Source organism: Lolium rigidum, chromosome 1 (assembly GCF_022539505.1).
Source record: "Lolium rigidum isolate FL_2022 chromosome 1, APGP_CSIRO_Lrig_0.1, whole genome shotgun sequence".
NCBI lineage: Eukaryota > Viridiplantae > Streptophyta > Magnoliopsida > Poales > Poaceae > Lolium > Lolium rigidum.
In genome coordinates, this window is record NC_061508.1 from 326,732,530 (window position 1) to 326,804,618 (window position 72,089).

General features: G+C 44.6%; 2 protein-coding genes and 1 long non-coding RNA gene across 12 annotated transcripts; all 3 read left to right on the forward strand.

Moving 5' to 3' along the window:
• The first annotated feature begins 19,031 nt into the window (after window positions 1–19,031).
• LOC124699297 lies at window positions 19,032–19,788 on the forward strand. The gene is made up of 3 exons (XR_007001348.1): window positions 19,032–19,146; window positions 19,236–19,372; window positions 19,745–19,788. It is a non-coding gene; the product is annotated as an uncharacterized LOC124699297 (long non-coding RNA).
• Window positions 19,789–19,807: 19 nt separating this feature from the next.
• LOC124699304 lies at window positions 19,808–31,276 on the forward strand. 10 transcript variants are annotated; one of them, XR_007001351.1, is made up of 9 exons: window positions 19,808–19,877; window positions 20,438–20,994; window positions 21,181–21,370; window positions 22,943–23,008; window positions 23,643–23,821; window positions 28,013–28,068; window positions 29,080–29,176; window positions 29,930–30,132; window positions 30,883–31,276. XR_007001351.1 is itself a non-coding variant. In XM_047231629.1 (5 exons), the coding sequence occupies exons 2-5, from the start codon at window positions 28,665–28,667 to the stop codon at window positions 30,920–30,922; spliced, it is 306 nt and encodes a 101-aa protein (XP_047087585.1). In that variant the 5' UTR covers window positions 27,060–27,223; window positions 28,585–28,664; the 3' UTR covers window positions 30,923–31,276. The 10 variants fall into 10 exon arrangements, 2 of the variants coding, with proteins under 2 accessions (XP_047087585.1, XP_047087591.1); XR_007001353.1 differs by having other exon boundaries at window positions 30,001–30,132; XR_007001356.1 differs by having other exon boundaries at window positions 30,011–30,132.
• Window positions 31,277–54,434: 23,158 nt separating this feature from the next.
• Window positions 54,435–57,372, forward strand: LOC124699350 (cytochrome b561, DM13 and DOMON domain-containing protein At5g54830-like). The gene has a single exon (XM_047231667.1). It carries the CDS (start codon window positions 54,435–54,437, stop codon window positions 57,117–57,119), a length of 2,685 nt encoding a protein of 894 aa, XP_047087623.1. The 3' UTR covers window positions 57,120–57,372.
• Window positions 57,373–72,089: the final 14,717 nt, after the last annotated feature.

Genomic DNA, 72,089 nt, shown 5'->3' on the forward strand with positions numbered 1-72,089 from the left:
GATCTGACTCAAAGCAACGACCGATCGACAAAACACGAGGATCATCCTCCAACCCTTGACACGTGACCTCCTCCGCTAGTGATGGGTGTTAGATGTATATATCTGTATATTGTAGTTTCCCCATATGTTAGGGGACTTTCTGCATATGTGCACCTGTACATGTACTATATATTGTGGTCTTTGGCCCCTGGTAATACAACACGCATATTCCCTAACATGGTATCAGAGCCGAAATTGGTTTTGTAAATTTTCCCGGCCGACGTTGTTGTTCGTCTTGCCGTTTGTTGCTTCTCTCCGTTCGTATGTTTCTCTTCGATCGATCGATCCGGTCCTCCACTTCTCGTGCCCACGACCCGCGCCGGCACTGCTCTTCTCCGCCCCGCGCCGGATCTCTTCCCCGCGCCGGATCTCCACGCCCCGCGCCGGCTCTACTCTTCTCCGCCCCGCGCCGGATCTCTTCCCCGCCAGGAGCGCTCGATCGCCAGGACCTGCCCGCTCGCCTGTGCCGTGTCCGCCCGTGCTGGCCCGATCGAGCTCCCTGCTCTCCTCCGGATCTCCTCCTGTTGTGGCCCGCCCGATCTTCACGCGCCCTCTGCTCCCGATCGATTCGGCGCCAGGATCCGTCGCCCACCCGCTCGGCCTTTCTCGTCTAGTTGGTTGACTTCGATCTAAAAAAAACAGCTATGTCTTCCTCAGGCTATGTTGCGATCCCTCGTTGCCCGGTGATCTTTGATGGCGCGAGAACCTTCGTCGTCGGAAACACCGTCGAGCAGCAGAAAGAAACGCGATCTTAGGGGATCCGGCGAGCTCACCCCCGCCGACCGGAGAGGCGGGAGGTTGATACGCTTCCGCGTCATCGCATCATCGCCAGGTGGTTCACCCTCAAGAAGATCAATTGCTCACTAAAAATGGGGAGAATTTCACTTCCCGACCTCTGCTATGATTAAAGCATAGTCCTCAAGATAAATTGCATGAGTACCAGGGCTAACCTAGACCTCAAGTATAAATAGGAACCTAAATTTGCATCCATGAGAATTTGAACTCAGGTGCTGGGTTTGTACATCCAGTCACCCAGTTGAGCTAGGTTCACTTCCTAAAGCGTGATATTGTCTAAAAAAGAATAAGTATACTCTGACATGATGATTTTCTCTCCTAGTTCGGCCTGTTGTTTGGTAGTTGATTTAATGCACGCACAGTTCTGATTCTGAAGTTGTCCCAAGGTGCTCGCATGGTCTATCAATAGACGTAACTGCAATGTGATCTGCCCAAAGATTCAAGTAGAAAATAATCTGATTGTTTAGATAAAACGCTAACCGCTGTTAGCGACCATGGAATTTTATATTTGTAGCTACTAGGACTCGATAGGAGAGCGCATCAGAATTTGGTGGTGGCTAAGAAATATGGTCAAATGCAAATCGGAACACAGTACGAGTCGGACGTGAACTCCGCGCGCTCGATCGATGGAGCGTGTCTCTACTTGCCTTATTTCTCTTGTCGTGAGCTGAGATCTGTATAAGGCAGTGTTCACGCGGGCCAAGATTGTGAGACGTTTTCGATTTCGAACTCTAACACGATACGGACGTGAATCCGACGAGGAGTCAAATTTGGAGTCCTCCAGGTCCTTCAAACCCACAGCCTACACATACAAAAGCATCGTCGTCGCCAAAGCCGTAGCAAAAATACTCCAGCATCGTCCAATCTCACGTAGCTCACACAAGGAGGTATCAGAGATGGCGGCAGTGCCCGTGACCACCGCGAACTTGTTCTCGGACGACATCCTCCGCGAGATCCTCGTACGCTTGGAGGATGCTGCCGACCTCTTCCGATGCGCCGTGACGTGCAAGCGGTGGCGCGATCTCGTAGTCAAGGCCTCCTTCCTTCGCCGACGCCTCTGGCCTGATCACACCTCCATGTTCTTCTCGGGGTTCTTTGTCTGGGAAGAGGTCGTCGTTAAGAAGCAGGCTACCTTTGCGACGACCTTCATCCCGACGTCGCGGTCGGTGTTTGGTTCTAAACGTCGCTCTTTCAAGTCATTCTTTTACGGACTACGCCACCTGGTGCCGCTCGCGAGCCGCCACGGCCTCCTCCTTGTGCGCTTGGACGCGCCCGCACCCGACTCAGGCGATTACACCGTTCACCTGGCCATGTGCAATTTGCTTGCCCGCACATATCACAAGCTCCCACCGCTGCAATGCGACTGGAAATTCGACAAGAGCGGCTATGCCATCCTAACGGGTGGAGACTGTTCCTCGGATGTCAAGCAGCAACCTTCGGCCCCGCAAGGCTACTCAGACTTCTTCAAAGTGCTCATCATCGGCAATGACAAGTATCAGCAGCCACACAACCTCCACAGTTACACGTCCGGCGAGAGGCGCTGGAGTGGTCCGCGTGAATTCGCATTTGCTGCTGAGGGGATAAGTGGCTGCATGCCGCTAAGAAACGCCCGCGCCATTGTGTGGCGTGGTACGGCACGCTGGCTCGTCCGTTACTTCCCAAACAACGGCTCGATGTCAAGGCCAGGGCCTTTCCACTTTTCGAAAAGTACAAGCCACAACTCAAGTTGGCATACCATTGATGTGGATGCCCAGACCTGCCGCGTCTCATTAACTAAAATTGAGACCTCGAGTGGGCATGACATAATTCATAGTTATGATGAAGCGCAACTTACCATCGCTGCCGACGGAAAACTCTCGTTGTTTCACATGCGAAAGGGAGGCTACCAGCTAGAGGTATGGATTCGGCAAGAGGATGGTGGTCCTTCAAGGTGGCTCCGCGCTCCGGATGTCGAGCTAAATGCACCCACTCGGATGAGCTTTCTTATGCTGGGAGAGAAGGGCGGCATGTTGATCGTCAAGAACAACCACGGGGACGTGTACACCGTAGATCTTGGGACAGGGGATATGAAGAAGGTGATGAGCTTTGACACAATTAACCGTCGGCAAATCGTGCCCTTTGAGATGGATTGGCCGACATTCTTCGTTTCTCGCCTTGGCAACCGGTAGATGCATGTAAACACAAATCGAAGAAACCGTTCCCAAGATATTTTTTACGGGACCCAAGATTGTATTTTCTGTTGCATACCACTGCCGATGAACCAATAGCTTAGTGTGTATCAAGTATTTTCTCCTGCTCCAAGTATAACGTTTGTGAAAATAATGCATTCTAATGTGGCACATAATGTGTGCGATAACGCATTCTAGCATGGCATGTTTTATTTCTGTTATTAACGGGTGTATGGTTCTGTATTTGTGGTTGTCCCAAAAGTTTACTTCTATATATTTTGTAGTTCTATCAGTAAATCTAATTGTATTGTGTATATTTCTTTTTTTTTCGAGAAAGAATGTGTATAATATTTCTCATGTCGGTATTAATATCCGTGCGTTGCTATGCAAAAGATCGATGTCATCGACGGTGAGCTTATGTGCAACAAAGAGGAACACTTCAATGGCGCGATCGATGGCGATCTCGTCCATGATATCCAAGGTCATGTCGACTTCATGCATGGTGACTTTGTGTGCGCCAAGTGACAGCAGGCGAGACTCCATAAGGACAAAGTTAAATACAATTTATTGTTGCGCCCTTTGTTCCTAAGCGCATCACCGGTGTTTAACTCGATTTTTTCAATAACATGTATCAACCTACAGTACTACTAGACTTTCAACTGATGCCAATTAGATCCCAGAAAAAGAAGTACCAGGAATGTCAAAAAATAAAAAGGCTACATCGACACTCCACACATGAGACATGACGCATATATTAGACCGTGAATTTAGACTCCATCGCCATCTTCGAGCAAAAGACAGCTAGTGGGCATATATGCAGGTGTACAATTGTGTGGCGGCTGCTCCTCTGTCGTCTCCTCCAGGCGACGGGGGAGCGCAACCCTAGCTCCCCGCCACCACCTCCCTAGCCCTCTGCCCGCCTCCTCGTCGCCTCCCGAGGCCGCCGCCGGCTAAGCCGTGCGCCGCCAAGGACGGGGGCGGCGAGGATCTATGCCTCTAGGGCTCCCGCATGGCCGTTTCGGAGGGAGGCCACCATGTCGGTCCCGGAGGTCCCCGCCGTACGCGCTGGGCTCATGCGCGTGGCCCGCCGCCGTCCTGCTCGTCGCCGTTTCCCCGCCTCTCCCTCGTCGCGCCCGCGTCGTCCTCGCTGTGGTGCCTCTGCGCGCCGGCCATGGCGGCGGGCTTGCGGGCCGGCTTCGGCCTTCACTGCTCTGTGCAGCTCGCCACCAGGCCTGCAACTCGCCCCGTCCGGCCATGGCGCGCCCCCCTGCGGCTTGGGGAGGGCGCGGCAGCCTCCTGCTGCTTGCCGTCCGACAACGCCCGGCCATGGCGCGGCCTGGCTGGGAGGGCCCTGAGGCGCGGGGACTGCAACGGTCGGGCCCGATCTGGGCTTCGGCGGGCCTGTCTCCGGGGCGACATCGTAGCGGCCTGGGCTCCCGGTGGCTTGGCGGTTGGCGGCCGGATCTTCTGCCTCCTGCAGCGGTCTGGCTGGGTTGCGCTACTCTGGCGCGTGGTGGGTGTTAGGTGGACGGCAACAAGGTCCCCTGCTCGGCTGGCCACGCCTACTTCCAGGGCCTACGATGGGCCTGACGACAGCGTTGCCACTCCAGGCGAAAGCTTCGCACCATTGGTGCCGATGTTGGCGGTGCCCCTGGGTACCGTTTTCCCTGTTGAGGGCTTCATCGGGGAGCTTGGTCTCCTACCATCGCGAGTTGTTACGTTCTCTGGGTGAAAACATCTGCTCCTCTAAGCGGGCGGCGGCGACACACTGTGCCGTTACCTTCTTGAAGGCGCCGCTTTTGGAGTCCGTGTTCCTCGTGGTGTGGTAGATGTGTGGCAGTTGTGCATGGTTGCCTTGTCGTCGAGGGTGGTGGATGCCGGGACGGCGGCCTCGGATGGTCTTGCAGCGATGACTCCATGGGGTGTGGTCATGGTCTAGCAAGGAATTGGTGGCGTGTTGGTGCTACGTGGGTAGCGAGCTCGTCGGCCCGGCCTACACGACGGGGCGGTCGGTGTGGCTGGCATGTCAGGGCGGCGGCCCCGGATCTTTTGGCGCGGCGTTCGTGGTCTACGGGTGGTCGCCTTGGTAGTTTGGGCTACAAGACGTCCATGCCGTGCGGTGTTGCGGCTCGCCTCGAGCAGGGGATGTTGAAGCAGCGGCTCCGGGTTTGGTGGTGTGTGTTTGGTCGTCGGCGGTCTGGTATCGTGTGGGCGATGAGGCTCCGATATTTGTGCGGTTTTTGGGCCGGTTTTCCTTATAAACTCGGCCGCTCTGTATGGTTTTGGGGCCCAGCTCACCTGCCGAATTTTCAAAAAAAAAAAAAACAATTGTGTGGCGGCGGTGTATGCTCTGATGCAAAGTTGCAAACCAAGTTCAAGCAGAGAGGCACCCGCGACCATGCATAGTAGCGACCGAGATCCCCTATTTTTGGACTTGACTAAATCTGTAACGAAATTAGGACGCGCTCTAGACGAAACTCCGATCAGGATTCCTCAATCCACGGCCTCGAAGTACACGAAATTAGGACGCGCTCTAGACGAAACTCCGATCAGGGTTCCTCAATCCACGGCCTCGAAGTACACGAAACCTGATATACGCAAGAGCGCAAAGACTTTCATACACGATCGCCTTGCCTTAGGGAAGAAGATGGGAGAGACGGCGGCGGCCCCCGCGGTCACGTTCCCGGAGGACGTCGTCCGCGAGATCATCGTACGCGTGGAGGACGCGGCTGACCTCTTCCGCTGTGCCATGACATGCAGGCGGTGGCGCCGCCTCGTCGTCAAAGCCTCCTTCCTCCGCCGCCGGTGGCCGGAGCCTCACGCTTCGTCGTTCCTGTCCGGGTTCTTCACCCCGAAACGGCTCGCCTTCACGGATCCCGCCGCCGCCATGTCCCTCGTCCCGACGCCGGGGTCGGTCTTCGGCCCTGGTCGTCGCTTCCTAGACTCCTTCTTCCTCGATGCGGTCGAGGACGGCCTCCTAGAGAATGCCGTGCCGCTCGCCGCACGGCACGGCTTTGTTCTCGTGCGGCTTGCCCCCGAAACACTCGGCCGGCTGGGAGATCATCTAATCGTGGCTATGTTCAATCTGCTCGCTGGTACCTGCGACGTGCTACCTCCGTTAAAGGGGGAGTGGTCAGATCGTGCCATCGGCTGCGCCATTCTCATGGGCGCCGACTGCTCCTTAAACGGCAAGCAGCAGACTTGGACGTCCTCGGCATTCTTCAAATTGGTGATCATCAAAACTGACATATGTGACCAGCCGAGCAAAGTCTACGCGTTCACGTCCGGCGAGGCCAGCTGGAGCACACTATGTGAATTCTCTTTCGACGGCTTGGAGAACGGGCGAATCATGCATCCCACCGCCGTCGTGTGCCGTGGCATGGCACACTGGCTTGTTTGGTACAATGGCTTACATACTCTTGATGTGGACGTCGAGACCTGCCAAGTCTCAAGGACAAAGATTCATGTCCCGATTCAAAATGCCATGTCTAAAAAGACTCATGATCTACCATACCTGAGCGTCAATGTTGGTGGGACGCTCTATTTGATACACCTGCAAAGGCAAGGTCTCTTGCTTGATATCTGGACTTCGCAAGAAGGTCAAGAAAGTGGAGATGCATCGTGGCTCTGTACATTTTTGCAGCTGCAACTACCTAAGCATATCCAGACTGAAGCCAAAGCAATGTACTTGACCTTTTTAGGAGAGAAAGGTGGTGTCCTCCTCCTCAGGGATAACCACAGTCGCATTTACGCCTCCGATCTCAAAACTGGAGTGATGCAGGAGTTGGTGAGCTGCGGTCGGATTAGCCGCACAAAGGTTGTTCCTTTTGAGATGGATTGGCCGACATTCTTTGCTTCCCTACTTGGTAGTAAGTGATGCGCCTCAACTTGACTAAAACAAAGCATCTTCTCAGAATTTGTTATTCTTTTTTGTTTTTCAAGAAATTGCTGGTTAAATTATTGTGTTCCACTATGGATGAATCATAAGATTAGTATAACGTCATTCTCGGTAATGTTTTGTGGTTCTTTGTTTTTTTTTTCAAAACTAGCCAAAATAATACTATCCCCGTTTTCAAATATAAAACATAAAAGGCTTATATTTTGGAACTGAAGTATTATAATATAGTGTATGGTCTTTCTAGTTAAATTTTGGTACTGGACACACTTTTCCGTATCAGTTTTTGCCTTTTTGGGATACTTCCAAATACCAGTCGGCTGACGGCTAAAGTTAGCCAACAGAAAGTCGTCCGGGTTACTAAGAGCAAGTTCAATAGTTGAGTCAACTATTGACTATAAGCTATACATGTCATCTATAGTTAATCTAGAGCTAACATGTAGTAGTACAACAGTGAGCTATATAATTATACTATTTTATCAATGTATGACCCACCATTCACTCTCACAAAGTGTTTAGGAGCACGTGCTAAAGCTGGCTGAGCCTGCTCCCTTCTCTCTCCTTGTCTCTCTCCTCCAACAAGACAATAATATATTATTCTAGTAGCCATCTAACCAGGACGTATTGTAATGCGGTTGGGGACGGGAGGAAGAAACTTCTCTCTCTTCTTTTTTACAGGGTATTGATGTGTCTACCTCATTGGCGCACAAATTCTACAGCTACGACCGCATCGACCTGAGTTCATGACCAAGTCAGACGCGTTTAATTTGAAGCGCAATATATAAGAGCAATTCCAATAGTATAGCTAACTGCTGACTATAACAAGATGTCATATCATTTGTAGTCATCTTATAGCTAACATGTATAATAGTTGGCTACAAGAATGAAGCACTTTACTAACATATGGCCCACATTTCACTCTCACAAAGTGCCTAGGAGCACGTGCATGAGCTGGCTATTGCATAGTAGCCCACCTCCCTTCTCTCTCTTCTTCTCTCTCCTCCAACTCAACTAAAATATATTATTCAATGTCTTATAGTCAGCTGAGTGGACTCTATTATACTTGCTCTAAGCCATGTGAGATCGGACACGCTCTAAGCATTGCAAAGAATCGATGGCCACTTTACAGCTCGTTCTCACACTGTTTATGGTGCAGTTTCTATGGCTGACACTGCCACTAACGGTGGTGGCGCAACCACGGCCGCGAGCGACGCCGGTGTCGCTTCCGGGCTCCCCTGACTCGTGCGGCAACACCACGGTGCCCTATCCCTTCGGCATCGGCGCCGGCTGCTACTACGGTGACCCCGACGGGCGCTTCCACCTTGATTGCGATTACACGGCCAGCTCAAGCTCAACCCAGGGCCGGAGGCTACGGCTGAGCGACCATGCCAACGGCAACGAGGTGCTCGACATATCCCTGTCGCCGGCGCAGGCCCGCGTGTACATCAACGCAACACGCGGCTGCTTCGACGAGGAAGGCAGGGACACCGGCCGCCGCGCCGGCCCCCCGGGGCTCGCCAACGTCGGGAGGTACCTGTACTCCGTTTTCCGTAACAAGTTATTCGTTCTGGGCTGCAACTACCTCGGCTACGTCTTCGACACGGGCACCATCTACCTCGGCAGCTGCATGTCTGTCTGCCTGCCGACGCCCAGCGGCAGCGTCACCACCTACTGCCAGGGCACCGTGGCCTCCGGCGAGGGCGCGATCGGCAGCTACGCAGCGTCGCTAGTGTACTACCCGCAGGTCACCTCATCGACTTCATGAAGGTCCGCACCTCGTGCGCGCGGGTACGCCTTCCTGGCCGACGCTGCCTGGTTCGCCGACAACTTCTTCATGTTACCAGGGGAACTTCTTCAACACGACAAAAAAAAGCACAATTTTGATCGCCATCACTCATCCACGTCATTGCCACGACTAAAACCCATATGAAGACCAAAACAAAGGAGGAAAGCGACTCCAATGCGAGCCGCATCCAAGGAGAAAGCGACGCCCATCGGTGCCACCTATGGCCGACCGAGCAAATACTTTGCTTGGAGCTTCTTCATAGCCACCTCACGCAGCCAATCGGAGCCGGCCCATGCCACCACTCAACCGCACACCCCCGACACGCCGCCTGAGCCACACCATGGCTATACCACAAAACCTCGAAAACCAGATCTAGCCGTCCAGATCTAACGACAACCCACGACCAAGCAGCACCTCGGGAGCCCCATGCACCGGCCGCTTCCAAAGCGCCACCACCAGAGCAAAGGGAGGAGAGCCACAACCCCACCAAACCTCACAAGACGAGTCGCCGCGAAGGCCCAGCGGCAGCTGGAGACACATGACAGCGCCGCCGACGGCTAGGGCATGGGCTCTCCCGTGTCACCAAATAAGGAGCGCGGATTTTTCCGGTCAAACCAGAACTGATCCATCGCATCTACCCAATCGGTTACTTTTTTTTTCCTTTTCCTATTTTTTAGTGTGCCGCCTCTTCGTAATTATTTGTATAACAATTGTTTAATTGCTCTTCACTTATACAGGTACCTCTTCGTAATTATTGGGAACCCATTACTTCTCCCAAGCAAAACAACTGATACAAAGGAAACCATCCGCGCACCACATGGCCGGCTTCTTCATGCCCGCGATGGATCGGTCCTAAGGCTGACTATAGTGGCAAGTATCATGTTGTAGTAGCATGAGTATGATACTTGTGTATGTTACTATCTCTATAGTGGTTAGTATCATGAAGTAGTATCATAGTTATGCTATATTTATTAATTTTTAGAATCTCAATGCAAATGTGTGCACAATATTTGTTTAACATTAACTTTTCTCGTGATATACGCTATGATACAGTATCCACCTATGTTACTCTAATCTCCTCTCTCTCCTCTTTTTTTTTGCGAAATCCTCTCTCCTCCTTAATTAACTGCCACATCAGCATTTTTGTGGGACCAATCAGTGGCGGAGGACAAACTAAATTTTAGGTGTGGCGGAGTCAATAGTATGGTAACATTAGGTAGGATAAAAAATATATGAAAGTAGGATATCAAAGAAACAATTATTTATTAAAATCCATATTACACATTCTCAAATCAATTATTTTGGTCCGAGCCAAAGATTCATCGTTAGTATATTGTGTAAAGGCCGCCGTAGCAAGCAACTTTTTCAGCTAAAAAATCCTACCAGGGCCCATCCATGTTTTCTGGTTGGATTTCTCCTCTGTCAACGTACATACCCATGAGACTAGCTCTAATCAGAACACTAGGTAAGCGTACTGCGTATTTCCCTTGCAATGCTTAGCTCTGGCAGTCTGGCGGACGCCATAGCTCGCTAGAATGGGAGCTTCGCCACTAAAACCAATGTGTATGATACTAGCTATGATACTAGCACTATGACTAGTCTAAAACGATTAGGCCTACTCAGACTTACGTGCACACAAACCAGGAGGGAGCGAATTAAACGTACGCGCAGTCGGCGTGGATCGGAAAGAGAATTAATTCGCACACTGGTGATCACTTTGGTTAATTAATTCGAAAGCAGGCGGGAGAGAATTAAACGTGGTAAGCGGAAGCATTTTGCGGCCAGGCGCGCGTGAAGCTCAGATCGATGTCACGAGAACGCATTTTCCCGGTCATCAAACACAACAGGAACTGATCCATCTCATCAGCCCAATCCCATTTCTTCTTCTTTCTTTTTTCCGTTTTCTTCTTTCCTAAATCCTCCTCCTATTTTCGAAAAAATCCTCCTCCTATTCGTTTCAATCTATATATGGCAGCGGGGAAATCAAATGGACTAGTACCTCATTCAAAACGATCGGTACAAGCAGCCCTATACATCTGTGCTACGTACTTACGGTTCCAGGCATAAGCTTCGCATACAAATATACATGCATAGAGACACTCCGCCCAGGCCGCTTAAAGAAACGAAAGGAGAAAGATTGATGTGTTCTTTTGGACACCACTCCGCCCAGGCCGCTCGATCACGATCGGACGCATAGGGAAGACAAGAGGGAGCCCAGGCAAGAAATAGATTTTAGAGAGAGAAAAACATACCATGCTAGATTGCATTATTATAGCACAACATGGAACATGCACGCCACATTGGAATGCATTGTTTTGCACAACCGTATTACTTGCTGCACGAGCAAAATACTAGACACACTAAGCGGATGATTCATCCGTAGTGGACTATAATAGTTTATGCAACAGTTCAACAACAAGAACAAAATGCAATTATATAGGAGCTATTTCTTTAATTTCAGTTTACGTGCATCTACCGGTTACCAAGATAAGAAACAAAGAATGTCGGCCAATCCATCTCAAATGGAACGTGAGATGGAGAGAATCAGCGAGGTGGCCTCCTTTCCTTTGTGTTTCGGTCGGCGCGCGCACACGCACGTTTGTTCGCAGCAACGAGCCGCGGGTCCCCACCACGCAGCAGCAATCGCGGAGTTGAAGTCCGACTCGTGCGCCAACGAGCCACGGGCCCCACCAACGAGCGGAGCCTCTCGTTCGCTACTTTGACCCATCCGCGCGTCCTAGCCGGCCTCTCCATGCGCGCCATGGATCGGTCATACTCATACTACAACGAAGCCAGCGAATTAAACGCCGTACGCGGAGAATTACGTAGCCTACAGTTACGGTGGGCACTTTATATTCCTGAAATCTTACGAGCGGCCGCGTGCCACACGAACCTCACGGGCACACGCACTAGGCCACAGGCTGTTGCGTCCCACTGGTAGGCTAGCTAATGTTAGGTGTCGTTTTTTGAAAAGGTGTAACTTTTAAACCGTGCGATGAAATTACAATTCGTTTTCACTTTTAAAATCTCCACGATGAGAGCTTCGAAACTAGACCACATTTTCATATGTTTCGACGAAATTTTTTAACAAGTAACTTTGATGCGCGACAGAGCAACTTTATTGTGCAGGAAAACAACTTTGGTGTGCGGCAAAGCAACTTTGGTGTGCAACGAACATGAACACTTTTTGGTACACGAAGGCACAACTTTTGTGCCCGACAATAATTTTGGTGTCCATAGGAGTAATTTGAATGTGTGACGAAGCAACTTAAGTGCCCCGCGGAGGAACAATCGTGCCCAGCGACGCATTTTTCGAACCCTGGAGAACAACTTTGACGCTCGACCGAGCAAAATTAGTATCCTGCAGAGCAACTTTAGTACTCGACGGAGCAAATTTGGTTTATGACGGTCCAATCTTGGCGTCCAGTGAAGCAACTTTGGTGCCCACCGAATAAATTTTAACGGATGGCTGAGCAACTTTGGCGTTCAACAATGCAACTTTTATTGTGAATGTAGATTTACGTTGTGCAGCAAAGTTGCTTCCCCCAACACTAAAGTTGCATCGTCTCGCATTATAATTGCTTTGTCGCACGTAGAAGTTGCTTTAGAAATTTTTTTATCAAAATACATAGAAACGAGATCTAGTTTTGAAGAGCTCACCGCAAGAAATTCAAACGTGAAAGCGGATTCTAATTTCGACATCTGGTGCAAAAGTTATAGGCTTTTAAACATTTTAAAAGGATAATTAATGTGCATGATGTCATCATGTGCTACAATAAGCATAAATAATAGCCTGAAATCTTACGAGCGGGCGCGTGCTGGATGGATGTCCCGGGCACACGCATGAGGCAGTCCAGTTGTCAATGAAATGGTAGGCTAGCTGATAGCATGTGTCATTTTTAAAAAAAACTATAACTTTTAAACCGTGCGACCAAATTACAATTCGTTTTCACTACTAAAATCCTCATGACAAGAGCTTCAAAACTAGACCACATTTTCATATGTTTCAACGATTTTTTTTAACAAGCAACTTTGATGCGCGGCAGAGCAACTGTATTGTGCAGTAAACCAACTTTGATGTGCGACAAAGCAACTTTAGTGTGCAACGAACATGTACATTTTTTGGTACACGAAGGCACAACTTTGGTGCCCGACAATAATTTTGGTGTCCATGGGAGCAATTTCAATGTGTGACGAAGCAACTTAAGTGCCATGCAGAGCAACTTTGGTGCCCGGCGGCGCAGTCTTTGAACCCTGCAGAGCAACTTTGGCGCCCGACCAAGCAATTTTTAGTGTCCTGCGAGCAACTTTGGTACTCGGCCGAGCAATTTTAGTGTCCTGTAGAGTAACATTAGGAGTTGTTGCTGCTGCTGTTGTGAAGCCTACCATCGTTGTGAATCAAGTGTTTTTGTTGCACACCAAAGTTGCTTTGCCGCATACCAAAATTGTTTTTCCGCACAACAAAGTTGCTCTGTCGTGCATCAAAGTTGCTTGTCAAAAAATTGCGTCGAAACATATGAAAATGTGGTCTAGTTTCGAAGCTCTCGTCGTTCGGATTCTAAAAGTGAAAACGGATTGTAATTTCGCCGCACGGTTTAAAAGTTACAGCTTTTTTTAAACAACAAAGTGATATCAGCTAGTCTACCTTTTTTGACAGCTGTACACATCTTTCTGTGTGAGCACTTTCCATTTTGGTATGGCCGCTCAGAATAACTAACGGGCATGCGGCCGCTCGCTAGACGTGTCCAAATAATAGGTGTTCACACGGACAAAACTAATCTGCTTCCTTTTTTGGTTGAGTGCTTAGATGTACCAATGGGCACGCGGCCGCTCCCTAGACTCATCCCTTTATATTACTATACTTGGTTCATCAGTTCGAAAGCAGGCCGGAGAGAATTAAACGTGGCACGCGGAAGCATTTTTGCGGCCAGGCGCGCGTGAAGCTGCTGAGATGTCACGACAACGCATTTTCCCGGTCAAACACAATTCACCGGAACTCATCCATCTCATCTCCGGCCCCAATCTATTTCTTCTTCTTTCTTTTTTCTTTTTTCCTTTTTCTTCTTTCGTCCTCCTCTTCGTTTCACAATCTATATATGGCATCGGGCCGGGAATCAAATGGACTAGTACCTCCGTACATCGTTTGGTTCAAAACGACTAGTACATCCTGCTACCTAGTACTTAATTACGGTTCCAATTTCCAAAGTATGTGCACTTTGGTTAATTCGCCCGCTGGAGAGAATTAAACGTGGTACATGCTTACAGTTTGCGGCCATGCGCCATAAAGGTATCGTCATCACTCATCCACAACCCAACGACTCCAACACCATCGGAGAACGACCACATTGGGGACACCTCCTAACCGTAGTGGCCTCGTGAAGCCCACTTCCGCCTATGCCCAACAATTTATGCTTCTTGCTACAGATTGGTGTCTCGAATTCTGGCGATAAGCTACCAAGAGAAGATATGCACCAATATATGAAAAAGACCACCCACAGCAGGGCATCATTGTCGCGGCACCAAACTTAAGTCCGACTTCACAATAGGGGAAGACCTGCCAGCCACGCCGAAACAAAGGAGGAAAGCGCCGCCAATGCGACCATCGTAGGCGCATCCAAGGAGAAAACGACGCTCATAGGCGCCGCCCCCACCCGGCCGGGCAAATATTTTGCTTGGAACTTCTTCATAGCCACCTCACGCAGCCTAGTTTATACACGGGAGAGCAATATCGACTTTTCATTTACATTTTAATATTAGCCGCCAAGATTTTTCATCTCCTGCCGCTCCCGCTATGTCATTCTGTTTCTGATGCCCTTTTTGTGCCTAGTAGGTTTGAGAGGAATGAGATCACAATTAATGGTGTCGTGCCTCAGCTAATCACGTTACTATTTGACTGCATAAAACATAGTACTACTAATCCATTATTTATGGTACTTAATCAATCCCATTATTTGCGGCTTCGTTATTATCCCACCCATTAATTTCGGCCTTCCTTCCGTACAACGGAGGAAAGAAATGTCGCTACGAACTTTCAATTCTCCATAATCCATATATAGCATGCAAATTGCCAGGATTTTAAACAAAGTCAGACATAGATTACAAGGCGCGGAAGCGCACGCTCCAAACAACGACGAAATTAAGCCTGAAACACCAAATACTACACCATTTACTTACAAATTGACAAATCTATACCTTTATCTTGGAGACTTTGTACGAATTAAAATATCAAAAATTTGGTTGACCACGTCGGGCAAAAGATGGACATAATTCATCTGAAAACTGATGAAACAAAAAATAAAAGGTTGAATTTAGAAACTTTTTGTAGCTTCAAAAACATAATTATTTCGATATTTATTAGATTGAGACCAAATTGACCCCAACCAGTTCCGTCATTGCCTTCTAGCCAGACCACCATCCCACCACCATGATCACCAGACGATATGTGATTATATTTGGTGTCAACGCCCCCACATGCCTCCGTCTCCGCCTTCTACCCAGTTCGACATGCCACCGCCCCAATCATACGCCATATATATGATCATATATGGTGTCAACGCCCCTGGCTTTGTCGTCGTCTTCTTCCCAATCCGATATGCCACCGACCTAATCATCAGACGACATAAAATCATAAATACTTAGCTTGCCCCCACCTACCTCCGTCGCTGCATTCTATCTAGTTCGACATGCCACCGACCTGATCATTAGAAGACATGTGATCATATTTGGCGGCAACTCCCCTCCATCGCTTCCTTCTACCCAGTTCAACATGCTACTGCTCTGATCATAAGACGACATGTGAATTGTGATCATATATATTTGGTGTCAACGGCCCAACCCACCTCTGTTACTACCTTCTACACTGTCAGGCATCCCACCGCCTTAATCATCAGACGACATGTGATCATATTTGGTGTCAACGGCCCACCTTCCTTCGCCGTTATCTTCTTCCTAGTCTAGCATGGCATAACCTTGATCACCGGACGACATGTCAATGCCCCCATCTGCCTTGGTTGCTGCCTTCTACCTAGTCCGACATGCCACCGCCCCTATCATTAGAAGACATGTGATTATATTTGATGTCAACGCCTCCATCTGCTTACATCGTTGCCTTCTACTGAGTTCAACATGCTACCGCCTTGATCATCGGTTGGGCATGTTATCATATTTGGTGTCAATGCCCGCACCCGCCTCTGTTGTTGCCTTCTACCCAGTCTAGCATGCCACCACCCTAATCATCAGACGATATGTGATCATATTTGGTGTCAATGCCCCCACATGCCTCCTTCGTTGTTGCCTTCTACCCAGTCTGGCATGACATCGCCCTGATCATTAGACGACATGTGATCATATTTGGTTTCAACGCCCCCACATGCCTCTGTCGCTGCCTTCTACCTTGTTCGACATGCTACCCCCCTGATCAACAGACGACATGTGGTCATATTTGGTGTCAACGACCCCATCCACCTTCGTCGCTACCTTCTCCCTAGTCCGACATGTCAGCGCCATGATCATCATACATCATGTCGTCATATTTGGTGTCAGCGCCCCCACCCGCCTCCACTGTTGCCTTTCTACCCAATCCGACATGCCACCACCCGTATAATCGGACGGCATGTGATCTTATTTGGTGTCAATGCCCCCACCTGCCTTGGTCGCTGCCTTCTAGCCAGTCCGACATGCCACCACCCTGATCATCATACGACATGTGATCATATTTGGTGACAACGCCCCCATTTGCTTACATCGCTGCCTTGTACCGAGTTCAACATGCTACCGCCCTGATCATCAGATGGTCATATTATTGTATTTGGTGTCAATGCCCGCACCCGCCTCCGTCGCTGCCTTCTACCAAGTCTGGCATGCCACCACCCTAATCATCAAATGACATGTGATCATATTTGGTGTCAATGCCCCCACATGCCTCCATCGTCGTCGCCTTCTACCCAGTCCTACATGACACCACCCTGATCATCAGACGACATGTGATCATATTTGGTGTCAACGCCCCCACAAGCCTCCATCGCTGCCTTCTACCCTGTTCGACATGCTACCGCTCTGATCATCAGACGACATGTGATCATATTTGGTGTCAACGCCCCCACAAGCCTCCATCGCTGCCTTCTACCCTGTTCGACATGTTACCGCTCTGATCATCAGACGACATGTGATCATATTTGGTGTCAACGCTCGATCTGCCTTCGTGGCCACCTTCTCCCAGTCCGACATGCCAGCGCCCTGATCATCCTACATCATGTGATGATATTTTGTGTCAACGCCCCCACCCACATCCACCGCTGCCTTTCTACCCAATCCGACATGCCACCACCGTGATAATCAGCCGACATGTGATCATATTTGGTGTCAATGCTCTCACCCGCCTCCGTCGCTGCCTTCTACCCAGTCCGACATGCCAGCACCTTGATCATCAGACGACATGTGATCACATTTGGTGTCAACGCCCCCACCTGTCTCCGTCACTGCTTCTTGCCTAGGCCGATATGACAATGCCCTTATCATTAGAAGACATGTTATCATATTTGGTGTCAACACCCCCACCTTCCTCTGTCGCTGCCTCCTGCCCATGCCAAAATGCCACTGCCCTGATCATTAGACAACATGTGATTATATATATTTGTGTCACCTCCCCAAAGATGCCTTTTTACCAGTCCGACATGCCACCACCCTGATCATCGGATGACATGCGATCATATTTGGTGTCAACACCCCCACCTGCCTCTATCGCTACCTCCTGCCTAGTCTTTCGATGGTCCGACTGGCCGTGTTGTGGCCCGGCTATAGGCGAGACCCCGAGTCTGAAGTTGTGCCATTGGTGGGTTTTTATGTGTACTCGTGTTGCATGGGCGTCTATCATCTAATGCCATTGGCCGAAGAAGGGTTGGGCAACACATATGGTACAAGCTTTTTATAGTTTGTTGGATCACGACATCAAGGAAGCGTTCGAGAGATATGATCTTTCTGTAGTAGTCCGAGTCTCCTATAAGCTCATTTTGGTCTCGGGTGGACTCGGAGTGTAGGTGTTGAGCTAGTTTAGCCGATTTGGTGTCTTGTGCCAGTGATGGAGGAGGGTGCGATCGTGTACATGTTTGTTCCAAAGAGGATGCAACAAATGTAAGCTTGATGATGATTGTAAGCCAAAAGAGATTTTTCATGCACAACCACAGGAAGAGATCGAATAACCAAGAAACATAGCTAAGTGTCGGGTTGTTCGGCCGAGGACTTGTTGGCAGGTCACACAGCCGTGCTCGTCTCGTGGCATAATATATACATACTAGGTTGATCGTTCTCCCAATGACAACCACGATAATCAGGCCGCGCTTCCTAGGCTAGCTCACAATGCCACCGACGAGGGCATCGACATATTGCATGCATACAACAATATGTAGTATCATTTGTCGTGCCCCGCCATATACGGTCACCATCGACCTCCGATGAGTGCACAAAGTTTGGGGTTGTAGAATGTCTGATTCCGCGGCAAGTCGATGTACTTGTTCATGTATAGGATGATAAACCAAAGAAATGGGGACGGAAAAACAAAACAGTTGATGCATTGAGTAGCCACGTGGAATATGCGTTGGAAGAAAAATAAAAAGGTTATGCAAATTAGTACTAATAAAGGCGATGTATTGCAAAATATTGTGCATGCGTTCAACTAATCCCTTTTTTTTTTTGTGAAGCTTTCACCAAGGGAGCGTGTACCCTTGATTCCGCCTTCCTAAAGCGGTGTGACCAGAGTGTAAAGACTAAATATACCTTCTTTTGTGGACTCGATATTTGGATATTGCCGAATTTTTTCATTAACTGTCCGGTAATTCTACCCTGATTGGATGCCTGAAATATAGAAGGCAAGTTTAGTAGGGTAATTAAACCGGATTTACTCCATCGCGTGAATCACGTTTTTCTCGCCCAAACTCAACTCAACGCCCCGCACAAACACATCTTCCTCATTCTTCTGAAAGCCAACCCACCATCTGCGCCGCCGCCAGCCCATCGCCGCCGTTCCCCAGCCTCGCTGTCCCCTCCGCCGCAGCTCCGTCTAATCACCCCCGGATGGCTCCACCCACGACGCAGCATCCATTCCTGGACTCAGCTGCCGGCCGGCGTTGAGGACGACGCCCCCTGCGCCGCTCGGTCCTGCGCGCCTCCGGTTCGGCTTTGCCAGACGATTCACCAGTCACGGCGTCGCTGCATCCGAGAGGCCACCTCCAAGGTCACCGACCCGACCATGGACAGATTTCACCAGAAGATCGAACCACCTCGTTCGGTACTGCGACGCGCGGCGCCCCGTCGAGCTCGCCTGCCTGCGTCCGCGCGCGTGGTGGCCGATGAAGGCCTTGATCTGCACGGGACATCCAGTGCCCTCCTTCCCCAGCGATCCCCTCAACGAGGCTACATTCCGCCGCAGCAATTTCTGGGCGTCGTCGTCTCCTCCGACCATCTCGCCGGTAACCCCTCTCTATATCCGCACCCTAAACCGAATCCATCTTTCATGACGCTGACGCCAGTGTAAAAAATCTTTTTTTTTTCACTGCAGTAACATCCTTGGAGCCGCCAATTATAGTTCGTCAGTGAGCTGCAGAGATCAGCGACGCGTTCAAGGGGTTCATGTATGACAAGCAGTCAAGACAATCGAGATGGCAACATGCTGACCAATCTGCAATCCAAGAACACGTATGAGCTTCTTTTTTTTCGATAAAGAGAACACATATCTGCTAGGTAGTTTCCTCCCAAATGTTAGGATGTAGTCCACGGCTCGCCAAACAAGTGTGCTCCATAGCCACGGATCGCTCAGCACTACTCCTGCTGCTGGTCGTACAACCCGTATTGCCGTTGACAGTGGTACTGCTCCCAGATTGGTCTTGTATATATGGAAAACGTCTCTGCTTTATCTGAGACTTGTTTTGTATGCTGAAACAGATGCTCGTGGTTATTCATTGTGTATCAGATTTTCTATATCTACTCTTACTGTCTTCTTAATCGAACACAAATTTTATATCAACCTAACTAATGCTAGTAACTGTTATCCTTCATACATTCATGCAGTTTGGAGCCCAGCATCCAAGTGGACCTCATATTCCGTTGATTGGTTTGAGCCCAGTATGCTAGTAGCTATACCAGGATTACTGTCTCAGCAACAACTTGGCCTCAACAATTCTGAGATGGCTGAGATGGCTTGGTAAGAAGTTAATTATCTGGCTAACTTCTTTTCTGATATGGTGTACTATTCACTATTGATTTTATGATTGGGCCATTTGCATTGAGTTTTATTATGACAAAATTGCCACGGCGAGTTTAAGAAAAATTGCTTGATATTTACATGGTTGTATGCACAAACTCACGTAATGTCATAGTATTTATTCAGTTTAATATGAAACTTATAATTGGCTTGCATTTAATTTCTTTTTCTCCTCTTTTGAGTGAATTTAGGCTACCAATATTGTCTGGTTCCGCTGGAGGTTTTAGGACCAGCTTATGGCTTGCCTTATATTGAGCACATCCCATGCTTTGAAATTGTCTCTTTAGAATTTCATTTCGTAGTGAAATTTCAGAATTGGAGACCTATTTTATCCTCTACATATGTCTTGTAATAATTATGTAACTATAATCATCGAGAACCTCATTTGTCAAATATTGAAAGCTTTTCAACTTCAGAACCAGCTACGGTTGTATATGAAAACTTGAAAACCTCAATTGTTAAATTTGTTTTCTTAAATCCAAGTATCTTGCTATATGCAGGCATTAAGGGAAGAGGAATTGGAGCTGTACGAGGACATGCCGTGGCGGTGCTATCTCGGCACCGGCGACAATTATCTCAGGTGATTCCTCAGGTTCCCCTTCGATCGAGCTGTGGCTTCCTATTTCGGCAAATGAGTCCATGCCCTGTTTCTGGCAACATGGCTTAGTCGTCCATTTGTTTAGGAACAAGAGGTTTTTTTCTGGTACTGGAATGTTCTGTTGGTGATTTAGGTTAGACACCTGGTCTCCATGAGTTACATGTTTTCTTCTTTGCATTTTCTATAATTTTCCTTCGCTTTTCAAATCATACATCCTACATGATGTTTAGTTCAGGATTATGCTTCTGTTCATTGCATTCGTGGCTCATTATTGGCTATTGGAGAACTGTTGAGGAAACTTAAAGTTCATTTTGCAGTGATATTCCGTACAAGTTTTTTCACAATATGCATATACTGATGCAATCACGTTTTTTGTTCTCTTGGTGACATTGGAGTACTACCCACTACTTGGAGCTTGCCTACCTCTTCGACAACTACCGCAGGATAACATCAACTCAGGTCCGCATCTTGCCCATCAATTTTCTTCCTCTGTTAAGATGCACTGACAATTGGACTGACTTTCTGTTCTCGTGTAGAAGATGTAGGACAAATTTAGTTGTACAAATGTAGGGAAAAAAAATAAATGCACCGCCGATTTTCTTGATTCGAGTTTTTCCAACTCATGTTCTTTTTCCTGTTCCGCAGGTACTCCGTGGGTGACATCTTCTTTGGGGCCGTGCAGCTCAAGATTGAGACCTTCGCCTCTAGTGTTGCTGTCCTCGAGCAAGAGTCACGGGGAGGTACTCTAGTGGCTTGGGATATACTACGAGGTCTTTGTCAAGACCTCATCATGTCGTGGCACTTCATACAACAATCGGGTTCAAGCCAAGTGAAGGTGAAAACCTACTGCATGGCTATTAATCAAAATATCATATTTTCGGTTATCGGCTCATTATGCTTGTGGTAACAAGGTGTCATCTCTCCTTTCTTGTATTTTTTTTGTGTTTGGTTGTTTAGCATCTAACGCCACTTCGTATTTACTTTGCATAGTTAGAATTTACTTGCCATTGGTGATGGTTAAGATTTTAATTGGCGAAATGCTTATCTGCTGTATGAGTTTGCTCTTGTGCAAGCTTAGCTAGGATGTGATATACTTCATTTTCGGAGGATATGTAGGGAATGTGGGAGCTTTAGCTCCGGCGTTTATTTAAATCTAATAAAGATGGATTTACTTGCCTACTTGCAATAAAATGGACTTGTGGTTGAGCTTTCTTTTTTAGGATGACTTGTATTCCAAGTATGATTTTCAAATATAATATGCTATATTTCCTACTGGGTTTTAAGATGTCATTGTTTTAAAATTTGTGTTGTCCTTTGCGGAATTGATATTTTAGGTGTTGGGAGGGTCCATGTATAGAAAGTTCTGTATTTTCATGCATGGAGGCTTCTAGTGATTGGCACAATTTATATCATGTTCAAGATCATCGATTCCATGATTGTTTTCTTCTATTAATCATGATCTCGTGTTAGACATGCACTTATGCTTGTTATGATTCAGTGTTGATTGATGTGGTAAATTAGACTAGTTAGGCGTATTAGGTGAGCTTCTGGCTTTAGAGGTTGTGAATATAATGCCGTGCTTCCGTTAGCTTTGTCTTTGTCTGGTTGAGTATATAAACTAGGTGTATTTGCCAGTAGCTGCTGGTTATTGGTCATTCCTCTTGTTCCTGGATAGTAATTTACCATATCTATATTATTTTATTAGTTTATTAGGTGCCAGTTTATATGTACTAATACCCAGTAATCGCATAAGTTCAATGACATGATATGGATGGTTAATTCTTGCTATATCTCAATGATGTTATGTTCTAGTTTATCTTATCTATGCTAGCCTGAGTTGGACACTGTCCATGATGTTGTTTCAACATAACATTCATTTGTTTGCACCATCGTGTCATTGGTTTTTGGTCACACCAAAAACAGAAGCACAATTTAATCTTGTGTAAATTGGGTTAGGTTGTGCAAGATTTAATGGTCCCTCTATTGACGATAAAGAGGGGCATTTAGCACTATATTCAGTACTATGGTTGGTTGATTCAAATCGAGTATTGCAAGATTCCTTGTTCTCACTGACCTCATTCCTTAAGTCTGAAGATGTCGAGGGTGGAGTCATGTAACTTGTATCTGCAATCTAATTAGATTACCTTATCAGCACCTCTTAATATTTATTAATTACCAACTCTTTTGCATAATAGTTTTGGCCTCTTCCTCTTTGATAATATACCATTCAACCTTGTTGGTTGAACTAGTATTCATGATCCTATCTGTTGTTGTCTGTGAAGTGTGTCATTGTTTCTTGTTGAGCCGTGGTGATGATATTGTCATGCATTTGCTGTTTTACTGTCATTATCAAGTAAGGATTATTGTAGACTCGTTTTTACAAAGTTGCTTCTACATCTGGTTGCAGCTCAGCCGAAGTCCCTCGCCGACTGGCTACGGAGGCCTCTGACTACATTGGTCCCAGGCTTATTAGGTGGGCTTCCAACTTTAGTGGTTATGGATATAATGCCTGCCGGTTATTGACTTGGTCTGCTTGAGTATATACACTAGGTGGTCTGGTTGAGTATATACACTAGGTGTATTTGACTGCATTTGCTGGATATTGGTTGAATGTTATTTATTTTGTTTCAACATAGCTCTTATTTCCATGCACAATCATACAGACAAGCACCTTCTAATCTTGTGTAAATTGGGTTAGGTTGTGTTAGATTTTACTGGTCCCTCTCTTGATGATAAAGAGGCGCCAGCACTGTACTCAATACCATGTTGTATATTTGAATCGAGTATTGAAGGTTCCTTGTTCTCACCGACCTCATTTCCGAAGTTTGAAGAAATCGGCAGTCTAGTTACATTGTCTTGTCACTAACTATTTTACCTACTCTTTTGTTTAATAGTTTCGGCCACTTACCAAGTGTCATTTGTTTGGTCATTTCCCTCTTTGAGAATATACTATCCGGCTTTGTTCCTTGAACTAATATTGGTGTTTCTGTCAGTTGTTTGTAAAGTGTGTCACTATTTATTGTGAGTTGTGGTGATGATATTGGCATGTATTGTTGTTTTTGTCATGATGAAGACTTGTGTCTTATAAATTTGTTTATCTCCTGCAGGGTAGGTTGACATGGCTCGGCCTCCCGAGTAGCTCCACCCGATTCACTGAAGTCCCTCCCGGGCCGACTACGTGTGCCTCTAGCTGCTTTGGTCCTCGGTGGTGCTTATGCTGCTGTTGTGCAAGGGTCTATGTAATGTTGTTTCGGTTGCAATATTCAATAGTCTACATCATTTATAGGTACCATTCTAAACCAGAAGCAGTAATCTTGTTTCCTTTGTGATGTTTGTTCTTTTCTTTCATTTGTTTGATTAAACTTGTGCTGGAGTTGAATCGTATATGTGAATGTCTCATGAGTTGTTGTGTTTTACGCACATTTATTGTTTGTTGTGTCATCTGGTTGTCCTAAAAATAGCCAAAATTGTGAAGGTAATTAGTGTTCAACTTATTGATTAGCTATACTGCTATTTGTATTTTCTTACACTATTTTGTTAATCATTTCTTTGGTTATCTGCTGTTGTAGCTATTTTGCTACGTGAGCTAGCTTTGAATTGGTATAACTCATATCTCTGTTAAACAGCAAAGTAATAAACCACATATGATGCTAATTTGATAGTCCATGCTTACTTCCATCATATTATTAATTCAGAACGATCAGTTTTATCTTTAGTGTAGTCAGTCTGACTATCGCATACATCACAAAATGCCTACTTTATTTTTGAGTTATGGCATCAGTCTAAAAGGGATACTATGTCGTTTCATATCCACTAATTGGTTTAGAGAAGATGATCATGTTCTGATCTAGTCTGCTCTGTTTCATTGTCTTACCACGTGCAAACACTAGTAGATTGGCAAATAGAACATTTGGTTCCTGATTGCAGCTAATGGATCTACGTGCATGGTTTCACACTATGTTTTCCATTTATTTAGTTATCCATGTTGTTGTCCAGTTTCTTCTTGCCTGGATCTAATTTTATGTAGGATTCTAGTCATGTTCATTTCTAGCTGCAGCTTTAATTGCAGCAATAAATAGACACTTAAAACAACAAAATGTTCAGCAATATAAAACTTCTCCTGTGTCCAGCCATTGCTTTCAGCTTGTACTTGAATAAGATAGCACTCATTTTTTATATACAACTTTTTTTATTTAATAGACTGGCCTCGAGACTTTACTTATAAATAAAATTAGAATGACTGGGTGTTGTGACTGGGAACTTATGCCGTGATATTGTACATGAGAAATTGGGAACTGGTGGTGCCTGAACGAGGCAGGGAGTCGGATCCAGCCGGCAAGCTGAATATGCTTTTTTGTTGCTTTTGTTCTTTGTCTGGTGTTGCAGCATGTTGTGGAAGTTTGAGGTTGCTGTTACTTATGCTGTGCTTTAACATAGTTAATAGCTGTCTACCTGTGTGTGTTATACTGTTGTGTTGCTTTAGGCTCACACTCATATAGGCAGCAAGGGAGAGGAGAAGTGGAGCAAGATCTTGCCAGCCGAACGTATTCTTTTTTATTTGAGCTGATTTTGTTTCTTGATGAAGAGATGTGGTGTCATGGATGGTTGAGTGTGTTTGTTGTGACGCTGCGTGGTGTGTTGCTTCACGCTCAAGTCCAGTTGCATCTCTTTTTGTGAATAAGCATGGTAGCTAGAGATGCCACCAATCTTTAGCTTGTCTTTCTTTTTATTTAAACCTGTGATAGATTGAATTATACATTGAAATCTCTGACAAATATTTGATGTGTGATGTAAATGTCCAAACAATGATAAAGGTCATGTCAAAAGTTTGTAGTTCAAATTTAATATTTTCTTAGTTAAACTGCTACTTTTCCTCCTAAATTTCCTCGGGTATTTTATGGGAGTCCTTGGGTTTCCCTTGTTTCTCTTCTACATGCTCTGTGAGGCGCTAGGAAGTATCATTACAGCTGTAGCACATGACCTACTGGTTATGTTTAGTGGCACTGGTTAAAAGGATTTGGTCATGGCACTAAGAAGTGTTGTTGTAGCACATTCTTGTGCGATGCTAAGAATTAGTGTATGCTTGATCTCGAGTGTGTATTAGCTTGTATACTGATTGTAGTTTACATATTGTTATGTATACAAAATTTGCTACAGGTTCTGTTTATAAGTTCACCGGTATAGGCGCTCTGTGATGGATGAGGCTGATCCCTGTTTTGGTTCAATCAATACATATTTCTTTTGATGCATGCTTGATTCAAGTGTTTTAGTTGCTGGGTAATGAATGAAGAGTCGCATGCAAAGAAATCTTTTCCTAGAACTAATTAACTAATCACCATGTTTAGCCACGTGTACTCTCTGTCAAGCAGTTTACTGCGTTCATATTATGTATGGTGATTTATGTTATCTTGCTGTTTTTAGATAATGGAATAGGTTATTTATATAATGTGCTTGGCTGGCTGTTTGGTGCCCTTTTGTATTATAACTTTTGACATTTAGCATTGTTATCCCAGTATTGATGCGTGGCTAGGTTTCATTATTTATGGCTGATCTGGCATTATTATGGACATGATTTAGCTTTATCTTGGTTGCTTTATTCTGGTTGTATGCCTATCTTTCATTTCGGTTTTCATAGAAGGTGGATCATTGCTTCATTAGCTATGTTAAATCTATATGCATGTAAGTTAATGCTTATATGTTGCGATGTTGGTGATCTTGCAGGTGGAGCCGAATACACTGAAGAATGTAGAGCACCCCACAGGAAGCTTGAAAGGCTGCTGTAGACGGAAGAAATAATTTTGAGCCTGACTGGTTTGTCGGTGTGCCGATGGAAAGGTGATTCTGGTACTCAAATTCCCACTCCTTGTAGGAGCTTTCCTAGCATACTATTTTCCATGGCCTGGATTCATGTCGTGTGCTTCTTCAATAATTTGATTAGAGAAGGCCTAGAAGGTGCAATTTTCAAGCCGCTCATCAGGAGATGCCTCCAGGGGCTTCCCATGAGGCATGCGTGGTGGAATGCATGGCTTCGCTGGAGGACTGGGAAGTGGTATGCCTCGCAGAATGGGCGGTGGTATCCCTATAGTTGGAGTTGTAACCTAGTGAAGAAACCTGATGGCAAGATCTGGTGACCATGAGGTCATGGCGGACAACACTCGCATTGGGTAAGAGAATGGTTAGCGTCACAGTACTGATGTTCATGTACCGCGGTGCAAAAATACTTGACAGTTGGCATATGTTTTCTAATGGCAGTTTTACTTTATTTGAAATCATGCAATCATTATACTTAATTGTCATGCAGTTCTCAGTGGCAACTCTAAACATTGAGTTATGCATGAGATGAAGTCTAGTTGATCCTAATTCTTCTCTGTCACTATATGATGCTAGTAACATTTGTAACTTACAAGTTTTGTAGCTTATCGACATCATTTTTGAATTTGCTGGGCAGCAGGGGTTAAGTGGCGTTGGATCTGGCCCGAAGGTCACCATAGCAGCCGGATCCGGCTGTCCGGCTCTGGTGGTGGTGGTGGTGGTGGTGGTGCTGGGCAGCTTCCCTCGCCTCACACGAGGTGGTAGGCCTGGCCGCCCCACGACTTCAACTACCTCGACTATCACTTGGGCTCCTGCTGGTGCGTAATTGCCGCACACGTGGCAATGGTGGGCCTTGTTACATCGCTCGGTGTGTTCGGTGAGTCCTCGAGTTCCCCTTGTTTCTCACCTATGTTCTCTGTGATTGCTCTGTGATGACGCTGGGAAGTTTCATTACAGCTATCAGTATACTTTGTTCTGGCTATTGAGCATATGACCTACTGGTCAGGTTTACTGGTACTGGTTACAAAGATTTGGTTATGGCACCAAAAAATGATTGTGGCACATTTTTTGTGATGGTAAGAATTAAGGTCTGTTTGCTCTCGAGTGTGTGCTTGCTTGTATCCTGAATTCTTGATTGTAGTGTACATACTATGTTTGCGGTCATCCAAAATGTGCTGCGTGCTGGTTCTATTTATAAGTTCACCATTAGAAGCGTTCTGTGATGGATGAGGATAATCCATGTTCTGATTGAATCAATACAAATTGCTTTCAATGCATACTTGGTTCAAGTGTTTTGGTTGTTGGGTTATGAATGAAGAGTCGCATGCAAAGATAATTGTTCACATGGAAAAATAATGATCTTACCTCATTTTGGAGAAAAGAAACGAAAGTGCGTGAACAGCTCTAGTAGTCACAACCCCCTTCTTGGAATAGGACACAGGTCATGGTAAACATTTGGCCAGTCCACACTCTCTGTGTCAAATTAGATATGTAGCATATGTCATAGGAATTGAACTTTCTTATTGCATCATAGACTGCTTCAGTACTTTATTTCACTTGGAAAAATCAAAGCGATGGTCTCCAGGAAAGAACCAGATCGGCTTTACCACTGTCCAATTATTACACTCTTAAATATGCAGTGTGAACTGACACGTTCCTTTGGCAGTTGTCAACGCTAGAATTGCGCTAGCTTTTGCACTGGCCTTGCTTTAAGCTTTCCAGGTGTATTTACATTACACTCATTGATTTTCACAGCCCACTGTTGCACATTCTTGATATTTCTGTCAGTTGTTGGGCTACGAGGTATTGTGAAACATATCATGATATTTCTGGTCAGTAGTTGTGGACTTATTATTTGTTTTGTGTACAACTTTTGTTAATTAGATTGGTATGCATATTACATGCTGATGGGTTGCTTAAGTACATCATCTCTGATTTTTGTTAGCAATTTTGACTTGTTATGCATGGTTTTTGCATGATGCCTGCCACTTCCTTCCTTAACATTATGATAAGGATAATTGATTGTAATTGGTGAACTTTGTAATCATAATCGTGTAAGAAGATAGATGTGCTCCAACACTGAAATGATATTTAAAGTTTGTACTTCTGCTCATTGAGATTATTCGTGTGTGTACCCTGAGCTGTTTTAGAATCCCTTATGGATATTTATCACTATTTGTGTCAGTTAGTGGAACTTTTGTTGCATCATATTTTACGTGGTTGCTTCTCTTAATACAGGATTATCTCAAGATCAGAGCTGCAACACCTTGGCGGCATTCTCTTGTATATTGGAGGGGCTAAACAAGAAATAGGCAGTGATGACACTCAGCAGGAGTGGTTTGGCCTTTGAGGAAGGTACTCATTTGGTTATTTGGAGTTTCAAGTCGGTGCAAGTTGAGAAGTGTACGCTTAGTACTTGTGGTGTTGCAATGCTGAAGAGAATGACATTACATATTTTCTTCATGTTGGTTGTTCTAAAAGTTCCATTATGCGTTCTAATCCAGATCTGTTAAAACACATTGCCATGAAAATATTAACCATTAGATCAAACTTGATTCAATATATATCTTAATAAAACAAACTACAAGAACAAGTCAGTGATGATATTACTAGTGGTTTGTTCTGTTTGGAAGCTATTATTTGGGAGGAACTCATTCTTAATGTGCTTGTCTTCTCATCTTTGTCCACAATCTTACATTGGGTCGTTATATTTATCCATCCTACGGAGAGCAGCAAGGGAGAATAGAGCTTGCCAGGAGGGAGCCATGGCCTCCCTCACCTCACACCTGGACTGGTATGTCGCCACCGACCCGCGACTCCACCTGGACTGGTACGTCGCCGACCCATGGCTTCCCCACACCGCCTTGTGAGGCCTCCTTTTACTTCTTGCTGGCGATTGCCAAAATCCGTGTGGTTCAATTTCAAGTAAACCTAGGTCATGTTTGATGTGTACAACTTATCCAGTATAAAATCCATAGTGTACTTGATAGACTCCACATGAAATTTATGAGCTCACTTAATTTTTTATCTTCTTGCTACACGAGAATACTGTTATCCACGCATAGTCCATCAACTTTCGTCTTGCTGATACTTAAAAATGTCCACTTCGTTTTGTTCTGTTGGATATATATAAAATCATCTTCTATCTATAAAACCATGTTAGTGCAAATTACTGGAATATTATATTATAGTATTAAGTCTAGTGTATCAGCTACAGCTTGGATTTAGTAGTTTAAGCTGCTTGCAGCATTGCTAGAACCTGGGCAAGCCAACCTTAAAATCTAGTCTGAAAAATGGACGGTGCAATTGGCTGTCTCATGTCCAAGCCAACCTTAAAATCTAGTCTGAAAAATGGTTCATTGCTCACTGTTGCCTGTGCAAGATGTACTTAGTTGTTTATGTAGTGGCCCAGTTCTGTCTTTCACACGCTTTATGTTACAGCTTATTATTAGGAGATGTTTGTGTGCAATATAATGTCGTGATTCCTGTACCTGCACATTTTGTTCCTAGTTTACCACAAATTTAATTATTAGCTGAAAAAATATTACAGAGAAGAATGTCTTGTTTGTATCTTATTTTGTAGCTATTCTCTTGCATTGCTCTGGGAAACCCTTCAATTCTAAGGCTGATTGTATTCTATTAACATTTTACAAGTTGTGAGAAGTTAGGGAGTAGTAGCAGTGTTGTCCAAAAATTTGACACAAGGTTGAGGTCTGCAAAGAACCAAGGCGCCACTGACGTTGAGGTCTCCGATCCCCCAAGAACCAAGACGAGCCAGGAGACAAGGTAATTTCTTGAGGTTTTCTTCTTGAGATGCAAGATACTAATATTGTCGGTGAGATACATTGGTCTGTTGCATGGCAGAAAATTCCTTGCCTAAATCAGAAAGGGGTTGCGAGGGTGTGAAACCTTTCTATTGTTTCTTTTCGTTGTGGTTTATGGTTATGTCTTGCCATGGACAACTAAAATCATTGGTTGGTAGGTGTTTACTAGTGATTCTTGATAGAAATGGACCTTGCTACACCTGCCTTTGTTTCATTATATGGTTAGCAGCTTTGATGTATTTGCTAAGGTCTCACCTATTCTGCTAATTTAGGACCATAAGTTTATAACTTAACTTTGCTGCTATTTTAATACAAAGCATAGTTTGGTTATATCTCTTGTCTCTTGTTGTCATTTCGAAGACAACCTTGCGTATGTGTTATCGCGCATACCCTACAGTTTCGCTATTGGTTGCGTATGGATGATTCTAGCTTCTCCAACTGAGTGTTCCATCTTTGTTGTTTTGTGTACAGTCACCATTAGGAGATAGAGCAAGTATAAGTTGATCCGACTCGAATGGAAAGAATGACGAGTGGCTAGAGTACAGAAAGTGCCGAGATAAATGCAGATTTAGCCTATCCTTGGTTCAATCCAGTATTAGTGGCTTCTATATCTACACATATTGAACTAGCAATTTGCCTACTTCATAATTTCTTTTTTTTGCTAGTTTGTTGCAGACATTGACCTGTGACTCTCGGTGGGGCTTGTGTACAGTGTTGATGCTGTGATGACTAAGGAGGTTGCTGCCTGGTAAGATGCTGATGGACCAAGTTGGCTGGAGAGGAGCAGCAGTTTGTGGACGGTGGCGACTCTTGTTCCGACAATGGTGACGGATAGATGCTAGAGGAGCTTACTATTGTTGATCGTTTGAATTGCTGCCAGTTGTTGATCTACATGTGTCTTTGGAGTGGACTGAAGTGACAGTTCCGGTTCTTGTTTTGTTGTGATCAATTGGACGTTGTTACAGTTCCTGTAATATTTCAGCTACGTCTGTATTTTGAACTTTGGCCAAGAGGGCTATTGTGCTAGCTTGGAGGTTTCAGGTTGGAAAGGATTTTTGTAATAGCTTCTCAGGATTTATTGTTTGATCTTGTGCCATCAGTTTACGTGTTTCTATTTGTTTAGATCGAGCTGACTGAATGTTTGACATCACATAAGTGGACAACTTACTGTAAAAAGGTTGCGGAAAATTCAGCTATATACGAAGCAATGCTTGGGCCATTGAGAACAAGGAAAGAGCTAGCTTCCTTGATTATATTGTACCTGAGCTTTCAACATGGATGTAGCTAGCTAAGCTAAGATATAACTGATGAGGATATGCACGTGTTGTGTTTGTTCAGGTCCAAGGTTAATGAACTGACCTGGGCATGATCATTTTGTACTAGTCCTGGATTGACTGTGCCATGCCTGCTGGGTTATGATGGCACATCTCTATATAGCATGGTAATTGATAAATTTTTGTTTCATATTGCTTTCACCAATGCTTTAGCGAGATGATCTGTGTTAACAAAAGCTAGAACTTGATTGTCTTTTTGTACAAAAAAAAGTTTTGTAAGTAAATAAGTGGAAAAAAAGAGTACATGCCTCAATGTACTTGCCGATATTGGGAGAGAACGAGGACAAGGAAGAGGAGAGGTAGGTCTATTGTGTCGGATTGATTATGGATATGAACAAAACTTCACCTGTTTGTGTGAGTTTTTTTTCATTATTATCTTGGATAATTCTAGGCCAACTATCATATTTACAAATTATCAAATGTTTATCAGAAGTGTACATGTGTATATTTGCGCATCTCCGTCCTTAGCTGTACATGATATTGAGCAACTATTGGTGTACCAATCAATGAATCAATATAAACATAATTGATCCATAACTCTTTGGTTGAAACACATGCTTCTTCATTGGCCATGGGATCGAAACGACAATTGAATCAAAGGGTAAATTCTCTTCATTGGCCATGGTACCGAAGTGGCAATTTGCTTGGACCGGAAGCTGATTCATTGCTTTTGAAAACAAATCTAGTCGCACTATTCTAGCAAGTTACCTGCCATTGGAAGGACAACAAACCATGGTGGAGACTCGGTTGGAATACATAACAAATCTATCGTTAACGGGGAGCTCCTTCCATAATTAGTTGGAGGAGCGGTTATGACCATGCATGCGCTCGCTTGACACCAGTTGTTACCGGGTGCAAAAAAAGAAACTTGACTACTCAAATTAGTTTCTGGAAAAATTGAAATATTTGCTCAATAAAGTTAAAGGTTAGAAGAAACTCAATACTGCCTAATGGAATGGAAATAAATTAGATTTCGTCCAGAGTTGAGACCTGCTTGCTAGCACTTGTTGTGTATGAAGTTTCGGCTCCAGTTTTTTACATTTGACTCGCTTTGCAGCATTTGTCAAGCATGAGCTGATTAAGGCTAATCCTAAGAACCAAATCGGTGGATTGATCTACTAGGAAATTAGAGGAAGGAAAATCATTTATAAGCTGATTGCAGCTGGTCTATACATGGATTTCACGACCATTGTGCATACGTGACTTATGAGCATGCATGGCGCAACTATATCCTGCTATTTAGGTGGAAAATCAACCCATCTAGTTTTCCTAGGATTGTGGAGAGATTAGAGGTGGCAATTATGTATCCAGAATAATAGGAAGTGAGCCGTCCCGCGGTGGGTCAGAGGTGACAGTTATGCCCTTTTATCAATCCGTGGTAGCACCCATCTTTGCCGTCCATTCTGAGATCTGCTTGCTAGCGTTTGTTGTGTATGAAGCTTTAGCTTTATTTTACATTTGTCTTCTTTTTGCGTCATTTGTCAAACACGAGCTGATCGAGACAAATCCTAAGCACCTAATGAATTGATTGATCCAGCAAATTAGAGGGAGTAAGGAATATCATTTATGAGCTGATTTGCAGCATGCATATGCATGGATTTCACGGCCATTATGCACTATGCAGCATGCATAACACAACCGTAACCTGTTGTTTTTGTGGAAAGTCAAGCCAGCTAGTATTCAGGGAATGTGGAGAGATTAGAGGCGAAATATATGTATCCAGAAGAACCAGAAAGAATAGGACATGAGCCTTCCCATGGTGGGTTAATTGGATTGATTGACCTGAAACATATGCATGTCATCAATCCGTGGTAGCACCCATCTTTGCCATCTAATCTCTGTGTCAAGCAACAAAACAAATGGAGAGGATACAGACCCACCGAATCAAGGGGCGCTACAGACGGAAATTTAGCTGCTAAGTTGAAAAACTGGCGCCTAGATTCGAAAGAAAAACGCTACCTCCCACCTAAATTTGAGATTCGAACTAAAACTCAATACTGCGTAATGAAACAGAAATAAATTAGATTTCGTTCAGAGTCGAGACCTGCTAGCTAGTTAGCATTTGTTATGTATGAAGCTTCTGCAGTTCTGCCCATTTTACATTTGACTTGGCTTTGTGGCATTTGTCATGCACTAGGCCAATCCTAAACACCAAATTGATCGACTGATCTCACAAATTAGAAGAAGACAGGAAAATCATCTATGAGCTGATTGCACCATGCATATGCATGGATTTCACGGCCAGTATGCAGTATGCACGGCGCAATTGTGGTCTGCCTGTTTTTGTGGAAAGTCAAGTCAGCTAGTATTCACGGACTGTGGAGAATTAGAGGCGAAAATTATGTATCCAGGGCCAGAAAGAATAGGAAGTGAGCCATCCCGCGGTGGGCTAATTGGATTGATTGATGGGAAACATATGCCATGCATGTCATCAATCCGAGGTAGCACCCAGACTTTGACTCTTTACTCGTCGAGTCGAGTCGAGCTAGTATTTAAGGATTGTGGAGAGATTAGGGGGCGACCATTATGTATCCGGAAGAATAGGAAGTGAATCCTCCGCATGCAATGGGTTAATTGGATCGATTGATGGGAAACATATGCCATGTCATCAATCCGTGGTAGCACCCATCTTTGCCGTCTATTCTCTGTGTCATGTCAAGCAAAAAAAACGAACGGAGAGGATACAGACCCACCGAAGCAAGGGGCGCTACCGCTATGGATGAAAATTTAGCTGCTGAGTTGAAAAGCTGGCGCCCAGATTCTAAAGAAAAATGCTGCCTCGCGCCTATAAATACGGGTAGTGGTGTGTCATACGCGTGCGTCGCCTGGAAAAATTTAAAATTTTTGGTCAACGAAATTCGAGGTTAGAAGAAAAACTCAATACATTGCCTAATGGAACAGAAATAAATTATATTTTGTGCAGATCTGAGACCTGCTTGCTAGTGCTTTTTGCATAATTTGTCAAGCTGGAGCTGATCGAGGCGAATCCTAAGCACGAAATGGATTGATTGATCTAGCAAATTAGAGGAAGTATAAGGAATATCATTTATGAGCTGATTTGCAAAAACGATGTATGACCATGCATGGCGTAACCTCCTATATAGGTGGAGAATCAACGCAGATATGTATGCAGGGATTGTGGAGAGATTAGTGGGCACCAGTTATGTGTATCCCGGGGAATAGGAAGTGAGCCGCCCCATATGCATTCCGTTAATTAGGTTGATTGACGGGAAACATATGCCATATCAGCGATCCGTGGTACATAGCATCCATCTTTGCTGTTCATTCTCTGTGTCAATCAAGTAATAAAACGAATGAAGATGAGAGACACCCAACAAAGGAAGGGGCGCTGGCCACGAAAATGTAGGTGCTAACTTGAAAAATTGGCGCCGATATTCGAATGAAAACTCGACGCTGCCTCCTTCCTACAAATACCGGAAGGGGTGTGTCATACGCGTGCGTCGCGTGTGACTTAGACTTTGACTCTTTACTCGTCGAGGAGAGGAGAGGAGACACTCTGTCCTGTTGGTTCATCAGATCACCTGCTCCGTCCTCGTCGTCGAGCACCATGGAGCGGCGTCGATCCAGCCGGCGGCGAGCTCATCTCACGATCCAGCACACCAGGTAAGTGAACATGCCCCTTTTGTTGTCACGATCTGTTTCGTTCTTTGGTTTCATTGCCTTTTCTCATATGAGTCGATCCATGGCGTGCGATTCTTGTTTCCAAAATGGAAAGATGACTTTCATGGTTTTTCCCGTGCAGAGCAGAGGAGCGCGGCAGGGATAGGGCGTCGCGTTGGAGCGCGGCAGGGAACTGTGCATTGATTCCTACATACTTGCATATTGCACTTGTTATATTACTTTACATTGACAATATCCACGAGATATACATGTTATAAGTTGAAAGCAACCGCTGAAACTTAATCTTCCTTTGTGTTGCTTCAATACCTTTACTTTGATTTATTGCTTTATGAGTTAACTCTTATGCAAGACTTATTGATGCTTGTCTTGAGAGTACTATTCATGAAAAGTCTTTGCTTTATGATTCATTTGTTTACTCATGTCATTACCATTGTTTTGATCGCTGCATTCATTACATATGCTTACAATAGTATGATCAAGGTTATGATGGCATGTCACTCCAGAAATTATCTTTGTTATCGTTTACCGCTCGGGACGAGCAGTACTAAGCTTGGGGATGCGATACGTCTCCGACGTATCGATAATTTCTTATGTTCCATGCCACATTATTGATGATATCTACATGTTTTATGCATACTTTATGTCATATTTATGCGTTTTCCGGAACTAACCTATTGACGAGATGCCGAAGGGCCAGTTGTTGTTTTCTGCTGTTTTTGGTTCCAGAAATCCTAGTAAGGAAATATTCTCGGAATTGGACGAAATCAACGCCCAGCATCTTAGAATCCCCGGGAGCTTCCAGAACACCCGAGAGCCGCCAGAGGGAAGCCCTGGGGGCCCCACACAACACCCTGGCGCGGCCAGAGGGGTGGGGGGCCGCGCCCCCCTAGTGTGTGGGCTCACCAGGCCCCCTCCGAGGCCGCCCTTCCGCCTACTTAAGGTCTCCGTCGCGAAAACCCTATGACGATTGACGAAACCAGAGAAAATCTTCCAGAGCCGCCGCCATCGCGAAGCCAAGATCTGGGGGACAGGAGTCTCTTTTTAGGCACGCCGCCGGGACGGGGAAGTGCGCCCGGAAGGCTCCTCCATCGACACCACCGCCATCTTCATCAACGCTGCTGTCTCCCATGAGGAGGGAGTAGTTCTCCATCGAGGCTCGGGGCTGTACCGGTAGCTATGTGGTTCATCTCTCTCCTATGTACTTCAATACAATAATCTCATGAGCTGCCTTACATGATTGAGATTCATATGATGATGCTTGTAATCTAGATGTCATTATGCTAGTCAAGTGGGTTTTACTTATGTGATCTCCGGAGACTCCTTGTCCCACGTGTGTAAAGGTGACAGTGTGTGCACCGTGTGGGTCTCTTAGGCTATATTTCACGAGAATACTTATTCACTGTTATGAATGGCATAGTGAAGTGCTTATTTATATCCCTTTATGATTGCAATGTGTTTTGTATCACAATTTATCCGTGTGCTACTCTAGTGATGTTATTAAAGTAGTTTATTCCTCCTGCACGGTGTAATGGTGACGAGTGTGTGCATCGTGTAGTACTTGGCGTAGGCTATGATTGTGATCTCTTGTAGATTATGAAGTTAACTATTGCTATGATGGTATTGATGTGATCTATGCCTCCTTTCGTAGCGTGAAGGTGACAGTGTGCATGCTATGTTAGTACTTGGTTTGGTTATGTTGATCTGTCATGCACTCTAAGGTTATTTAAACATGAACATCGAATATTGTGGAGCTTGTTAACTCCGGCATTGAGGGTTCGTGTAATCCTACACGGTTAGTGGTGTTCATCATCCAACAAGAGAGTGTAGAGTCTAGCATTTATCTATTTATTCTGTTATGTGATCAATGTTGAGAGTGTCCACTAGTGAAAGTATGATCCCTAGGCCTTGTTCCTAAATATCGCTATCGCTGCTTGTTTCTTGTTTTATCGCATCTGTACTTCCCGCAATATTACCACCATCAACCACACGCCGATCCTGGGCAAAGCACTTTTTCTGGTGCCGTTGCTAATGCTTATACTTATTCATACCACCTGTATTTCACTATCTCTTCGTCGAACTAGTGCACCTATTAGGTGTGTTGGGGACACAAGAGACTTCTTGCTTTGTGGTTGCAGGGTTGCATGAGAGGGATATCTTTGACCTCTTCCTCCCTGAGTTCGATAAACCTTGGGTGATCCACTTAAGGGAAACTTGCTGCTGTTCTACAAACCTCTGCTCTTGGAGGCCCAACACTGTCTACAAGAATAGAAGCACCCGTAGACATCACTTATCACATAAGATAGAGCATGTCTAATATTGAGTTCCACATAGGAACTCCTTCTTCATTTCTTCTTCTTGATCATATCACATATAGATCTTCAAATCGATGATCTTGATGCCAATACACAAGGTGTATCTTTATCTTCATGGCATCCATACTTGAATCCAACACATGGAATACAAGAAGTACCTATGGAATATTCCTTCATATAAACTCAATGAAAACATTAGTCCATAGGGGTTGTCATTAATTACCAAAACCACACATAGGGGCAATGTGCCCTTACAATCTCCCCCATTTTGGTAATTGATGACAATCACAATAAGAGGGTTTATATAATGAATATTAGAAACAAGTACGCAACTTATCCGAGAATAAGTTGTATACAAGAGGTTGTATTTGATATGGTCAAGTAACACAAAGCTACTAGCCCATATCAAAACCGGCTCTACTCACACAACTACAACAAATGCAAGGGATGTGAGTAGAACCAATATATATAGAGAAAACTCTCCCACAATGTATGCACGTGTGATGAACATGAATTCATTGCATACATTGTCAAGATTAACCTTTGGGATAGTTTCCACTATATATATACAACCATGCAAGACATATAAATATGGAATGCATGAGAGGCAAAACACTTAAGCACAAACCAAACTTAAGTATAAAACCGTTCCCTTAAACCCTCTAAACTTCTCCCCCATTGGCAACAAGTGCCAAAATGGGTGAAAAATTTAGAAATCCAATATAATGTGAGTTCCTCCCCAAGGTGTGCACTTCTCATAATTTGAGTGGAATCAAGTGCACATATCCAATGACGAATACTTGAAGGAAGTCAAACTATATTGAGGATCAAAGATTGCATAAGAATAACATGATGGAGAAAGTTTTCACAAATAAAGCAAGCAATCAAAGATCCAATTGGACAAACAAAGATATCATGATAAGAGAGATATAGTGCTTTGAATAAAATAAGGAAGCTCCCCAAGGTTCGTGCATAATTTATAGTATTTGCATTTGAATACAATATGCACAAACATGGAATGCTTACTCCCTGTATATCATTTAGAACACAACCAAGATAAAGATAATATGCTTATCAAGAATAACTTGAGTCCAACAATTACGAGATATGAGTGCATGAAAAAAAAACAAATAAACCAAGCACTCATAAATCTTCTTTACCAACACCACTAAAAACAAAGGGATAAAAGATGGTCAGCAAAGAACAAGGATATCAAGGTGATGGATTAACGCTCTTATGTATATGAGTTTCTAAAGTGGAAAAAGTGATCCATAAATAAACATGCACACACAAGAGGTTAACAAAATAGATAAGACAAGATATCCAAGATGAAGTCATAAAATATACCACAGGATGTTTGCTTAAAAAGCATATATAGCCTATGGCTCCAATTTTCACTTATGGTATATGAATGAGCTTCAACCAAGAAAATCTCAAAAACATCACAACTAACGATAAGGGAAGTAAAGCTAGTTGGAATATTTTGAGAGAGGCAACAAGTATCACAAATAGGGATTTATTTTGCAATTTTTATCAACATTGCACATAAGAGTTCTTTGAGAAATTGATATGCAATAAATTGCTAGAGGGCATATTTGGGTAGGTGAATCATAAACATGATTTATATATATTCCCAACATATGCATCTTCTCAAATTACTCAAATGTTCAATAAGAAGTTTTTCTTATAAAAGGATTTTTCAAGAATCGCAATATTTTTGAAATAAATAATTTCATGCCAAGATACAACCTACAAGAGGTTGGATGCTATATGAGAATGCATGAATAAGATACTTGTTACCGAGATAGCAATGGCAAGATGTAGTAGATAAGATTTCATCGATCATCCTAGCTTGACTCCAATTATAATATGGTGACAACACCTTCCTTATTGATGAGACAAGCCTCCATTGCATCTCCAATGTACCTAAAACAACATTCAAGTACATCTTGGTCCCCAAACTCATTGGGTCCAACATGGTTAGACTAACCACAATGTATAGGACACACTCCATATAAATATGTGCATATTTAGATGAAATTTGAATTTCATGCACATCTTAGCCATTTAGGATTTGATGGAGTATACCCTATATAATGGATCAAAGAAAGAAAGCATGCTATAAATATAAACAAATTACATATAAGCATGCATAAAGACTTTAAAGATCCAAGAAAAATATACTTTGGACAAAACACCAAATGAATTGAAGAAGGCATAAAGATGTGACCAAACAAATTTGTTGTCCAAATTATATCAAAGACGCAAATCACAAAAGATTTGTTCAACAAAGTTCAACAAATGAACTAAGAATGAACCATTGAGCATAAAGGATGAAATAAAGCAAACATGCTCAAGGATTTATCTCATTCAAGCAAATAAATCATGTAAGAAAGAATGAGATAGCAAACTCCCAAAAAGAGCAAGGTTCGAACAAATAAACCAAACCCTCTACACTTTTCACAATGGCACAATGTACCGTAAAGAAAAGGTTTGTCTTCCAAAACAAACACTTGATATGAATCAAGAGAATTTATCAAAAGATTTTTCAAAGGGACAAGGAAGACACATGGGAGCAACAAGGATTTGTTGGAAATAAAATAAGGCAATAAGAAACAAGCCAAGGTGAAGATGATCCAAAAATTCAACCACATACAAGGTTATCAATTGTCAAAGACAATGAGTATATTGGAAATAATTTTCGGTGGAGTATTGACAATGAAAGTAAGGATCAACTTCACAATAAAAGGCATAGAATAAGTATATAGAATTAAGCACTATGCACGGATGAAGATTCTTGATAGCTTCAACTAGTCAAACAATCACGCACGGCAATGATTAGAATAACTTGAAGCAATCGGTGTCCCAAATAAGATATAGAGATATGTATTTGAGGAAAAACCGTACCAAGAATTTCTTACTCAAACAAGAATCCATACGATGAGCAATAAAAGTTTTTCAATAGAAGTGGAGCTTGTTTGAGCAAACATGCCACCTAGGAACAAGATAATTAAGAGCATCAACTCTAAGTGGCATAACCTCATATGTTCACATTTTCTAGGCTTGTGATATGTACAAAACATATTACTTCCCCATAATGTGATAAAACATTTCTTCTAAACAAGAGGCAACTAAGATTCGACTAGAGATGATTAATGGACATTTAGAATTTGAATTTCTCATGAGTATGACACACCACATAGTGACTAGATAATATTGCAATATCAATACTAAGTGGTGGTACCCACATACACACATTTTAAAGAAAGAGAGATGCACAATGCATATCACTCCCCCAAAATGGGATGCTCCATTAATCACTGAAAGAGAGCCAAATAAGATTTCATCAAGATGCATTAGGCTCACAATAATACACAAGTATATGATGAGTCAAACAAACATACTTGAATACACAAGATAGGTAAGTAAGACACAACACATACACACAAATATTTGGTACAAAACCAAACATGCAAAGGGGCAAGTAACTTACAATAAATATGATGAGTTGAAGAGGATAATTGGATATAAGATATAGATGATAATCCATACGACTTGGCTTGGTCAAAATATAATATATGAAGATCCCTTAATTCTTCATGAAGTAGCCAAGTCTCCAATGACCTCCACATGCACCTATTGATCAAGTTTGAGCTTGTTGGTCCCCAACCAAGTTGGGTCCTAAGAGGTTAGTCACAATAGGCTTGCCAACCCAAATGGTACTTTTCTTGAGACCACTTTGAGTTCCAACAAACTTAGCAAACACATTGCCATCCTTATCCTTCCCTAGAGAATAATCATCATCAACAATTATAGGGTTAGATAAGGTACCACCTAATCAAGAAGAAGCAAAGTGCCCCTTCTCACGACATAAGTAGCAAGTGTTCCCCTTTCTCTTCTTTATTGATTTCTTCTCCTGGGGAACAATATCTTGATTCTTTTTGGGAAGTGGCCTATCTTCAACTTGAGGTCGAGCATGAGCTTGACCTTGACCTTGTGGCCGTTTCCCTTGTTGTTTCTCACTCAAGTGCTTCTTCTTTGTTAGAAATACAAGTACTAGAGAAAGTAGAAGCTTCATTGTTAGAGCAACAAGGCAAAGCAAGTAATCCAACACAAGGTGTGTCACTAGTTTGACTAGATGGATTACAAGGACTAGCACATGGCAATATAGCATTTTGAGTAGAGGTTGTGCTAACATCCACATGAGGCTCACAAGATGTTACCTTAGTGATACTTGCCTCATGAGCTGACTTTAGCTCATCATAGGTAATTAGAAGATCATCATGAGAGCCCGAGAGCTTTTTGTGACTTTCTTCCAATTCCCTATAATTGCTAGTTAGCAACTCAAGTTGAGCCCTTAGTTCAACATTCTCCTTTAAGATGGATGCTTCACAAGAAGTGTAGCGTTAGTAGCACAAGCATCAACAATAGTTTTCTCATTTTTATGCATATAGGATTCAATTTTTTGTGTAAGCATAAAATTAGTATGCTTCTCATCTTTTAGCTCATGCTTGAGGAGATTGAATCTCATTTTCCCATTTTCAACATGGGACTCCAACTCCACTATGGTTTCCTTGTATTTATTCAAGGTTTTCATAGAGTGTTCGAGATAAGCACGAGCTTCTTTATTACCATGAAGAGAAGCATATACCATACCCATGTCATGCAACAAGGTATTATATTCTTCATCATTATCATCATCATCACTCTCATCGTTAGGATGTGTTAGGAGTCAAAGTAGGAGATACCTTTGATCCTTTTGCCATAAGGCACATGTGCATACCGGAGAATGAAGATGAAGATATTCTTGAATCCTCATTTGAAATCGTGTCTTGATCCATAGAGTGTTGGTTTTCCTCTACATTGTTAGTCAACAACCAACTAGAGGGAATAGAAGCATTTTGATTATGGGAACAAGACAAGGTAAGCATATCATCATGAGATCTATGTAAGCAATTTACACATGATATGCAAGGACTATCAACACAAGCATGTAGATTATTTTCAATGCTAGATGTGTTTAAGTCCAAAGAGGAAGCATTGCAATGGGATAGAGATGAAGAATCATCACTATTGAGCACAATATCAACATTGCAATTTTCCTCACCACTCACCATATCATTACCTCGTGTCTTGCTACATGTTGGTGAAGTGGAAGAAGATGAGAACTCATCACGGCCGGAGGTGGAAGCAACTTGGAGCTCTTCATGATGTGAAGAGGAAGAGAGCTCCTTGGAGTCACCATCGGCCAAATGAGAAGTGGATCCACCAAACATTTCCTTAAGGTTGATCCACATCTCATGAGACGATTTTCGCTTTATATATATCAAGAACCTATGAAAATCTGGTCTCAAGGAGAATACAAGCTCATTAGATACTTGAGCTTCAAGATGTAAGTTTTCTCATCCTCTAAAGATAGATTTTGAGGATCCATCGGAGGAGAAAAACCTACATCTATAAATTGCTCAACGTTTGGACACAAGGTCCGAAGATTACAAAGCAAGCAATTTCGCCACAAAAGATAATTTGTGCCAACAAAGATAATTGTGTCATTGTGCACTAAATTACTAGCCGACATCTTTACTCTCAAGGCGGTGAAGCCTTAAACAAGGAGAGACCTTGCTCTGATACCAATTGAAAGATCGAGATGTCGCCTAGAGGGGGGGGGGGGTGAATAGGCAATTAAAAACTCTTGCGGATTTGTCTTGTAAGAATGCGGAATTAAACTAACGTTTAGTTTACAAGCACAAACCCTAAATATGCTAAGCTCAACTAAGTGTAACAATAGCAACTAGAGCTAAGCAAGATAGGCACAAGATATATGTAGCACAAGTGATAGCAAGATATATGTACTTCAAGCACGATGGCTATCACAAGGAAAGAGAGCTCGGGTATAGAAATAACCGAGGCACGCGGAGAGCGAGGATGTATTCCCGTGTTCCCTTCCTTTGCAAGAAGGTACGTCACGTTTGGAGGAGTGGAGGTCCCACGAAGGATTCCCCGCGCCACGAAGGCTCACCCTATTCTCCGAACCACACCCACGAAGGATAATGGCCCTTTCCTTATGGTTAGCTTTTCCTCCGCTCCGGAGATGGCAAGCTCCACAACCACTTCACAAGCTCCACGAAGGAGAAGCCCGGGCCTCTTCACAATCTTCTTGAAGAGATCACCGGAGCACCAACCGCCAAGCCAACTAGGAGGTCTCCCTCCAAGAGTAACAAGCTCACGGTCTCTCACTCGAACTAATCGTGGTGGAGAGCTCAACACTATGCAATGATGCAAAGCAAGAACACTAGAGGTGTTCAAATCCTTCACTCTCAAATCCCACCCAAGCAACAAATGCTAAGATGAGATTGGGGAGGAAGAACAATGGGGAAAGTCAACAAAATACTCCAAGATCTAGATCCCAAGAGTTCCCCTCACTTAGAGGAGAAATGGATTGGTGGAAGTGTAGATCTAGATCTCCTCTCTTAGATCCCTCAAGAATGAGCAAGAAACATGGGGGGAGACAAGAGAGAGAGCAAGTTCTTCAAAGGCAACAATGGAGGTGAGAGAATAGAAGAACTGATTTGGTTCAAGGTGGAAGAAGGGCTATTTATAGCCCAAGAGCAAATAAAACCGTTTGGGGAAAAAGACAGAGAAAATCGCAGGAAAAACGGGCAGAAAATCGGCCCAGCCGGTTGCTAGGCCGGTTGACCGGATTTGGAGCTGGTCAGCCCAGTTGGCCGTCCGGTCGGGCCGGCCCACTGGCCGGGCAGCTCAGCAGGCGCGCGGTGGAAAAGAATTGGTCGCGCGGGGGCGAGCCGGCCGCACCGGGCAGCGGGCCGCGCGGGGGCGAGCCGGCCGCGCCGGGCAGCGGGCCGCGCAGGGGAGAGGCCCAGCCGGGGCAGTGGCTAGCGCTAAGGGGAAACACGGCCCATCAGGGGAAGAGCCCGGTCGGGCCAAGGATAGGGCTGGGCACGCCGGTCAGTGGACGGCGCCTGGGCCGGACCAGGCCGCGAGGCCCACTGGATGCCGCCGGTTGGCACAGGCGCCCGGGCCGGTCACGGCCGGGTGGGCCGGCGGCTGGGCCGGTCCAGCCGGCTGGCCCCTTCCCCTTTTTTCTTTTTATTCTTTTCTCCTTTTTCCTTTTTCTTTAATTAGAAATGCTCCCGAACTCCGATTCGAATGAAACCAGTTTTGTTTGGAAGATAGCAACAAATGCTATCCAATAGAAAGTGAAAACGCACAAGTCTGTAGGAGGGGATTTTATCATGAATATAAAAGGTAGAACCTTATATCATGAATAACCGGTAAAATCACCCAACCTCGAAAACGCAATAGAAGATGCATGAGAATTCCGTTTTCGATGAACTTGGGCTTGTTGTAAAGATAGCAACAAGATCAAGAACCTCACACAGAGAAATACCAAGAAGCAATAGGGATATGCCAAATATGCAAAGGATTGAGCTCCCTTAGACGATGTGATCAAATTACCCAACCGAAAGCCCCTCTTAATAGTGCGGCTATCTATCCTATAATCCGGTCTCCCATCAACCACCTTGAGACCGGTAAAAGGAAAACCTATCAAGGCTATACCTTTGCCTTGCGCATCCCGCTTGATCTTGATGATAGCTCTTCAAGTTCCACTCAAGCCGGAATGCCTCACTTGATCATCGTTGCTTCCTGAAGACTCACAAATGCTCCCCCATACACCATGATGGGAAAGCTCCATTGATGCACATCTTCACATGTCCATTATCACCAAATGGACGACAAGCTTCAAGCATGTGATCCACTTGAGATGCTCATCTTGAACTTGCCCAACACAACCTTGTATCTTCTCATACTCTATCATAATATCTTGAGGTATATATAAAGAAATCTTCACTTGGAATCAAGCTCTCAAGATCTTGATTATCCATTGCTTATCACATAAGATAGAGCATGGCTAATATTGAGTTCCACATATGAACTCCTTCTTCATTTCTTCTTCTTGATCATATCACATATAGATCTTCAAATCGATGATCTTGATGCCAATACACAATGTGTATCTTTATCTTCATGGCATCCATACTTGAATCCAACACATGGAATACAAGAAGTACCTATGGAATATTCCTTCATATAAACTCAATGAAAATATTAGTCCATAGGGGTTGTCATTAATTACCAAAACCACACATAGGGGCAATGTACCCTTACACTATCGGAGAACGGAGTTCAGTTTGAAAAATCTCCACCTACCACTGCCACCGATACTCGCCGCTGAGACCATCGGAGAACGGAAATGGCGAATTTGGAGCTGAATGCTGTGGGTTTCATCCCCTTCGCGACTCTAATGAAGGAAGCCGAGGCGGAGGCGAGGCAGCGTGAGGAACGACGAGCAGAGAAACATAGGTAAACCAAGCTAAGGTGGAAGTTGCTGCTACTCCAGGTGTGCCTCGCCTCACCATGGGTGATCAAGCAGATGGAGGAGCAGGTGGGTTGGAGCCCGCAGTTGTCGGTGCAGGGGTTCGAAGAACAAATCGCTCTCGTGGAGTTGCGGATTCATCACTAGTTTAGATATAGTGATTAGCAATATCGATTTTGTCTTTTATACATGTATGTTCGTGGCAAGGTTTCTCTTACGGATGTTTCCCGAAAGCACTGTTTTCACATCCCTCATGGCCACTACCTTTCCAGTTCGCATGCCCCGCTAAGTCCGGTAATTAAGAATCTCCCGCCTCTCTCATACTTGCCAATTCCAAGGCTGATCAGTAAGGGAATTGGCAGGAACCAACCTTAGTTGCCCCTCGGTAGAGTGGTCATGGTAATAGGTACAAGTCCATGTCATTCATGATTGACAGAGGTGGCTTATTGTTGTCAACTCTACACCCATGTACCGCGAAACATATGCAACGATGATCCTTACCAAAGTCCCGTAGGCAAATATTGTGCAGTCGACAATACACATCGTGGAAAAGATACAACACACTTCATAACTATTAGACAATAACCAAACTTTGTTTCGGTTCATAATTTGGCTAAGGTTTCTCCATCTCCTCAAGAACAAATTGATCTACTCACACATGGAACCAAATAACATCATCATGAATATTTGAATAGAAAATGGAAGATCGAGTGGGTAAAAGTAAAAATCCAACTCAAGGTTAAGGATTACAACAAGATGCCCAATGATGATGGTGATGATGATGATCGATGGCTTGGCCTCCAATGATCCTAGAAGCGGTGATGATGGATCTCTTCTTGCGAGTTCCCCCTCTGAATGCCTTCATGAGGTCATGTTTCATGTTTTTCTGGTGGCTCTATGTCTCGCTTCTCAGAACCAACTTCATGGGCGGATTATATTTGATGAGGTGCACCAGTAGGGAAAACGCTAGAGGTGAACGCTTATCAGAAGCAAGCGGCCATCAATGTACATAGGTGCTATTAATAGTTGCGCACCTGAAAGCGGCACGTGAGTGATCTGCTCTTACTGGTAGCGTAGGGAGAGGTTCAGCGCGCAACTACTATATAGGTCCCAGCTACACCCGGGTCCAAAACATGTTCGTAGAATTCGGCTATAAGTACACGCGGCTGGTATGTGCATACATGTCGCGTGTCAAAATACTGGTTACGTGTCCCGCTGTCGCACGCGACAAGTAACGCATGGTTGGCCGCGCATCAAATTATTGCTCGCGACTAGTAATCTCCGACATTGACTTTGTGAGACGAACAGGCTCACGTACCAACGGTCTCCATTCGTCGCCGTTCCTCCTCTCCCCACAAATTTGTCTCTCTCATTTCTCCACCCACCTTATTTTCTCCATATAGACCTTTTATTTTAGCCAATAAAATACATTGAGGTTTATGGATCTAACCAAATCTCTCTCCTACTTCTAGATCTAACCAAAAGATTTTTTTTTCATGATGAATGCACCGCTTCGTCCAGGCCGCTCGACCACGATCGGATGCTTACATAAGGCAAGAGGGAGCCCAGACAAGAAATAGATTTTGGGGAGAAAAAAAAACATGCCATTCTAGATTGCATTATTATAGCACAACATGGGCGCACGCCACATTGGAATGCATTGTTTTGCACAACCGTATTACTTGCAGCACGAGAAAAATACTAGACACACTAAGCTGATGATTCATCCGCACTGGAGTATTGTAGTTTATGCAACAGTTCAACAACTAGAACATAATGCAATTATATAGGAACTGTTTCTTTGATTTCAGTTTACGTGCATCTACCGGTTGCCGAGATGAGAAACAAAGAATGTTGGCCAATCCATCTCAAATGGAACAATTTGCGAACGGTTAATCGTGCGGAAGCTCGCCACCTTCTCCATCTTCCCTGTCTGAAGATCTGCAGTGCTCACGCCCCCCATGTAATTCTCGAGGAGCAACATGCCACCCTTCTCTCCAGAGATAAGCCGGTTTATCCACCTATGTGGTTTTAGATCGACATCTGGACCGCGGAGCCACCTTGAATGGCCACCATCCTCTTGCCTCGTCCATACCTCTAGTTGGTAGCTTCCAATTGGCATGTGCAACAACGAGAGTCTTCCATCGGTAGCGACAGTAAGGTGTGCTTCTTTAAAATAATGAATCTTGTTGTCTCCAATCGAAGTGTCAATATTAGCAAGGGAGACGCGACATGTCTCGACGTCCACATCAATGGTATGCCAACTCAAGCAGTGGCCCGTGATGTAACGAACAAGCCAGCGCGCCGTGCCCCGCCACACAACGGCCCGCGGATTCCATAGAGGCATGCAGCCACTCGTCTCGTGAGGAGCAAAAGAGAATTTATGAGGCTGTCTCCACGTCGTCTCGCCGGATGTGAAATTGTAGAGGTTGAGTGGCCGGTGTTTCGTGTCATTGCCAATGATGAGCACCTTGAAGAACTTGGAGAAGCCTTGCGGAGCGAAAGGTTGCTGGTTGGTGTTGGACGAACAATCTAACCCGGTTAGAATGGCAAAGCCGCTGTCGTCAAATTTCCAATTGCACGGTAGTGGAGGGAGTGCGTGGCATGCACCAACAAGTAAATTGCACACGGCAAGGTGAACGGTGGAACCACGTGAATCGGGCGGATCCAGGCGCACGAGCACGAGGCCATGGCGACTAGCAAGCGGTACCACGTTGCGTAGTAGGCTTCTTGCCGCTCCGGAGAAGAATGACTTGAAAGAGCGATCTTCGGAGACAAACACCGACCGCGGCGTCGGGATGCAGGTCGTCATAAAGGTAGAGCCCTTCTCAAGCATAACTCTTTCCCAGAAGAAGAACCCCGAGAGAAACATCGATGCCGTGCGATGAGGCCAGCGACGACGGTGAAGGAAGGACGCCTCGACTATGAGGCGGCACCACCGCTTGCAGGTTAGGGTAGATCGGAAGAGGTCGGCCACGTCCTCCAAGCGTAGGAGGATCTCGCGGACGATGTCGTCGCAGAACGAGTCCGCGGTGGGCACAGCCGCTGCCGCCATCTCTTCTATCTCCTAGCTCGCGTGAGGTGATTGTGTGAGCGACTTGCGATTGGACGACGATGCTGGAGTATTTTCCTTGTTAGGCCTTGTTCGGCAGAGGTGGATTTGTGTGTATTTTAGTGTATTAGCCACCGTGTTTTGGGTGAAAACACCTCAATCACCCAATCCCCTCAGATCTCTACACTCCAAACTGACGTGTTTCGGCAGGGATTGCCCGGACTGACCCTACCGAAACCAGCCGACCGAACGGTCCATTCGCGTTTTGTTGAGTTTTCAGATGGGGCGAGGATTATACTCAGCAAACCCGGCCAAAACTCCCCTGCCGAACTTGTCGACGATGATGCTGGGGTATGTATGGGATCTGGGATCTGAAAGAAAAAGCTTGGGTCCAGATTGGACTCTTCGTCGGATTCACCTCCCTTAGTACTACTATAGTGCCGGTCTCTCTCTCACCCAACGTACGCTATGGATGTAATACCTGTTTTTCTTCACCAAAGCTGATTTCGTGATCATATACATTTATATAAAGCCATTTAGGAGTATATACTTATGCCCTTGCAAAAAAATCACCAAACCAAAAATTAACAAAAATAATTTGTACTCCTAGCTAGTTGGATTATGCGGTTGTGTGGAACCTAACAATGCAGAGGCCCGGCTTAAGATAAAAAACTATGCAGAGACCAAACGTAAGCTCCCTTTATCGGAAAAAAACTAGTTAACTTCAAATGTGGCATCCGTTTGATCTGGTCAATCTCGCGCACGCCATGATGATTTTTATGTCATAGTTGGGTCTTACATATACTAGAAAATTGTACTGATACCGGATTAAAAAGTACTAAATTTATTATACTACAAAATGCTAGTCAGGGACTACAAAAATAAATGATGTAACTTTTTTAGATATGGATATATCTACATATCTAGGCAAAGTTGTAACACTTATTTTGGAACGGATGTACAATTTGTAAGGAAAAAAAGCATGACCATTGCATACTACTATACGTAAAAAGGGGATAAAGAATCTTGTTTTCCGATGGTTTTTGAAAATAAAAACTTCTCTTGTTTCCCTCATAATACAGAGTCTATGGCTGAAAAAAAAAGATATTATCAAAAAATAAAAATAAACCATGAGTATGTGATGTTGGGCCATCCTCTTACTGATGATGACCTAGTGGCGGTGGACCTAGAAATTTCAAAAAGCATGGGTAAACATGCATATGATATCCCTTTTCGGACAAGTTGCTATGGATTATGGAACATCCTTTGGTACATTGCCGTCGTCCTGTCGGTAAACCTGGGTGGCCGTCCGGGATGGAATTAAGATCCGCTTGGGGTGTTGTGCATGTTTTATAGATGTAAATGGACCATCATTAGGGTACTCACGAAAAAGTTATCTTATTTTCTGAACTAAAAAGGTTGGCTGCATTTGTAATATGTTAATCTTGGAGGCGCCAAATCCATCTACCGAGAAGAAGCAATCACATCACGACATCAAGATTTGGTAATGTAGTTCAGCGATCCACGCCTACATCTGTGAGGCATGCTTTACGGACGCTCCTCCCCACGGTTGCGTCGACAACAAGCCCACCGAGGTGATACAAACACTTTAGATCTATAAGACGACACCGGTCCAACAACGCCCGGGCATCGGACCATCGCTGTAAATTGACCTTATGTCTAACCTAGTTTTCATTAGTATAATTTGTCTACTCTTGGTACCTTTATACACTAAGCCATGTTACAGAGTTCGACTCTATCATGTAACCTTCCGCTTAATTATAAATTCATAGTACTACTCGTACACGTATTCGATACATATTGCAACATGCATAATCTATATTAGTTCTAACTGTACTCACAATGGAATCGCCTTCGCCTACCTGTGTACCTGTCGTCACAAAAGAAAGCATCCCGAATCACCTCGGATGAGTTGTACACTTGGACGGGACACGGGCGCGGCGCGCGGCGCTGCATTGTACTACTGCTACGGGAAGTCTTGGGTACGTACGCGTATGCTGCTGCTCAGCTGCTGGATCGGCGCCCCGTCCGGCCGTCAGTGCGCTGCGGACAACAAAAAGCGAAACCAAAGTTGCACCGAGGAAACCATACTCTCCACCCTATCCTTCACATCTCTCATACATGTCTTCTTCTCTCCACGGCCACCATCACCATGGATCGATCAGACAAGCAGAACCCATGTCTTCTTCTCTGCCGGTATTGTGCTGTTTTACCGTTGGTTTTCATGGCATCTTCGTAGGTTCTTAATGAGAAATGCGTGCTTTCGTGGAGTGGCCGGAGGTGAAAGTGAAACTTCCTGGCCGGCCGGAGGAGATTGACAGAAGAGAGCGAGCACACGGCGGAGGACGGCATCGCGGACATGCCGGTCCCGACGCGTGCTCTCTCCTCTTCCTGTCGGACTCCTTCTCCCCAGCTAGCCTCCCATCGGCCTTTCAGCCAGTCGGCGGCGCGTTTCTGATCTGAAATTTGCAGACAGGTTAATGGTGCTGAGTTTTATTAGTATCATCTTCGCTGAATCGGTCGGACCATTTCTGTTCTGTGTTGTTTTGTTTTGTTTCAGATCGTGGGTACAAGTTTGCGGTTCTGAATCTGACATCTTCTGTCTAAAGCAAGGAGCTTGATGTCAAAGGATCTAGCCGGTTCAATCGTCCCCAGTTTCAGTCGTCCCTCCAAGTGTTATTTTGATTGTTAATCTGCATTCCAGGAGGTCAAGGGTCTCTTTCAGAATGGTTGTCGCGTACCAACTTCAGAACCCTTTTCCTTTCTTTGCTTCACACTTTTCCCTTCTCAACAGTTAATTGTGATTCTCTAATCCGAGTTCTTCTTGTCGAAACCTCTCATTACATGTTTGTTGACCGTGTATACAACATACATCCTTAGGTGCCAAAGTATATGACCTCTTGCAGATTTGTACAAATTCCCTCATGTCCAAGAACTATATCTTCACATGATTCGATGCCTACTTTTCCTCCGAATTAAGAACATTGGTAGCCTTTTGATACTAGTTTTGAGACTTATAAACGGCTGTGTATATCGGGTGTAATTGCTTTTTAAGTAATAAAAGGTCCATTATCGGAAAAAATAGCATTGGTAGCACTACTAGGCACTAGAGCAAATTTGCTGCACATGAGCACCAGTGGTCTCGGTTTTCAAAATATTTGAAAATTATATTTTTGTTTTTCAAAAACTCATTAAATTTATTCCTTGAATACATACACATGTATGCGAAGTTTCAGTAGAAATTGCGTTGTATTTTGAGCAACAGGAAAAAAACAAATTCGTGGCTCTGTATATGGGCACATATTGTCAGAAATTTGTCTTTTTTATATAGCTCAAAATACAACATATTTTTTCCAAAATTTCTACCGTAACTTCAAAATATTAACATATATGTGGGTATTTAGTTTAAAAAATTGAAATCCAAAAAATATAATTTTTAAAACACATGAGCACTGGTGATCATGTGCTAAAGACACTTTCCGCACTACTAGTGACTATGTTCTTTGCACTGCTAGTGACTATATTGTTTGCACTACAAGTTGAACGAGTACTGTATTTAGGCCATCTTGTCATCATCCAAGGTTGGCGCAGACAAGCTTTTGTAAGTAGTTCTCCTACCAGAGCCTGCCAACTAACATGTGGCAATACCTACTATGTGCTAAAATACAGCTTAACGGTTTTTTCAACGCAGCATTGCGTGGTACTTTCGCTGCCAAAGTGATGGCTTTCACATGCTTTGTGTTGTCCGGAGAAAAAAGAAAAGAGTCTACCTACCTTGCATCGCATGCATGTTAGTTCCAGTAAGACGATCCGTAGCCATCAGGTAACAACTGCTGTTGAACAATGAAGTCATTGCCATGGATCGATACTGGATGGCAGGTTCGTGCCAAACATTAGGAATGCATCTATGTTACGACCTCCCACCGAACATTGAGAAAAAGTTATATTAACGACTTCCACAGTAAAACCTTTCATAAATGAGGTTCTAGTTTTTGGAGTTTTTGTAATATTGGTAAACATGTCTTAGAATTTTGAGAAATGATAATAGGGAACAAGTATATCAAAAGCTTTGGCACTTGGGTATATTGGTAAACTGGTTGAAGTTTTAACTTCGATTTTCAGTTTTCTTGAAAGAATCCGATTTTATTAGTTAACCAAACATAGTATATCGGCGAAATTGAAACACGCAAGAACAACAAACCATGAGGCAAATAGAAAGTTCATAAATATATGCAAAATTATGCTTCTGCAATTAATGAACCTCAGTCCCTCGAAGAATTGAACTTTTGGATTCAATGAGCAAACCAGAACTTTGAGGGTCAACTTTCATTGAGATGGAACCGTAGAGACCAACCAAGTTCAAATTCCGGTTCTTATATTTACGAGGCTAGTACATTTGTATAGAAAAACATAGCGAAATTCACTGACTTATCTTTGTTTCTATCAAAGCGATCTGGTATAACCGAGGAGTACACTTGTGGATATGTACATGTGCGATTGTAATATTGAATCAATGGACCTATCTGAAATAACATAAGAAAATATGGTAACTAACATTTTTGTTTCAAAAAATGTCACTCCTTTAAATGATTCGGTTATTTCATAAGTTTGACCAAATTTCAACTTAGAACAAAAATTGCAGAAAGTCACAATTCGGAATTTGACTCTGTAGTCATCGATCATGTCTTTCTAGAAAGTTAATGTAATTGTTAAGTTTGAGAGAGATAAGATGAATATAGTAAAGTTGTTGCAAGGTCACAAGAGTAAAATGTGGAAAAATGAGGTAGTTGTCAGAATATCAAGCCTAGTTGAGGGAAAAACTGAATTTAAAGATAAATTAAAACAACAACAACAACAACAAAATTACTAAAAAAAAACTTTTGTTTGAAAACTTTTCTTTTGAAGTCGAAGATAAAGGTAGAACCAACCTGTGGTTGGATGGTTTGGTGTCTCGTTAAAAGTGAAATGTTCTTCAGTTGGAGGTGATGTTCCATCGACAGTGAGGTGCACATGGTGACTTCGTCAATCTCAAGATCTGTTGGATTAGTTTCTTGGACTCAGTCTCTCAGAGGTGCTCATAGGGGTAGAATGTGCATGCATTCGTAAATTTATAGGGGTGAATGTATGTGCGTATGTATGAGCGGGCGTCTATGTCTATATTAAGTTTCGCAAAAAAAAAAAAGACGAAGACGAAGAGACCTAGTATAGTTATAGAGAAAAAAAATTCATTCTACTGAAAACGTCGTTCCACTGCCACGTAAACGTCAACATAGGCGCGCACGCACGTTCGTTCGCACCAACGAGCGGCGGGGCCCACCACGCACCAGCACCGAACCACAAAACAGAGCCCGCCGGACACCGCTCGATCGCTTCCCCTCCCCACCACTTCCTCCCCGGCGAACTCGCCGCCGCCTGCGCCTCCCCCACGGCGCCGTGCGATCGCCTCCATGCCACCGACCCGCACCTTGCCCTTCTCCCCGTAACCCGGCGCAACGCCGGCACGCGGCGATGGCGCCCCTCGTCCCAATCGCCCTCCTCTGCATCGCCCTCTGCCTCGCCGCCGCCTCCTCCTCGTCGGCGGCGGAGTGCGGTCGGAACACCACCCTGGAGGGCTACACTGCGGACCTGCGCATGTCGCAGCACCAGCTCCGGGGCCGCGTGGCCGTGCTGGACGGCTGCTCCTTCCGCGTCTCCTCCCTCGACCTCCTCGCCGGCTCCGCCTCGGCCCGCTGGTGGCGCGCGGACGGCGCCGACCTCGATTCCCTCTCCCGCGGCGCTCCCGCCGCCCAAGAACCTCTCAACCGCACCTTCGCCTCCGAATCCCTCGTCTTTCGGCTCCTCCCGGGCCTCTCCTGGCCGCTCGTCCCCGTCCTCGCCGCCTTCGACCCGCTCACCTCCTCCCTCTTCGGCTTCGTCCGCCTCCCCTCCAACGCCACCTCCAACTCCTCCGACGCCTCCACCGCCAACTCATCCGCGCCCACCATGTTCAACTCCTGCGCCCAGCTCTCGCCGCGGTTCCGGGTGCGGTGGACGCTCCGCGAGGCGGAGAACGCCATCGACGTGGGCCTCGAGGCGGCCGTCGGGTCCGAGTACTACATGGCGTTCGGCTGGGCGGATCCCGGCGCCAAGCCCAACGCCACCATGATCGGCGCCGACGTGGCCGTCGCGGGGTTCACCGAGGAGGGCCTCCCGTTCGCCGAGGACTACTTCGTCACCCGGTCCAGCGAGTGCCTGCTCCGCGCCGACGGCACGGCGGAGGGCGTCTGCCCGGACACCTTCTACGGCCGCCGCAACGGCACCGGCGACGCCGACTCGGTCAACAACACGCGCCTCGTCTACGGCCACCGCCGCGACGGCGTCTCCTTCGTGCGCTTCTCGCGCCCGCTCGCGTCGCCCGACAAGAGGTACGACGTGGCGGTGGACGCCGCCAAGAGCATGACGGTGATCTGGGCCATCGGGCTGCTCCGTCCGCCGGACTCGCTGAGCCCGTACTACCTGCCGCTGAACCACGGCGCGCCGGCGGGCACCGCGTACGGCCACCTCGCGCTCAACCTGTCGGCGTCGGCGATCGAGGGGTGCCGCGGGCCACTGGACGCCGAGGACAAGGAGGACCAGGGCCGGATCACGGCCGAGCGGCAGACGCCGCTGGTGGTCACGGCCGGCCCGGCCATGCACTACCCCAACCCGCCCAATCCCACCAAGGTGCTTTACATCAATAAGAAGGAGGCGCCCCTGCTCAAGGTGGAGCGCGGCGTGCCGGTCACCTTCTCCGTCGAGGCCGGCCACGATGTTCCGCTCTACATCACGTCCGACGCCGTGGGCGGGAACGCCACGGCACGGAACACCTCCGAGGTCATCTACGCCGGCAGTGAGAAGTCAGAGGGCGTGCCGGCGACGCCGACGGAGCTCGTCTGGCTGCCGGACCGGAACACGCCGGACGTCGTGTACTACCAATCCCTGTATGATCCCAAGATGGGGTGGAAAATTCAGGTGGTCGATGGAGGCCTCAGTGACATGTACAACAACAGCGTGCTGCTGGACGATCAGCAGGTCACCTTCTTCTGGACTATGTCCGCCGACTCCATCAACATCGCCGCCCGGGGCGAGAAGAAGAGCGGGTACCTCGCCATCGGCTTCGGCAGCGCAATGGTGAACAGCTACGCCTACGTTGGATGGATCGACGCCAATGGCACCGGACATGTCAACTCCTACTGGATCGACGGGAAGGACGGCATGAGCGTGCACGAGACGCACGAGAACCTCACCTACAAGAGGTGCCGGTCGGAGAATGGCGCCATCATATTTGAGTTCACCCGTCCACTGGCGACTTCGTGCAGTGGAAGGGTGGAGTGCAAGAACATCATCGATCCCACAACTCCTCTGAAGGTCATCTGGGCCATGGGTTCCCAGTGGTCATCTGGCCGATTGAGCGTGAAGAACATGCACTCTGTCACCAGCAACCGTCCTGTTCGGATCCTCTTGCTGAGTGGGTTGGCGGAGGCGGTGGAGGATTTGCGCCCGGTGCTTGCTGTTCATGGATTTATGATGTTTGTGGCATGGGGAATGCTGCTTCCCGGAGGAATCGTGGCGGCGCGGTACCTGAAGCATGCCAAAGGGGATCTTTGGTTCCAGGCTCATACATACCTTCAGTACTCTGGCCTGTCTGTCATGTTCTTGGGCGTTCTGTTTGCAGTTGCCGAGCTCCGGGGCTTCTCTTTCAAATCAACACACGCTAAGATCGGCGTGGTGGCGTTTACATTCACTTCTATGCAGCCGGTCAATGCTTATCTTCGGCCACATAGAGCAGAGAATGCAGAGATTCTGTCAAGAAACAGAGTGATCTGGGAATATCTGCATATCTTTACTGGGAGGACTGCTTTGGTAGCCGGTGTCACGGCACTCTTCACCGGCTTGCAGCATCTTGGGCACCGGTACGGCAGCAAGACGATCAAGGGGCTTACATGTGGATTGGTTGTATGGGTTGTCAGTGGTGTGTTGGTAGTGGCTTACCTTGAGTACATGAAGGTTAAGCGAAGAAGAGATGGCGCCGATGGCCTCTCGCACAAATTCGTGCTTGGCAACACTGAGGAAGACGATTCAGTTGATCTTCTCCATTCCGACAGGTTTGACAGTAAAATGGACTCTGGTTCACCTGGATCGATGGAAGTGCAGCTTCAGCCACTGAAAGGATGAACATACCTTTTTTTGGTTATACCTATCAATATAAAGGATTTTAGTTCAGATTCTGTATAGACAGAACAAAATGGAGATATACTACATTGCAGGGTAGAAGGATTTTACTTTTAAGTACTCTACTGATGCAAGGAATTAGAGGGGCTCCTCTTTGGCTGCAAAGGAGGTATTATCATGCCACTGGTGTAGAATAGGTGCTCTGTTTCATCTTGTTTGAACATAGGTCATGTTGTTTTTCTTAGTCTTCTAACTTAGTGACTGGTATGTACATCTGTACATTTTTGGTATATATATTGAAAGATAATATTGTTCCTTCTTAAGTGTCCAAATCGTGAAGCATTTGTTGTTATACCCAGTAAATCTTAACATTGGTGTGTGAGATTTTGACATAATATTAATGTGAGTATACCTGCATACAATAACTCAACACAGTTGTTGAATGTCCTTCTCTCTGTTTTCAATTTTATGATTCGGTATGATACATCGTCATGCATTTGGGTAGTTTGGCACCAACAATAACTGCCCAATGTTAGTCTGATTCCACCCTGAAATGCCTTGTTACTAACTGATGTGATAATAACATCTTATGCCAAATTACTATAAATACATTTAAACTTCAGGTTAAGCGCACTCGTCGCTTTTTCTGTACTGGCATGCATATCTGTTACAAGGTACCTGTCTATTTTCCTTGCAATTGCAGCTAACATGCTTTACTGCAGTTCAGTTTGTTGACCCTAGGGATTGTCCATCACGATGATCAGTTGGGTCTCTTCATCTCCAAACAAAACAAAACAAAACAAAACAGGTACCATTATTTCCTTTTGGTTTTGTAGTGCTCTACTTATATTTCACTCAGTGATATGGACATCAAATTGCATGTCAGGTCTATCGTTTTACTAGTTAGGTACTCACAGTTTCCTATTTAGATCTGGATCTTTTGGTACTTGGCTTGCCACCTTGTTGGAAAGGTAGCATTAGGTGTTGCCAGGCAAAGGGAAAATTAAATAAACAAGCACCATTGTTGCATTACATGTAAAAGGAAAGTTGAGCTAGTTAAGTTCAGGTAGATGATCTCGTAGATTGCTCACTTGGATGTTGACTGCACTAGTAGAAACTGTACTGGTGACTGTCTGTGTAACGCAGAACATGGGTACCCCCTCCTTGTTCGGCGTATCGACTTCACGAGCGTGCAATGACCACCTTCCTGACCTAGGACCCTTCTATTCTGGCGAGATGGTAGACGCATAAAGACTTCTTGCTATTATACCCGCGGTGTTTCCTGCCTCTCCTCCAAACGCTCTCAATGTCTCTGGTAGCGCAAATATTCATTTTTTCTTGTGCATGATCAATTGTTCTAACACTTCTTACACACTATTGTGCTTTTCAATTAATTTTTCGGTTGCCCCGTATCGGTAACAATTGCAGAAGGCCTGTTTGCATTTACAACATCTATATCCATGCATGGTAGTATTCAATTTCTTTGTGATGGAGTGAAGATACCTAGCAAGCCAATAATCAGATGTGCCTGCCACGTGCCACATCGCCAATCCGCCGCCACCTTCATCTGGTGCTGCGTCGGGAGCTGCGCTGATACCTCATGTCTATTGCCCTGCAGAGAGAGATGCAACGACACGGCACGTTGGTTGTGACATGGTGAGAGAAGCCTTCTTATTTGCATGTTGGTATCCTCCAATCTCTCACCTAAACATTGCAAATATCGTAGTACTAGTGAATAATAACATGGTGGAGATTAACTAATCATACAGATTGGTTGCTAGCCTGTTACCTTATTGGCATGCTACCAGTTGGCAACTGAAATCTGTTGGGGATATATATAGAAGCCTTTGTCCCTGCAATAATAAATGGTAGTACACACATAAGCATGAGCACATAGGAGCTCCACATGAGCATGAGCATAACAGCGTCCAAACTGTGTGAGTGGGTCACATAACTGTTCCCCAGAAACACAAAGACAGTCATGGTCAGTTATGACAAAGTAGTCACCACTCATCACAACTTTGCAACATAGTTACCTTTCTCTTTTACTGTTACCCCTTTGCTTTTATCTAGTCCATGTTTAATTCCAAGATTTGTCCGCCGAAAAAAAAATCCACCCAACCCAACACTTCCTGGGTTATGAATTATGATCCAGCTCTGGGGCATCACCTTCAAATTCACACACGCTAAGATCGGTGCAGAGCATTTGAATTCACCTGTATGCAGCCGATAAATGCTTATCTTCGGCCACACATATCAGAAAATGCAGAGATTCGGTCACGAAACAGAGTGATCTGGGAATATCTGCATATCTACACCGGGGGGACTGCTTTGGTAGCTGGTGCCATTACACTCTTCCGGTTTGCAGCATCTTTGGTACAGATACAGCAGCAAGACGATCAAGGGGCTTACATGAGGAATTGTTGTGTGGGTTGTCAGTGGTGTGCTGGTAGTGGCTTACCTTGAGTACATGAAGGTTAAGCGAAGAAGAGATGGCACCGATGGCCTTTCGCACAAATTCCTGCTTGGCAACACTGAGGAAGACGATTCAGTTGATCTTCTGCATTCCGACAGGTTGGACAGTAAAATGGACTCTGGTTCACCTGGATCGATGGAAGTGCAGCTTCAGTCACTGAAAGTGAACATACCTTTTTTTTTGTTATAAAGTATTTTAGTTCAGATTCTGTATAGACAGAACAAATTGGAGATATACTATATTTCAGGGTAGAAGGATTTTTATTATAAGTACTCTACTGATGCAAGGAATTGGAGGGGTTCCTCTTTGGCTGCAAAGGAGGTATTATCATGCCACTGGTGTAGAATAGGTGCTCTGTTTCATCTTGTTTGAGTATAGATCATATTGGTTTTTTTAGTCTTCTAACTTAGTGACTGGGATGTATATCTGTACACTTTTGGTACATATACTTGAAATATAATTTTATTCCTTCTTAATTGTCCAAATCGTGAAGCATTTGTTGTTATACCCAGTAAATCTTAACATTGGTGTCTGCCTCTTTTCCATTTTATGATTCAGTGTGATACATCCTGAACTCATGCATTTGGTAGTTTGGCACCAACAAGAACTGGCCCAATGTTAGGCTGATTCCACCCTGAAATACCTGCCTACTAGCTGATGTGATAAATTGAACATCTTAGGCTAAATTACCATAAATACATTAGGTTAAGCGCAATCATCGCCTTTTGCTGTCCTGACATGCATATTTGTTACAAGGTAGCTGTCTATTTGCCTTGCAATTACAGCTAACATGATTTTCCACAGTTCAGTTTGTTGACCCTGGGGATTGTCCATCATGATGATGAGTTGGATCTCCTCTTCTCCAAACAAAACAAAGCAGGTACCATTATTTCTTTCCCTTCTGTAGTTCTCTTCTTATATTTCAGTGATATGGACATCAAACTGCATGCTAGGTCTATCGTTTTACTAGTTAGGTACTCCCAGTTTCCTGTTCAGATCTAGATCTTTTGGTAGTTGGCTTACCACCTTGTTGGAAAGGTAGCATTAGGTGTTACCACGTAAAAGGAAAAATAAATAAACAAGCACCATTGTTTCATTACAATGTCCCTTTTGTTACATACTTCTACCAATCGACTCTCCCAATAGACCGATCTGATGGAAAGTGGTGGTATAATGTACTTAACACCCTGCAACCAAACTCTCCATTATGTAACCGAAAGCCACCAATCTCCATTATCCTCTTTGATCACCCTGCAACCAAACTCCTATTCACTTCTCTAATGAATGTCTTTACACCTCCCCACCACCAGACGCATGTCTACTCATCTCCCTCATAACCAATCGATTCTATGTGCTCAATCCCTATTTATTCCCCTCCGCACCGTTCCCCGCTCTCTCGCAGGGCGTCATCTATCTCCATGGCATTAGGTCCCAAGATCTTATTAGCGGGAGGAGTTTTTAGTGAGAGGAATCCTGCTGCAGCATCCACCGATGGGATCCTCGAGAACCAAATCCGAGTGGCCGCCGATGTAGCACTGCAATTCCAGGGCGACGAAGAAGAGAATCCGAGTGGCTGCCGTCGTGGTCGCGCAGTTTCACAACGACCCAGAACTGAATCCGAGTTCATTCTTCAAGCAGCCACCGGTCAATTCAATGGCCTTCTTTACCAATCTATACGTTCGAGAATTCTGGTTATCCGTTCACTTTGGTTCAAGTATGGCCATGGCCTTTGCCCACAATACAGATTTGATCTGGAAATCTGAAATAGGTCTTTACAACCGTACCAGATTTGTTCTATGAAAAGTAGCATTGCTATTTGTTTCATAGGATTGATGATTCATGTACACCCATGTTTTTCTACGTAAATGTGGTACTGTACAAATAAAGTTCTTTTGATGTATGTATGCCCATCTCAACGGATTGCAATCACTACTACAGGCTGAAAGATGCATGCCTCTTTATCAGTTATCGACATATCATATCAGGTATATCATTTGCCTCCAAGAGCATTGCAAATGATCGAACAGAAACATATTGTGTTTCTCCTTGAAAATTTTCTTACACCCAAGATAATAATCAGCACACAATTCTAGCAAACTACCGATATATGCAATTTTGAAGGATAAACCTATAATGATTGAATCTGCACCATATGCTGAATCTAGCAAGTCATTGTTTTTTTGTCTTATATTCAGACGCAAAGTAGTATTTTAATTTGTGCGGTACTTATTTTCGTTTCATCCAGGCATTTTACATATACAACATGGTGGCAAATAAAAGTATATAATGTCAGTTCCACTTCTCATGCTATATATTTTATTAGTTGCGTTAGCATAGACATATGTACTGTAATTTTCATAGCCAGCACATAACCTTCTCATCATCGCCACCGTCGCGGCGGACTACTCCAAGATCGACGACTCATCGCCTCACACTGCTTCCACAATATCATCTCCATTCATCAATCCGCAGAAGCACACGTTGGCCGTCCGCGAAAGCAGTGGACATTTCAGGTGTGTTAGCACAGTTGATCGTGAGGTCAATTTTATGTCGCTGGGTGTTTGGTTTCTATTTTGGGGAGAGCCAAAGCATGGGCACGGCAACATCTTCCACCAGTTCATCTTCTTTTGGGCCTTGCCAAAATGCTCTCAGCCAATTGACAACAGGAGTCTCTCTGATTCAGTTCAAAAGTAAGTAAGCAAGTTGTGCTAAACTATTTAAGCTAGCAAAACACCAAGCTGTCTTCCACTCAAATGCCCCTCGACACTACTGCTGGTGCTGGTCGTCGAGCATCCTTTGTTTGTCTGCCAACTCATGAGTTTTTTACATACGTAATTATGCATGACCATGAGATGGGTAAGGACATCTCAGTTCTTTATATCTATGGAGTACTTTTTCATTATTTTTTAGAGATATGACTCCTCACGTCTTAAATCTCGGTATATGATGGGTATTAACACATTTAATTAAGCATAATTTTCTGTACCTATTGTACCTACAACAAGGACAATTGACTTTTACTTTTAATTCAAATCCTAGCTATGTAGATCAATTTTATTAGTACATATTAACCCTACAACATTATTCGTGCCTAATTATATATTTTATCCTGTTAAAAACATATTTTCAGTGTTGTGCATGTACGTACCACAATCCACACATGGGTCTAGCGAGCTCGGTGTCCATGTAATCATGTAAGTAGACTATGAAAAAAATGAATATATGTGTAATCTTTTCTCCTATTCTTAATCCATCATGGCAAAGGTAAAGCATTTAATTCTAAATTTTTTTATGTTATTTGTTGTGTATGTACATTATTGGTAAGTTTAGTAAATTTTACATTGTTACTATAGCGTAATGTCCTATACAATACCCGCAACAACGTGCGGGGTATCATCTAGTATACTTAACACCCCCGTTCACATCCGACGTGGATAACACCTTTGTTCCTTAAAAATTAAAAAGAATATCTCTCCTTTGATTGGCAACAAATAAAAGGAAAGTTGAGCTAGTTAAGTTCAGGTAGATGATCTCATAGATTGCTCACTTGGATTTTGATTGCACTAGTAGTAGAAACTGTACTGGTGACTGTCTGTGTAACGCGGAACATGGGTACCCCCTCCTTGTGCGGCGTATCGACTTCATGAGTGTGCAATGGCCACCTTCCCGACCTAGGACTCTTCTATCCTGGCGATATGGTAGACGAATAAAGACCTCTTGCTATTATACCTGTAGTGTTTCCTGACTCTCCTCCAAACGCTCTGTACATCTCTGGTAACGCAAATTTTCATTTTTTCTTGTGCATGATCAATTGCTCTAACACTAGTTTCGCACACTGTCGTGCTTTTCAAATTAATTTTCCAGTTTCCCTGTTTAGGTAACAATTGCAGAAGGCCTGTTTGCGTTTACAACATCTATATCAATTTCTCTGTGATGAAGTGAAGATATCTAGCTAGTTAATAATCAGACGTGCCCACCACGTGCCACGTGTCCAATCAACGGCTTCCTCCCTGTGGTGCTGCGTCCGGAGCTCCGCCGACACCTCATGCCTATTGCCCTGCAGAGAGAGGTGCAGGGACACTGCTCATTGGTTGTGACATGGTGAGAGAAGCCTTCTTATTTGCATGTTGGTATCCTCCAATCTCTCGCCTAAACATTGCAAATATTGTAGTACTAATGAATAATAACATGGTGGAGATTAACTAATCATACAGATTGGTTGCTAGCCTGCTAGCTTATTGGCATGCAACCAGTTGGCAACTGAAAGCTGTTGGGGATATATATAGAAGCCTTTGTCCCTGCAATAATAAAGGGTAGTACACACATATAAGCATGAGCACATAGGAGCTCCCATGAGCATGAGCATGACAGCGTCCAAACTGTGTGAGTGGGTCACAAAACTGTTCTCCAGAAACACAAAGACCTTCATGGTCAGTTATAAGAAAATAGTCACCACTCATCACAACTTTGCAGCATAGGTACCATCCTCTCTTACTGATACCCCTTTGCTTTCATCCAGTTCATGTTTCCACGATTTGTCCGCCCAAAAAAAAATCCACCCTACCCAACACGGCCTGGGTTATGAATTATGATCCAGCTCTGGGGCTTCCGCTTCAAATCCAGACACGCTAAGATCGGGGCAGTGGCATTTAAATTCACCTGTATGCAGCCGATAAATGCTGTATCTTCGACCACACATATCAGAAAATGAAGAGATTCTGTCAAGAAACAGAGTGATCTGGGAATATCTTCATATCTACACCGGGAGGACTGCTTTGGTAGCCGGTGCCATGACACTCTTCACCGGTTCGCAGCATCTTTGGCACCAGTACAGCACCAAGACGATCAAGGGGCTTACATGTGGAATTGCTGTGTGGGTTCTCAGTGGTGTGCTGGTAGTGGCTTACCTTGAGTACATGAAGGTTAAGCGAAGAAGAGATGGCACCGATGGCCTCTCGCACATATTCGTGCTTGGCAACACCAAGGAAGACGATTCGCAGTAAAATGAAATCTAGTTCACCTGGATCGATGGAAGTGCAACTTGAGCCACTCAAAGTATGAACGTACCTTTTTCCACATTAAGGATTTTAATTCAAATTCTTTATAGATACAGCAAAGTGGAAATATAAATGTCTAGGTAGAACTTTCTTAATTAAGGTTTTCTACTGATACAAGGAGATGGAGGAACTCTTCTTTGGCTTCAAAGGAGGTATTATCGTGCCACTGGTGTAGAATAGGTGCTTTTTCTAATCTCTTGTTTGAGCTCAAGTCGTATTCTTTTTCTTGATCTTCTTACATAGTGACTGGTCTGTATATCTGTACAATTTTGGTAAATATACCTGAAAAAGAAGATTATTCCTTCCTTCTTAAATGTTCAATCATGAAGCATTTGTTTTGATACCCGGTCAATCTTAAAAAATGGCCCTTGAGACCATGATATATACTATTGTAAATATACATGCGGCATTATTTTCACATCAAAGTTGTCTTATATGTTCTACTCTTTTTTATTATATGTTCTACTTCTAGCCCATTTCAGTTTTAAGATTCAGTGATATATGTGAACTTATATGCATTTGGTAGTTTGGCACCATCAAGAATTGGCCCAATGTTTGGCCTGAAATGCATGGCTACTCAGGTGATGTGATAAACTCATAACATGTTATGCCAAATTACCATAAATTCGTACTAACTTCAGGTTAAGCGCAGAAACCGCTTTTCGCTGTTCTGGCATGCAGATCTGTTACAAGGTAGCTGTCTACTTGCCTTGCAATTGCATAAGTTCAATTTGTTGACAATGGGGATTGTCCATTACGATGATGTGTTGGATCTCCTATGCCCTTATTATATATTTTGAGTGATGTGGACATCAAATTGCATGTTAGGTCTATTATTTTGCTAGTTAGGTACTCCCAGTTTCTTTTTCAGATCTAGATCTTTTAGTAGTTGGCTCACCACCGTGTTGTGAAAGCAGCATCAGACGTGGCCAGACAAAGGGAGAAAAATAAACAGCACCGTTGCCGCACATCTGTCCCTTCATCCTTTAATTGGCCTTCGGAGAAAAGGGCAGTTAATCTAGTTTTGTTCAGGTTGACTATTCTGTAGATTACTCGCTCGGACATCAATTTCGCTAGTAGAAGAAGGTCCTGTAAAGGTATTTGTAATTTGAACAAAGCAACCACACTGTTTAATTATTTTGGGACTTTCTATTTCCCTTAAGAAATTAATGGAAAGGGGTTTAGTCCAGTTGGGGAAAAATCACACTGAAAGACAAACTAATATGCTAGGCCATTACAGAGAGTGCATCTCCGATACATCAATGTTCCAACTACATGTTAGCCTGATGTGTCTTTGTTCAGGCTAACTTCACCTGTCTCGGTGTTAGTGTAAGGCGGAACATAGATCTCTCACCGAGTGCGGCGCATGAACTTCACGAGTGGCCAACGACCACCTTTTACTCGTACGGTGTTGATAAGCAGACATTTCTACCACATCTTGCGCCTACAAACCTCCTCTGAACATATGGCTTGCTCATTTGAAGCCACATTGACACCTCCTGCCCAATTTGGTCCTAGGGATAGACCTGGTTGCGTCAGGATGAGAGAAGCCTTCATACTAGCCTATTGGTATCCTCCAATCTCTCACCTAAACATTGAAAACACTACAGGAATGGGAGGCTATGCCGAGGGCCAGGCTATACGCCGACGGCCAAAAGTCGGGGCCGTCGGCGTATGGCCCGGCCAGGCCAGCCTGCCCTTTCAACACTCGGCGAAACGTGGCCGTCGGCGTAGCGACCTCTACGCCGAGGGCAGCCCTCGGCATATCTTTGGCCCTAGGCGTAGACAGGGCTACGCCGACGGCCACCCTCGGCGTAGGCTATTTTTCAAATTTGTCTAATTTTGTAAAAATCATAACTAATTCATAGGATGTCAGAAAAATGCGTATGAGGTATCAAAATGTTAAGAAAAACATCCTCTATCCGTTTATGTCAAAATCATGCATATTTGAATCATGTAGAATAACATGTTAACATAGAAACAATTCAATCACTTTCTTATATGTTCTCAGGTTCCCGTTTTAGCCAGATGGCAATTTAAACGAAGTCAGAATATCTCGCGGAGCCGCATGGCATCATTTTATGTGTCCTAGTAACCACTCCAAAAGATGGAATTGGGATACGACAATTATTTTGGAAAACCCTTCACGAACAGGGCTATCAAGTCCGGATTTCTACGGCTTTTAGGGCAATGAGTAGGAAACGGCCCGTGACACCGCATAGTTTGTCGGAACGAGACCATATTTGGCACGTGCGTGGTCCCTGGGATGGGAAGCAAGGCCCCGGGAGCGAATTTCCAATCCGACCCATGGGCGATGTTTTTTTCATTTTCGGGGTGCCAAAACTGGTTTTTTTTGTGAAGGAACTACATGGGGCGTATTTTAGTATTGCGCGAGACCTCTGCGTAGTGGTAGGACACCTCCTTCGCACCCCATATCACATGCCATATGTGCGCGCTAGCTATCTGGGAATCCATGCGGCTTCCTGCGGTGTCCCGCCGAATCCGCTGGAAAGTGACCGGATTTGAACTAGGGCTACACTTTCCTTCGCTCAATAAATTCCGCAAAAAAAATTTTTAGGTCTATGCCATATCAGTTTATGTGCTAATTTTTGTCCGTTTAGCGTGATGGTAAATGGGTGCACCAGCGCGCCCGGTACGGCCATACCGCATCTCCGTGGGCGCCCCTTTTGGCCAAATGACAATTTAAACAAAGTCAGAAAATCCCGCGGAGCCGCATGGCATCATTTTATGTGTCCTAGTAACCACTCCAAAAGTCGGAATTAGGATACGGCAATTATTTTGGAAAACCCTTCATAAACAGGGCTATCACGTCCGGAGTTCTATGGCTTTTAGGGCAAATGAGTAGAAAACGGCCCGTGACACCGCATAGTTTGTCGGAACGAGGCCATATTTGGCACGTGCGTGGTTCCTGGGATGGGAAGCAAGGCCCCGGGAGCAGATTTCCAATCCGACCCATGGGCGATGGTTTTTTCATTTTCGGGGTGCCAAAACGGGGTTTTTTTTTGAAGAAACTACATAAGGCGCATTTTAGTATTGCGCGAGACCTCTGCGTAGTGGTAGGACACAGCCTTCGCACCACATATCACATGCCATATGTGCGCGCTAGCTATCTGGGAATCCATGCGGCTTCCTGCGGTGTCCCGCCGAATCCGTCTGAAACTGACCGGATTTGAACTAGGGGTACACTTTCCGTCACTCAATAAATTCCGCAAAAAATGTTTTTATGTCTATAACACATCACTTTATGTGCTAATTTTTGTCTGTTTAGCGTGTTGGCGAACGGTGCACCAGCCCGCCCGATACGGCCATTTCGCATCTCGCGAGGGGGCTGTTTTGGCCACATGGCAAATTGGGCGTCATATTTGGATTCCTCTAATTTTTAGGTTCAAATGATGATATGTATATTATATTTAGATTCCTCTCATTTTTCTGATCGATTTAGACATATTATTTGTGGATTTTCGATTTTCCGATTTAAAGATATTAATTATTCAATATTAAATAGAAAAAAAGACCAAAAAATAAAATCATTTTATTTTTATTTGAATTCAATATTATTATTACTTATATATATTCATTGTTGTCTACTTAAGTAATTGTTTGGGATTCAAAAATAAAGAAGTGTGCATCACGGTTCAAGGGTTAATAGGGTTGATATGCTATTATTATCAGCAAGAGGTGTCAATTCTATAATGGAAGCTCATCCGAATGGAACCAAGAAGTTAAGCGTGCTGAGGCTAGAGTAGTGTGAGGATGGGTGACCGACTGGGAAGTTTAACCATGATTGTAATTTGACATAAGATTAAGTGTAGTTAGAATTAAAAGTGTATTGGGTGAAAGATAAACAAGTAAAAAAAAGAAAAAATTGTGTAAAAGAAATTAAAATTTTAAAAATTTTAAATGTCTATGCCTAGGGTTTTGCCGTCGGCATATAGAAAAAAATATTTTTTGTTCGAATTTTTTTTTTGAATTTTTTTGGAAACGGAAAATTTGAATTTTTTAAAAGTCTATGCCGAGGGTTTTGCCGTCGGCGTAGCGTGCTACGCCGAGGGCCGGGCTACGCCGACGGCGATAGTGCCTTTGCCGAGGGACTTACACGCCGAGGAGCTATGCCGAGGGCGGCCCTCGGCATAGCCTACGCCGAGGGCCAAAGCATGCTACGCCGAGGGTTCCTGTAGTGAAATATCATACTATCATAGTACAGAAATTATCATACTATCATGAGAGAAGCCTTCATATTATTATTATTTTGCGAATAAGCTAGCAAGCTAGCAACCAATCTTTTGCTAAGTTATCTCCCATCGTGTTATTTTTTCGCATGCAACTAAATAGCAAATGAAATCTGTTTGGGATATATATAGAAGCCTTTGTCCCTTCAATAGTAAGTGGCACACACATATAAGCGCGAGCACATCGGAGCTCCAGATGCGTATGGGCATGACAGAGTCCAAACTGTGTGAGTGGGTCACAAAACTGTTTTCCAGAAAGATGAAGACCGGCAGCGTCAGTTATGAGAAACTAGTCACGGCTCATTACAACTTTGCAGCATAGGTACATTCCTCTCTTATTGATTCCCCTTTGCCACCCATTTTATGTTTCATTCGAAGAGTAGACATCGGATAAGCATGGCCAGACATATGCACAATGCATGAGGGAAATAACTGATCTCATTCTGCAATGTCCTAAAGAGATGTCTTACATGAATATATCGTATGTTGCATGATACGAGCTAGACAAAATGTGACGAGAGTTGGAAGTTCCATTCGAATCAGCAAAGAAACTTTCTTCATTGTGCCTTGTGTAGATAAATGAGTTAATCTTTTAATTCGCAAAATAATAATAATGAGTTAGTCCCTTATATAGCGTAGAACATATTGCATAAGGAAAGATTAAAGAGCTAGTTACCCAGCCCGCCTGGGCAGATATTCACATATGTTTATTCATACATTTAAACTGGATTAATCGAATGCAGTACCTTTGGGGACCATTCACGAATGCATTGCTTCAGTGTCTCATAAAACAACACAGACTTGATTGGCCTGCATGTTGCATGTCCATGTTGTCATATAGAGTTTTATACACAGTGAATTCCACCAAAGAAACACACTAATATAACCATCAATCTTTGGAACAAGCTCTGATGCAAGGTTGGCAAGATTTGCTGATACTACAGCAATTTTCACACGCAGCCTCGCCCAAATATATTTCCCACACATGATATTAATTTTTACAAATGCTGCCTAACGTAGAGCCGCTCTTGCAATACCTCTCCCATTACTGGTCGTGGATTTCATGTGATCCGCCCGTTGATCTAGAACGGAGTGCATACTACCAACTGCGCAGCCGCTCTTGCAGTATCTCGCCCATTACTTGTCGTGGAGTTCATGTGATCCGCCCGTCGATCTAGAACGGAGTGCATAGTATCAACTGCGCGAGACAAGCCACGGAGGTTGGCTATTCGCCGAGCCACAAAAAATGGTGTATGCAAGGTTTCTTAGATGCAGTTGTTTCTCACGGCTTTTAAGCGTCCCCTAACCTCAGCCGCGACCTTTAGCCGTGCGGGTTGGCGTTTAAAAGCACCCTCTATCACTTGCAATGTTGTAATGCTAGTCAGAGAAGCCTGCCGGATAGCATTTTGGTTTCCTCCAATTTCTCACCTAAACAGTGTACTTGTTAAAATGAATATTAATATGGTGGAGAATAACTAAGAACAAACATTAGTTGCTAGTTAACTAGATTGGCATGAAATAAGATGGGAAATGAAATCGGTCGGGATATATATAGAAGCTTCCATCCCTGCAAGAATGAATGTTAATACACACATATCAGCTTGAGCAAGAAGGGACTCGAGGTGCATAGAGCATGACAAAGTCTAAACTGCATGAGGACATCACAAAACCGTTCTACAAAGGCCAACATGAATGCATGATCAGTTTAGAGAAATTAGTCATTATAACTCAGCACCATATCACCCTGTCTTCTTTGCTTTTATCTAGTTCATGTTTCAACATGAAAGCGAAGACAACTGATAAGCTGCCTAGATATATAGATGCACAATGCATGAGAAAATAATAACTAATATTGTCCTAAACAATTGAAATATCTGACATGAATATTGTATGATACATGGTACAAGCTGAACAAAAATATGTCATTCGGCACAAATCAAAAGCAGAACTTTGTTGTGGTTGGAAATTTCATATAAAGTAAGGCCATACATACACAAGGAGAAAACGACATGTCCAGGAAGTTAAGCTCATGGAGTATAGTGCATTGTGGTTGCACAAAATATTACTTTAAGAAAAACACTGATTCAATTTTAACTTTTAAGAGATGGGATGAAACCAGAGCAAGAACCAAAGCGAGATCCTCCAACTTGACCATCTTTTGCTTCAGGCGGGATGCACGCAATTCTCAGAACTAGCAGAAAAACCTATGATCATTGAGTTGCCCCAAACTAAGGAGACTACCCTCAATAAATTCCAACTGTAAGAATGCTCCGAGCGAGAAGACCTGATAGGGCGGGTATACCGGATGCTTATTTATTGTTGCTCATGTATTATTTTATAGCTAAATTCTGCTGCTGTACTTTATGCTTGCAATAGTTGTAGCTAGTAAGTTTGTTGGATCCGATTAATAGTCATTTGTGGCAATGTTATGGTCGGGTTCCAGTATGCACGGAAGAGGTCCAATAGTGGGCCGAATTAGAGGCTTAGCTCAAGTTATCTAGGGTTTAGAGGAGTTGTTCTCCTATACATACACATGTACCCCTTCGATTATAATCAGACAATAAACATATACTGTTGTCGTCTCCCTCAGGAGACGGGAGCCCCAAACCCTAGCCGCCGCCTCATTCCTCACGCAGCGACGACCCTCAGCTGCCGGCGTCTGCGCCTCCAGCCTCACCGCTCTCACTTCCATTCCTATAATCTACGCCCGAGACCTGGTAGAACCGTAGTCTCTACCAATTTGGTATCAGATTGCTCTGGTTCGATGACTTCTTCAGGCCTCCCCACCACCGGCGCCGCCTCCACCGGCGCGGCCACCGCCACCTCGCAGCAACCACCGCTGCTGTTCCAGCCGCCGCCGCCGGTCACCTTGGGTCCGCCCGCCTCGGGCACCGCGGCCCCGTCCTCTCTCCGGCGGAGATGTCTTCGGCGATCCGCGACCTTACCCTGGCGGTCTCGAACCTCCGGACCTTCCTCCAGGCTCCGTACGCGCCACCGCCCCCGCCGGCTGCGTCCTTCGCGCCCTAGGGACTCCCGATCACCCAGATTAGGTTCCCGTCATCGCCGTCCCCGCTGCCGACGTGGATCGACACGCCGACCTACACGACGGCGCCGCCACAGCCGACGGTGCTGCAGCCGCCCGCCACCACCGTCGGGGGGTTCGGAGGGTATACTGACCCATACGCTGGGA

Coding starts and splice junctions, on each gene's coding strand:
- LOC124699304 (XM_047231629.1), top strand. CDS start 28,665: ATGACACTCAGCAGGAGTGGTTTGGCCTTTGAGGAAG. Junction 28,702..29,079: donor TGGTTTGGCCTTTGAGGAAG/GTACTCATTTGG, acceptor TACGGAGAGCAG/CAAGGGAGAATAGAGCTTGC. Junction 30,133..30,882: donor AAGACGAGCCAGGAGACAAG/GTAATTTCTTGA, acceptor GCTTGTGTACAG/TGTTGATGCTGTGATGACTA.
- LOC124699350 (XM_047231667.1), top strand. CDS start 54,435: ATGGCGCCCCTCGTCCCAATCGCCCTCCTCTGCATCGCCCTCTGCCTC.